This window comes from Leucoraja erinacea, chromosome 11, assembly GCF_028641065.1.
Source record: "Leucoraja erinacea ecotype New England chromosome 11, Leri_hhj_1, whole genome shotgun sequence".
NCBI lineage: Eukaryota > Metazoa > Chordata > Chondrichthyes > Rajiformes > Rajidae > Leucoraja > Leucoraja erinaceus.
This window is the reverse complement of record NC_073387.1, coordinates 23714122-23773213: the sequence shown is the minus strand read 5'-3', so window position 1 is coordinate 23773213 and position 59092 is coordinate 23714122. Positions and strand designations below refer to the sequence as shown.

General features: G+C 49.1%; 3 protein-coding genes across 5 annotated transcripts; all 3 read left to right on the top strand.

Annotated features, from left to right (window-relative positions):
• Window positions 1–9052: 9052 nt before the first annotated feature.
• ltc4s (leukotriene C4 synthase) lies at window positions 9053–22754 on the top strand. The gene is made up of 5 exons (XM_055642842.1): window positions 9053–9257; window positions 17168–17267; window positions 18381–18451; window positions 20190–20271; window positions 20825–22754. Exons 1-5 carry the CDS (start codon window positions 9200–9202, stop codon window positions 20961–20963), a joined length of 450 nt encoding a protein of 149 aa, XP_055498817.1. The 5' UTR covers window positions 9053–9199; the 3' UTR covers window positions 20964–22754.
• Window positions 22755–27340: 4586 nt separating this feature from the next.
• cby1 (chibby homolog 1 (Drosophila)) lies at window positions 27341–29854 on the top strand. The gene is made up of 2 exons (XM_055642488.1): window positions 27341–27474; window positions 28039–29854. The coding sequence occupies exon 2, from the start codon at window positions 28048–28050 to the stop codon at window positions 28984–28986; it is 939 nt and encodes a 312-aa protein (XP_055498463.1). The 5' UTR covers window positions 27341–27474; window positions 28039–28047; the 3' UTR covers window positions 28987–29854.
• Window positions 29855–49272: 19418 nt separating this feature from the next.
• Window positions 49273–53639, top strand: LOC129701575 (protocadherin-18-like). Of its 3 annotated transcripts, XR_008724215.1 has the most exons (5): window positions 49273–49982; window positions 51505–51593; window positions 52203–52369; window positions 52871–53341; window positions 53504–53639. XR_008724215.1 is itself a non-coding variant. In XM_055642841.1 (4 exons), the coding sequence occupies exons 1-4, from the start codon at window positions 49410–49412 to the stop codon at window positions 53245–53247; spliced, it is 1203 nt and encodes a 400-aa protein (XP_055498816.1). In that variant the 5' UTR covers window positions 49273–49409; the 3' UTR covers window positions 53248–53559. The 3 variants fall into 3 exon arrangements, 2 of the variants coding, with proteins under 2 accessions (XP_055498816.1, XP_055498815.1); XM_055642841.1 differs by having other exon boundaries at window positions 51508–51593; window positions 52871–53559; XM_055642840.1 differs by having other exon boundaries at window positions 52871–53559.
• Window positions 53640–59092: the final 5453 nt, after the last annotated feature.

Genomic DNA, 59092 nt, shown 5'->3' with positions numbered 1-59092 from the left:
AAAGGACCCGTTAATCCCTACTCTTTGCTTCCTGCCTGCCAACCAGTTCTCTATCCATGTCAATACCCTACCCCCAATATCATGTGCTCTAATTTTGCACACTAATCTCTTGTGTGGGACCTTGTCAAAGGCTTTTTGAAAGTCCAGATACACCACATCCATTGGCTCTCCCTTATGCATTCTACTTGTTACATCCTCAAAACACTCCAAAAGATTAGTGAAGCATGATTTCCCCTTCATAAATCCATGTTAACTTTGACCGATCCCATCACTGCTTTCCAAATGCGCTACTATAACATCTTTAAAAATCGACTCCAGCATCTTCCCCACTACTGATGTAAGGCTAACGTCTAAAATTCCCAATGTTCTCTCCCTCCTTTCTTAAAATATGGCGTTACATTGGCTACCCTCCAGTTCACAGGAACTGATCCAGAGTCGAGAGAACATTGGAAAATGATCACCAATGCATCCACGATTTCTTGAGCCACGTTGAGTACTCTGGGATGCAGGCCATCAGGCCCTGGGGATTTATTTGCCTTCGGTCCCAATAGTTTACCGTACACCAATTTCTGACTAATGTGGATCTACTTCAGTTCCTCACTCGCACTAGATCTTTGGTTCCCTAGTATTTCTGGGAGGTTGGTTGTGTCTTCCTTAGTGATTACAGAACCAAAACACTCGTTGAACTGTTCTGCCATTTCCATGTTTCCCATTATAAATTCACTTGTCTCTGACTGTAAGGGACCTACAAGCGTCTTCACTTATCTTTTCCTTTTTACATACCTAAAGAAATTTTTACAGTCAGTTTTTTATATTTCCCGCAAGCTTTCTTTCATGCTCTTCCCCCCCCCCCCCCCCCCCCACCCCCCCCCCCCCCCCCCCCCCCCCCCCCCCCCCCCCCCCCCCCCCCCTTAATTAACCCCTTTGTCCTCCTGTGAGTTCTAAATTTCTCCCAATCCTCTGGTTTGCTGCTTCTTCTGGCCAATTTATATGCCTCTTCCTTGGATTTAACACTATCCTTGACTTCCCTCATCAGCCTTCCCAGTTTTATTTCTTCGCCAGACAGGGATGAGCAAATTTTGGAGTTCGTCCATGAGGTCTTTAAATCTTTGCCATTGCATCCCCACTGTCGACCCTTTAAGTATAATTTGCCTGTCTATCCGAGCCAATTCCCGTCTCATACCTCAAAGTCTCCTTTATTCAAGTTCAGGACCCTAGTCTGTGAATTTCCAAACTAATGCAGAATTCCACCACATTATGGTCACTGTTGCCCAAGGGGCTTTGCACAACAAGATCACTAACTAATCCTTCCTCATTACACAATACCCGGTCTAGGATGGCCAACCCTCTAGTCGGTTCCTCTACATATTGGTTTAAAAACCCATCCTGTATCCAGTCCAGGAAATCCTCCTAAGCACTGCTACCAATTTGGTTGGCCCAATTTATATGTAGATTAAAGTCACCCATGAAAACTGCTGTATCTTTGCTACACACATCCCTAATTTCCTGCTTGATGCTATCCCCGACCTCTCTACTGCTGTTTGGTGGTCTGTATACAACTCCAACAAGTGTTTTCTGCCCTTGGCTATTTCACAGTTCTACTCGTACAGATTCTATAGCATCCAAGCTAATGTCTCTCCTTGCTATTGCATTCATCTCTTTAAGCAGCAATGCCACCCCACCTCCTCTTCCTTTCTGTCTATCCTTCCTGAATATCGAATACCTCTGCATGTTTAGCTCCCAGCCTTGGTCACCCTGGAGCCATGTCTCTATAATTCCAACTATATCATATCCCTTGACCACTATACTTGTATAAGTAGTAGAAACAAACAACTGCCGTTGCTGGATAATAGACAAAAGAACAGTATGATGGGCGGCACAGTGGCGCAGACAGCGCCAGAGATCCAGGTTCAATCCTGTCTACGGGTGCTGTCTGTACAATGTTTGTATGTTCCCCATGTGGCCACGTGGGTTTTCTCCGGGTGCTCCGGTTTCCTCCCACACTTCGAAGACGTACGGGTTTGTAGGTTAATTGTCTTCAGTAAAATTGTAAATTGGCCCTAGTGTACGGGCGATCACTGGTCAGTGTGTATTCAGTGGGCCAAAGAGCCCGCTTCCATGCTCTAAAGACACAGAGTGCAAGTGTTGCTCAGCAGGTCAGGCAGCACCTCTGAAGAACATGGACGGGTGGCGTCTCAGGTCGAGACCATTCTTCAAACTCGGTGTGGAACTGGGTCTGAAATCCTGGAGGCCGGAGGAGAGGCGAAGAGCGACGGAGTCGATGGTCGCAGCCCACGGGTGGCCAGAGTTGAGGTAAGAATCGGTGGTGGTGACAGCGGCAGGCGCTGACTGGACGTTTGGTGGGTTCGTCCGCTATAACAAAAATCCATTATAAAGTGGTCTGTAAAATCAAGGTTTTATACATACCTGCCTCAAGTACCTCCTCTGGCAGCTCGTTCCATATACCCTCCAACCTCTGTGTGAAACGGTTGCTCCTCTGGTTCCTATTAATTATTTCTCCTCTCACCTTGAACCTTTATCATTTGGTACGATTCCCCTACTCTGTGCATTCACCTTATCTCTTCCCCTCCTGATTTTATACACCTCTATAAGACCAGCCGTCAGCCTCCTGCGGTCTAATTAATAAAACCCTAGCCTGCCCAACTTCTCCCTCTAGCTTATGCCCTCGAGTCCTGACAACATGAATCTTCCCTGCACCCTTTCCAGCTTAAGAACATCAGGATGACCAAAACTAAATACAATGCTCCAAATTAAATTTCAACAACTTCCTGTACGAGCATGGTATCCTGTCTTCTATACTCAATGCTCTGAATGATGAAGGCCAATGTACCAATGCTCTCATATTCTCTTTTTTTTAAACGTTGCCCTCTGAACTACTTGTGTAATTGGTTGGATTTCGTCGTGTGACATCCTCTCTTCACCTTCTCCAAGAAGCTTGTGCTTAATTCCCATACCTCTCTATGCTGAGTTAATTGTGATAGGCACAAGTCGGGTGAGTAACAGGTACTATGAAAATCTTGCTTGCAGCAGCACCACCTCATATTTTGCTCGGGCGGCTTACAACCCAGCAGTATGAACATTGATTTCTCTAATTTCGAGTAACTCCTGCATTCCAACCCCCTCCCCCACCCTAGTCATTCTACCAGTTCCACTGTTTGCAACCTTCTACCGCTGTTGTTAGCACATCACCAGCCAACAATGGGCCATTATGGACATCAGCATTTCTGAGTTTGTCCTTGTTTGGTCAGGACTCTTCTTCAGAATGAAAGAACATAAGCGATCTACCCCAACTACACGAGTCCCATTTGCCCCATATCCATTAAACCTCTCCCATCTATGAACTTGTTCAAATGTCATTTAAAAGCTGTAATTGTACCTGTCTTTACTGCCTATTATCTACATGTTGTCTCCATTCTATTCTGGCTGGAGGTCTGTGACTGGTGGAGTTTAGTTTAGAGATAGAGTGCGGAAATGAGCACTTCAGCCCACCGAGTCCACATCACCCCGTACACTAGCTGTATCCCACACACTAGGAACAATTTACAGAAGCCAATTAGCCTGCAAACCTGCACGTCTTTTGGATGTGGGAGGAAACCGGAGCACCTGCACATGAGGAAACTCATGCGGTCACAGGGAGAATGTGCAAACTCCGACAGACTGCACCCGTAGTCACGATCGAATCCGGGTATCTGGCGCTGTGCCCTTCCACAGGGATCTGTGCTGGAACCTCTGTAGCTTGTGATAGATATACATGGACAAAATTGTGGACAGGTCAGGCAGTAAGTTTGCAGATGACACCAAGATATGGAGAGTTGTAGACGGTGAAGAAGACTGTCAAATTATATCACACGATCTAGATCAAGATATTGGGTTTCAGAGTCGAGTGTTGAATAGTTGACTTCTGCAGCTTTACAGTCACATTAAATGCAAAAACAACATTCTAAGAACGCTAGACCAAAAACCAAAGTACGTGACTAACCATAGTTGACCAAATTATATCATAGTTTGGTGTGAAGCAGGGTTGACGTTAGTGTTGTGCGGTATTCAAGAGCCTGATGGTTGCTGGGAAGAAGCTGATCGTGAAGTCACAGTTTTCAGGCTCCTGTACCTTCTTCCCGATGGTAGCAGCGAGATGAGAGTGTGGCCAGGGTGGTGTGGGTCTCTGATGAAATAAAAATGAATTGCAGATGTTAGTTTATACCAAAGATAGACACAAATTGCTGGAGTAACTCAGAGGGTCAGGCAGCATATCCGGAGATCATGGATAGGTGACATTTTGGGTCGGGACCCTTCTTTAGACTGAAGAAGCGTCACCTGTCCATGTTCTCCAGAGATGCTGCCTGACCCGATGAGTTACTCCAGCACTTTGTGTCTATCTTCATTCCCCTCTCATCCTCACTCCACTCCAGGCAATGTCCTGGAGTCTCCAGTTAACCCCACTCCTCAGCCCTTCCCCCTAGAGTGCCGCATTCACCCTTCCCCCTTCCACCACAAGATTTCTCTAGTTCCCGTTTGAATGTTCCAGTGAATCTGGTTCTAGTGCAGCTGTTTCTCGTCTCATATCACTGAACCTTGCTGTCGTCAAACTATCTCCTCTCTGCATAAAATCACAAGGGAAATAGATAGATCATGTCCATGAGGAGTGGAATTAGTCCATTCGGCCCATCAATTCTACGCCCTTCTAACCCCATTTCCTGCCTTCTCCCCATAACCTATGACACGTGCACTAATCATGAATGTATTTATATCTGCCTTAAAAATATCCACTGACCTGACCTCCTCAGCCTTCTGTGGCAAGAATTCCACAGATTCACCACCCTCTGACTAAAGACATTTCTCCTCATCTCTTTCCTAAAAGAATGTCCTTTAATTCTGAGGCTATGACCTCCAGTCCCAGATTCTCCCCATAGTGGAAACATCCTCTCCACATCCACCCTATCCAAGCCTTTCACTATTCTGTATAGATGTATAATGAGGTGCCCCCTCATTCTTCTAAACTCCAGCGAGTACAGGCCCAGCGCTGCCAAACGCTCATCATAAGTTAACTACTCATTCCTGGGATCATTCTTGTAAACCTCCTCTGGACCCTCTCCGGAGCCAGAACATCCTTCCTCAGATATGGTGCCCAAAATTGCTCATAATATTCCAGTTGCGGCCTTACTGGCGCCTTAGAGAGCCTCAGCATTACATCCCTGTTTTTGTATACAAACCCTCTTGTAATAAATGTTAGCATTGATTTCTTTATTATTAATTCGATGTGCAGATTGATTGTTTGGGGATCCTGCACCAGCACTCCCAAGTCCCTTTGCACCTCTGATTTCTGGATTCTTTCCCCATTTAGAAAATAGTCTACGCCTTTATTCCAACTACCAAAATGCATGACTCCACATTTTGCTACACTATGTTCCACCTGTCACTGCTCTGCCCACCTTCCCAGCCTGTCCAAGAACTTCAAGATGGCCGTGTCGTTGTGTTTGGCTGCCCACCGTCGCCCGTCTGGACGTCCGTATGGCCTGCAGGCAATCTTGGTCTACGATCGCCAAAATCTCCTAGATACCCAAGCCTCTGCCGTCGATGTCTTCATCCGAGGCCCCGGACAAAGCTTCCTCTCCCGTTCGCTCCTCGCACAGCTCCCGGTGGGTGTGCGGGCTCGGCCTTGCGGCCGCCACCACACACACCGGGCCACGAGGCGGAGTAAACGCACGGGCGCCCTGGAAAGGCTGGAGTATCGCATCCGCTCAACATCAGCCTAGTGCTGTGAAGTCGGATCTGGTCGGCCCTACGGCTCCATCTATCAGCGGTCCCTCGAGCTCAGGTATGCCTCTGTCCGGTCGATTATTCCGGTCCCCGGTCTGTCTGCCCATGGGCTCCCAGCCAGGCCACGTGTGAAACGGGGCAGCATGGTCTCCCTGAACCTCCGCCTGCTGGCGTGGGAGCCGTTAACGAACCACAACTCACCTGCTGTCCCTGCTAAAGTGGCCCTGATCAACGCAAGATCCTAACTGAACAAAACCTTCATCCTCAACGACTTCTTCACCGCACGTGGGTTGGACTTTTTACTGGTCTCAGAAACCTGGCTTCATCCTGGTGAGCTTGCTCCACTCGTGGAACTCTGTCCTGCTAACTGTAACTTTTTCAGCTCGCCCAGGCTCTCCGGATGCGGTGGGGGCCGAGCCACTGTGTTTAAGAAACATTCCAGCTGCTGCCTCCTGAACGTTGATCATTTGTCCAGTTTTTGAAGTGTAACTAATTATAGTTGGTCTAGTCTGTCCACTTTTAATTGTTCTTGTGTATCGCCCACCAAAAATGCAAAATGCTGATCTTATCTCTAGCTTGTTGCCCAAATTTGACCGAGTCCTGATTCTTGGTGATTTTAACATTCATGTCTGCTGTCCTACTCTGGTGAGTGAATTTATGCACCTAGTTGAGTCCTTCAATCTGACTACTTACCACTGGACCCACGCACAAGCTTGGCCATCACTGGACCTGGTGCTATCGTCCGGTCTCCCAATTTGTAACATAGAAATTATTAACGCTTGTCTGTCAGATCATAGTATAATTATATTCAATGCATCTCTGCCTTTCCCTCAAAATCTCATCTCCCTACATAAACTCATTGATTGCCAGTAAGTTCTCTGAGGCTCTCATAGCTGCTCCCGACATCTGCACCATCGAGGCTTCTCCCCCCCATCTCAGCCCTGACAACCACATTTTTTTATTCAATACCACTTGCTCTTCCATCCTGGATTCTGTTGCTCCTCTTAAAATGAAAAAGCCTAAGCCTAGAGGCTGGCCTTGGCTCAATGACACCACCAGAGCCCTAAGAAGAGAGTGCAGAAAATCAGAACGGAAGTATAAACTGATAAGCTTCAAATTTACTTCGAATTTCTGAGAAACAATCTTCTCAAATACCAGGAAGCAGAAAGTCAGCGAGAACACAATACTTTTCCGACCTTATTTCCAAAAACGCCCATAATTCCAAGGTCCTATTTAGTACCATTTCCTCCACCATATGTCCCGCCCCCAGTACCAGCTTAGCTGCGTCTCCTGCCAAGTGCGAAGAATTTACTACATTTTTAAACAGCAAAGTTGAGAACATTAGAACAAATATTTCCCCCCCCATCAGTGACTTAGCTGTCTCATTGGTCTGTTCTTCTAAATTAGACTGTTTCCAACTTGTTACTCTATCCTCCCTTGTAAAGCTTGCCTCCACTATGAAACCTGCAACCTGCCCCCTCAACGTTGTCCCCACTGCCCTTCTGAAGGATGTCATTGCAATATCCGGTCCCTGCATCCTCTCTATCATCAACAGTTCTCTGGCCACTGGCGCTGTTCCAACCTGTTTCAAGCACGCGGTGGTCCAGCCCCTCCTGAAAAAACCTAACCTAGACCCCACCTTGTCTAGTAACTACAGACCTATTTCCAAACTGCCTTTCCTCTCAAAGGTCCTCCAAAAGTTAACTAAATCAACTAATGTCTTACCTACAACAAAATACCATCCTGGAAAGTTTCCAATCAGGTTTCAGGGCCCACCACAGTACAGAGTCTGCCTTGTTGAAGGTACACAACGACCTCCTTCTTGTCATCGACTCCGGCGACTGTACAATCCTGCTCCTTCTCGACCTCAGCGCAGCGTTTGATACAGTGGACCACACCATCCTAATTGACTGTCTCCGGTACGGGGTTGTACCGTCCAACCATTTTCCCCAGAGGGACAGCACGGTGGTGAAGGGTAGAGTCACTGCCTCACCATAGACGCGCTGGTTCAATCCTGACTACAGGTGCTGTCTGTATGGAGGTTATGCGTTCTCTCTGCGTTCTTTCTCCCACATTTCAAAGACGTGCAGGTTTGAAGGTTAATTGGCTTTGGTGAAAATCTGTAAATTGTCCCTCGTGTGTAGGATAGTGCTAGTGTACGGGTATCACTGGTTGGCACGGACACGGTGGGCCGAGGGACCAGTTTCCTGTTTCCTGTTTCTCGGCTGTATCTCTAAAGTCACTTCCAAAGTCAGCTCTGTAACAAAGGACCCTCTGGTTTACGGGCTGTTCCCAGAGGCACATTCAGAGCCGGACATCAAGTGACATCAGCTTGGTTAAAGGCACTCTTTGGTCTGCCTGAAATTTATTGGCCTCCCAGCCCTGAGTTACAGAGAGAGGTTGGGCAGGCCAGTTTATTTATTCCTTGGAGCGCAGGAGCATAAGGGGTGATCTTATAGAGGTGTACAATATCATGGTTGGTCACGGTAGCACAGCGGTAGAGTTGCTGCCTTACAGCAGAATGCAGTGCCTGAGACCCGGGTTCGATCCCGATGACGGGCGCTGTCTGTATGGAGTTTGCACGTTCTCCCCGTGATCTGCGTGGGTTTTATCCGAGATCTTCGGTTTCCTCCCACACTCCAAAGACGTCCAGGTTAATTGGCTTGATAAAAATGTAAAATTGTCCAAGTTGGCGATATGCAGAGTACTGTCCTGCCGACTACAACATTCAGAAGGTTCATGAGGGTGATAGCCTCTTACCCAGTGTAGGGGAATCAAGAACCAGAGGACGCAGCTTTAAGGTGAGAGGGGAAAGATTTAATAGGAACAGCTTTTTCCACACAGGGTGGTGGGTATATGGAAGGAGCTGCCAGAGGAGATAGTAGAGGCAGGTACAATAACATTTAAAAGACATTTGAGGCAGGTACATGGATGGGAAACGTTCAGAGAGATATGAGCCAAACACTGGCATGTGGGGCTAATGTAGATGGGGCATCTTGGTCAGCATGGGCAAGTTGGGTTGAAGAGCCTGTCTCCCTACTGTAGGGCTGTGTAATTCTCGGACTCTGGGTTCCTAAGGAGTGTATCAGAATACAGGGGGTTCCGGGGAGTGTGTGTGTTTACAGGGGGTCCCAGGGTGTGTGTCGGTATTTATAAGGGCGGGGGTCCCAAATTTGGATCTATCTCCCGCTGGGTCTATTAAGTCCCTTCAGAAGTTTCAGTTTTGTGTCCAAAGATCCTATAGCAAGCGGTTGTGTCTGTGTGGGAGGATCTATCCATATTTGTAGGTCTCTCTCTCTCTCTCTCTCTCTCGCCACCGTGCTCAGCGTGTGGGCAAATACTGTGGTCTCTCACTCTCCAGCTAACTACAGAAGCGTCTGGAACCCTGAGCTCCGCCGCTCCCCTTGAATCGCCGATCACAATGTTAGACCATTGCTGCTTCCTGGCGCTGGTAACGGTTCTGGGAGTTTTGGAACAAGGTAAGATTTCCCGGGACGAGGCTGGCTCAATGCGATCTCCCTCTGTTGCAGGCAGGGCAGCGCTTTCAGTCACCATGTAGGGATTGCAACTGTGCAGCCCAACTCCCGAGCTAACTCCACAAACCCCGTGGCTAGGTTAGTAACACCATTCCTTCTGGGTTATTTACAATTCGGTAAATGATATATAATCCCTCACCGCCCTCTGTAAAGTTAGAACTGCGAGCCTTAATTTCCCAAGTGTATTCTTTATCAAAAATTCCTTTCCTTCTAAAGCCAAGTTTTCTGGTCTCTCGCCCTATTGAGGGCGGGGGAGTGTTCACTGAGCGAGAGAGGGGTCACTGAGGGAGAGAGGGGCCAGTCTAGCTGGAGAGTGCGTGCGAGTGATACACGTTTGGTGAAGCGTGGCAAGCGTTCAGCATTGCTTAGAGCACAAAGTGCTGGAGTAACTCAGCGGGTCGGGCAGCATCTACATGGATAGGCGTCTTTTCGCCCTTCACGTTCTCCAGAGATGCTGCCTGACATGCTGAGTTACGCCAGCACTTTCTTTTGTAAACCGGCACCTTAAAAAAAAAAGATCGGAGAATACGATGCATGAATACAAATGTCAAACTCAAGTGCACTAGGATGAACAAAAGGGGAAGATGCAGAGTGCAGGATATAGTTCTCAACGTTGTAGGCGCATCAGCTCCAGAGATAAAGTCCAATGTCCGCAATGGGGTAGAGGTGAATCGGACAGTACCCTAGCTTGTGGAAGGACCAGTCAGAAGCCTGATAACAGAGGGGGAATAAGCTGTTTCTGAGTGGTGGTGCGAGCTTTCAAGCTTCTGTACCCTCTGCTGGACGGGAGCGGGGAGAAGGAGGAATAGAAACATAGAAAATAGGTGCAGGAGGAGGCCATTCGGCCCTTCTAGCCAGCACCGCCATTCATTGTGATCGTCCCCTATCAATAACCCGTGCCTGCCTTCTCCCCATATCCATTGACTCCACTAGCCCCTAGAGCTCTATCTAACTCTCTCTTAAATCCATCCTGTGATTTGGCCTCCACTGCCCTCTGTGGCAGGGAATTCCACAAATTCACAACTCTCTAGGTGAAATAGTTTTTCCTCACCTCAGTCATAAATTACCTCCCCTTTATTCTATGACTGTGGTCCCTGGTTCTGTACTCGCCCAACATTGGAAACATTTTTCCTGCAAGACAGGGGTGGGACAGGGACAAGTCTGTGATTATGTTGGCTGCTTTCCCAAGACAGCATGAAGTGTAGATGAAGTCGATGGTGGGGAGTATGGTCTGTGTTATGGACTGTCCCGACATCCCATCTACCTCATTGGAGACCCTCAGACTATCTTTGATCTGTCTTTACTGGACTTTATCTGGCACTAAACCTTATTCCCACTATCTTGCATCTGTACATTGTAGACGGCTTGATTGTAATCACGTTATGCCTTACCGCTGGTACACAAAATTGCTGGAGAAACTCAGCGGGTGCAGCAGCATCTATGGAGCGAAGGAAATAGGCGACGTTTCGGGCCGAAACCCTTCTTCAGACTGATGGGGGGTGGGGGGGAGAAGGAAGGAAAAGGGAGGAGGAGGAGGAGGAGCCCGAGGGTTAACGAAGGGGGGGAGACAGCAAGGGCTAGCAAAATTGGGAGAATTCAACGTTCATGCCATCAGGAAGCAAGCTGCCCAGGCGGAATACGAGGTGCTGTTCCTCCAATTTCCGGTGTTGCTCACTCTGGCAATGGAGGAGACCCAGGACAGAGAGGTCGGAATGAGAATGGGAGGGGGAGTTGAAGTGCTGAGCCACCGGGAGTTCAGGTAGGTTATTGCGGACTGAGCGGAGGTCTCCCCGATGTAAATCAGCTGACATCTAGAGCAGCGGATGCAGTAGATGAGGTTGGAGGAGATACAGGTGAACCTTTGTCACACCTGGAACGATTGCTTGGGTCCTTGAACGGAGTCGAGGGGGGAGGTAAAGGGACAAGTGTTGCATCTCTTGCGGTTGCAACAGAAAGTGCCCGGGGAGGTGGTGGTACGGGAGGGAAGGGAAGAATTGACAAGGGAGTTGCGGAGGGAGCGGTCTTTGCGGAAGGCAGACATAGGGGGAGATGGGAAGATGTGGCGAGTGGTGGGGTCACGTTGGAGTTGGCGGAAATGGCGGAGGATTATGTGTTGCATTTGCCGGCTGGTGGGGTGAAAGGTGAGGACTAGGGGGACTCTGCCCTTGTTGCGAGTGCGGGGATGGGGAGAGAGAGCCGTGTTGCGGGGTATGGATGAGACCCTGGTCAAGGTATGCCTTACTCAAGGTATGCCTTACCGCTGACTGGTTAGCACACAACAAAAAAGCTTTGCGCTGTACCTCGGTACATGTGACAATAAACTAAATTGAACTAATCTGAACGTTATTCCCTTTATCCTATTCCTGTACACCGTGGACGGCTCAGTAGTAATAATGTATTGTCTTTCTGCTGACTGGATAGCACTGGATAAAACAAAAATGCTTTTCACTGTACCTCAGTACACGTCACACTAAACTAAACCGGCTGAAGATGGGTCTCAACCTGAAATGTTTCATATTCCTTTTCTCCAGAGATGCTACCTGACCCGCTGAATTACTCCAGCACAAATTTGGTGTCGAAATGAAACTAAATCTGGTCCTGCTGCTGTCCTGTTTTATGATACGAGTTAACATACTCTGCGTTTGTTTTTCCAAGCATCTGGCCAGAAAGAGAATAACCATTGCCCAACCTTGTACTGCTGGGCTTCCTTGTTCATCTGAATGTTTTGCAATGCAAAACTAGAAGCTTGCAGCAGATTTCACTTCCACTCTCCCTTCTGCCAAAGCACAGTTCCTGTACTGCAATGTTTATTTTAGAGATACATTCATTGGGCCCCCGCATATTAACACTATCGCACGCACACACACAAGGAACAATTTTTACATTTACCAAGCCAATTAACCTACAAACCTGTACATCTTTGGAGTGTGGGAGGAAACCGAAGATCTTGGAGAAAACCCAAGCAGGTCACGGACAACACCCGTAGTCGGGATCAAACCCGGGTCTCCGGTGCTACATTCGCTGTAATGCCCCTGTCCCACTTAGGAAACCTGAACGGAAATCTCTGGAGACTTTGCTCCCCACCCAAGGTTTCCGTGCGGTTCCCGGATGTTTTTGTCAGTCTCCCTACCTGCTTCCACTACCTGCAACCACCTGCAACTTCCGGGCCGCACGGAAACCTTGGGTGGGGCGCAAAGTCTCCAGAGGTTTCCGTTCAGGTTTCCTAAGTGGGACAGGGGCATTAGGCAGCAACTCCACTGCTGCACCACCGTGCCGCTCTATAAGTGCAGAACGTTCCTTTGCACTCCTGATCTGTGCTGTGTGAACACCATACAGGGCCTGTCCCACGGGCATGCGACTGCATGCAGCAAGCACGACCTAACGTGGTCGCTTGAGCCGTACGGCCTCGCGGGGCCGGTCCCACTTCGATCGCCAGAGCCGTATGGAGTGCGGAGCTGGTCCCGACATCGCGCGGGGCTCCGAAAAACTGATCGTGTTCAAAAATTCTGCACGGCAACGGCCCGCCGGCCCGCAGCCGCCTCGACACCGTACGTCATGCGAACTTCCCGCGGACTTCGCTCGCACTTCATGTCACTCACTCGACCTCCGCGTGGCTCCCGCTTCTGGTTTGGTCGGGCTTGCTGCATGCAGGCGCATGCTGGTGGGACCGGCCCTTTAGGTCGCGCTTGAATAGAATAGAATAGTTTCTTTATTGTCATTGTAACATGGGCCATGTACAACGAAATTTAAAATGTCAGCCAGTCAGTGCAGCATTCAAACATTTCTAAAGCTAACGAAACATCCACGGTAAAATAATAAAGATAAGCAAATAAATAAAAATCACAGACAAAGCACGCATACACACCCAACCCTCCATCCTTCTGTCGATTTCACCGTTACCACAGTCCCTTAGTCTGTATCGCCCCTGCGTTCCTTGGCGGCCACATTTAGTGCTTTTATAGCAGTGGGGTAAAAACTGTTTTGTAGTCTATTTGTCCGCATAGAGTCGCATGCTCGTGGGACAGACCCTTAAGTATGGCATTAATTAACTGATTTGCAAATAAAATAGTATCACTGTGTATCTGTGCATGTGATAATAGAGAGCCATTGAACCATTGACCATAGAATACAATGCAATGGTACACAAAAATGCTGAAGAAGGGATTCGGCCCGAAACGTCACCTATTTCCTTCGCTCCATAGATGCTGCTGCACCCGCTGAGTTTCTCCAGCATTTTTGTGTACCTTCCATTTTCCAGCATCTGCAGTTCCTTCTTGAATACAATGCAATGATGCTTTATTGTCACATGTACCTTGGTAAAGTAAAATCCTTTGTTTTGTATATTACAGATCAGCACAATTATTGACAAGTATAAAAGTGCAATAAATGTAGTGTAGTATAGGTCCACCACCGATTTCCCACCACCCTTGGTTCCAAAGCCTTTCTGGATTATCCATTTCACAGACCAACAGCGGTCAGGGCCTCCGAGAGGAGCCCAACGGAACCGGCATGGTCCGCCCAGTACGCTGGGTGGGTGGGTTCATGATACCGGCCGGGCCGGAGTTCCAGAGCCCCGGCTGCTGGAGGCAAATTCGACCCGGCGATCAGTTGCGGAAATCCCAATGAGGTCGAGGTCGAGGTCGGCCGCCTGCCTCACCCGGACAACTCATCGGGTATTTTTTAAGTGGAATTTGACAGATTCTTGATTAGTAAGGGTGTCAATGTATACGGGGAGAAGACAGGAGAATGGGGTTGAGAGGGAAAGATAGATCAGCCATGATTGAATGGCGGAGCAGACTCAATGGGCCGAATGGCCTAATTCTGCTCCTATGACTCATGAACATGATATTGGTGACCACTTGAAGTCATACAGCACGGAAATAGCCCAACTCGTCCATGCCGACCAAGATGCCCCATCTACACTAGTCCCACCCTCCCACATTTGGTCCATACCCCTCCAAACCTTTTCTTTCAATGGGTTCGATCCTGACTACGGATGCTGTCTGTACAGAGTTTGCGCATTCTCCCTGTGACCGCATGGGTTTCTTTGGCTTCCTCCCACACGCCAAAGATGCAGATTTATAGCTTAATTGGCTCCTATACATTGTAAATTGTCCTTAGTGAGTAGGATAGTGCTAGTGTACGGGTGATCAGTGGTCGGCATGGGCTAGATGGGCCGAAGGGCCTGTTTACACACTTTATCTCTAAAATTTAAACTAAAGTCACCATGTGTCCCCGGGTTCCTATTAAATCTTTCCCCTCTCACCTTAAACCAATGTCCCCTGGTTCTTGATTTCCCTGCCCTGGGTAAAGTCAGCACATTTACCCTATCTATTTCCCTCATGATCTTACACATCTCTATAAGATCACCCCTCAGCCTCCTGCACTCCAAGAAAGAAAGTCCTACCCTGCCTCTCCCTGTAGATCAGGCCCTCGACTTCTGGCAACAGCTTCATAAATCTATTCTGCACTCTTTCCAGTTTATCAACATGCTTGCTGTAGAACAAAAGAATGAAAGATATGCAAAAAAGTGATGATGATCAGGGAAAGGTGGAGTCTTTGTTGGCTGAGGGGAAGGTGATAACGAGTTGTGCAAACAGTGGTACACAATAATAATAATAATAATAATAATAATATATTTTATTGTCATTGCACATAAGTGCAGCGAGATTTGGTCTGCAGCTTCCTTCCATCCAATGTCATAACTTAAATTTAACTAATAAAATTTAGATTTAGATACCCCGAGAACATGGTTTGTAAAAGAACAGTAAAATAGTGAAAACAGTTCAAACAGACTAAAGTGCAAATGTGTCTGTGCGACGTGACCATCCGAGGGAGACAGTCCAGGGGGGGGGGGGGGGGGGGGGGGGGATGGGGGGCACTCAGCAGGGCCGGTTCAGAGCCACTATAGCTCTGGGAATGTGTTTCTGAGTCTGGAGGTTCGGGCGTAGAAGGTCTTGTAACGTTTGCCGGAGGGAAGTAGTTCGAACAGTCCATTGCAAGGATGTGAGGAGTCTTTATGAATGCTGACGGCCTTCCTGAGGCACCGTGTGTGGTAGATGCCCTCCAAGGCTGGTAGCTGTGTCCCAATGATCCTCTGCGCCAGGAGGACAATGAAACTAGTACAACGACCAGGGTGGGGTAAGGATGGGGACAGAGAGGGGGTGCAAGGATTTGAAGTTAAATGCAATGAACATGTTGCAAGAGAAGTCAATATTCATATTGCGGGGGGGGGGGGGGGGGGGGAAGTTTTGAGCTACAAGTAGCCTGCAGCAGCTGGACGGACCGGCGGTGGAAGGAAATCGCGCTGGGCCGGGCCGACTTCATCCATCCAGTGCCGCCAGGACACTGGGCTTTAACATGAGGCAATAAGAAACGGCAGATTTCCCTGGGCCAAGATCAGACTTTTCAGAGACTTGGAAGTTGCAAGATGGAGTCGGAAGGTGGCAACTGTGTAGAAACAAGGAACTGCAGATGCTGGTTTACCAAAGAAAGACTCTCTGCGTGCTGTACCTAAAGACGATCTATTGACTGGATAGTGTGCAAGACAAGCCTTTCACTATATCTCTGTACACGTGACAGTAAAGAGAGTGAACCAAGCCAGATGTTGCCATGTCAGCTGTTCTCAAGGCCGCAATGTTATCAGAGACACCACCTGCAGTCCACGGTGAATCCATTGCTTATTTGGTATCAGTGAGGTGGCACTGTGCCGCAACAGTGGAGTTGCTACCTCTCAGCATCAGAGACCCGAGTTCAATCCTGTCCTCGGGTGCTGTCTGTGTATGTGTGGAGTTTGGACCTTCTCCCTGTGACCTCGTGGAGTTTCTTCAGGAGCTCCGGTTTCCTCCCACATCCCACAGTTGTGTGAATCTGTAGGCCCTCTGTAAATTGTCCCTAGTGTGTAGGGAGTGGATGAGAAAGTGGAATAGCAGAACTAGTGTGTGGGGTGATTGATGGTCGGTGTGGACTCGGTGGGCTGGAGAGCCTGTTTCCACGCTGTGTCTCTAAACTAAACTAAACTAAGAATTGCTGCTTCTGTCTCTTATCATATCACTGCCTCTGTGCCAATACTGGCTCCATGTTGGAATGTAACTAATCAGACGAAGAAACTCGATACACTCCCTGAGGACTGTGATCTGGCACTGTTTCTGTGCAAGTTTCCTTTCACAAGCAAGCTGATATTAATTACACTGCCCATTGTGGACAGTTTTGCCTTTTCTTACAAAAGCAAGTATCACCAGTGTGAGAGCGCGGAGCCAACATTTACCAGAGGGACAAAGAACTGCAGCTGCTGGTTTACCAAAACGAAAGGCACAAAGTGCTGGAGTAACTCAGTGGATGGGGCAGCATCTCTGGAGAACACGGATAGAAAATGTTTCAGATCGAGACCTGGCTTCAGCAGTCTAGTCACAGGCAGGACTGATGTACCAGGAAAAATAAATTGGAGATCAAATTAAAAAATGTTGTGTTTGGCTCAACGTTTAGTTTAGAGATACAGCACGTAAACAGGCCCTTCAGACCACCGAGTCTGCGCCGACCAGCGATCACCCTGTACACTAGCACTATCCCACAGGCTAGGGATAATTTACAAAAGCTAATTAACCTACTAACCTGTACGTCTTTGGAGTGCGGGAGGAAACCGGAGCACCCGGAGAAAACCCACGGGGTCCAAAGGAGAACGTGCAAACTCCACACAGAGAGCACCCAAGGTCAGGATCAAACCCGGGTCTCAGGCGCTGTAAGGCAGCAACTCCGCCGCTGCGCCACCGTGCCACTAAATGTTGTATGTCCCATGTTGTATGTACTGTTCTACATTCCGTGTTGTAATTACCGCCTCTTGCTCTGTGTTGCAGCTTATTTCTCACTCCAGGTCATCTACGCGAGGAGGAAGTTCCACATCTCTCCACCCCGAACCAGTGGCAACGAGGACTTCGAGAGGGTTTACCGAGCACAGTAAGTGTACCCAGTGGCCAAGAACCTTTGAAGCGGGAAGCACGGTGGCGCAGCGGCACAGCTGCTGCCTCGCAGTGACAGACACCCGTGTTCAATCCTAACTACGGGTGCGGTCTGTACGGAGTTTGCACGTTCTCCCAGTGACAGAGTGGGTTTTCTCCGGGTGCTCCGGTTTCCTTTAACACTCCAAAGACGTGCAGGTTTGTAAGATAATTGGCTTTGGTGAAATTTGTACATTGTCCCTACTGTATAGGATAGTGCTAGTGAATGAGGATCGCTGGTTGGTGCTTACTCAGTGGGCCGAAGGGCCTGCTTGCGCACTATATCTCCAAACTAATCTAAAAGGACAGATTCTTAAGATAGACACAAAATGCCAACATAACTCAGCAGGTCAGGCAATATCTCTGGAGAAAAAGGCTAGATGTTGTTTTTGGACAGGTTATAGATTAGCAAGGGCCTCGGGGGTTATGGGGAGAAGGCAGGAGAATGGGGTTGAGAGGGAAAGATATATCAGCCATGATTGAATTGCAGAGTAGACGTGATGGGCTGAATGGCCTTATGAACCTGATACTGCCCCGGGTATTTAGTTCAGTTTAGAGACACAGCACACAGAGGGTGGTAGGTATATTGAACGAGTTGCCACAGGAGGTAGTTGAGGCAGGTACGATAATGGCATTTAAAATACATTTTGGACAAACATGGACAGGAAAGGTTTAGAGGGATATGTGCCAAACATGGGCAGGTAGGATTAGCTTTGATAAGGAAGTTTGGTCGGCATGGACAAGTTGGGCCAAATGGCCTGTTTGCATGCTGTTTGACATTATGACCACGTTTATGCAGTTTGCAGGGCCTGTTTCTGTGCTGTGTGATTCTATGACTGTCCAATGTCTAGAGTCAAGAGAGTTAAATTGTTGTATGTATCGACAGTGTAACAATAAAATTCTAACTTGCTGCAGTTTCAACAGCCTCTAAACACAATAACACACAGTGTGGATGGGGCTTCTTGGCCAGCATGGGCGAGTTGGGCCGAAGGGCCTGTTTCTGTGCTGTGTGATTCTATTTGAACATTGGGGGATGTGTTTCACTGATGTGTTGTTTCATTTTCTGCTCCAGAACCAATTGCACTGAGTATTTCCCAATGTTCCTGAGCATTCTGTGGATTGCTGGACTCTTCTGCAGCCAGGGTAAGGAATTAGAAACATAGAAACATAGAAAATAGGTGCAGGAGTAGGCCATTCGGCCCTTCGAGCCTGCACCGCCATTCGATATGATCATGGCTGATCATCCAACTCAGTATCCCGTACCTGCCTTCTCTCCATACCCCCTGATCCCTTTAGCCACAAGGGCCGCATCTAACTCCCTCTTAAATATAGCCAATGAACTGGCCTCAACCTCCTTCTGTGGCAGAGAATTCCAGAGATTCACCACTCTCTGTGTGAAAAATGTTTTTCTCATCTCGGTCCTAAAAGATTTCCCCCTTATCCTTAAACTGTGACCCCTTGTTCTGGACTTCCCCAACATCGGGAACAATCTTCCTGCATCTAGCCTGTCCAACCCCTTAAGAATTTTGTAAGTTTCTATAAGATCCCCCCTCAATCTTCTAAATTCTAACGAGTACAAGCCGAGTCTATCCAGTCTTTCTTCATATGAAAGTCCTGACATCCCAGGAATCAGTCTGGTGAACCTTCTTTGCACTCCCTCTATGGCAAGAATGTCCTTCCTCAGATTAGGAGACCAAAACTGTACGCAATACTCCAGGTGTGGTCTCACCAAGACCCTGTACAACTGCAGTAGAACCTCCCTGCTCCTATACTCAAATTATTTTCCTATGAATGCTAACATATCATTCGCTTTCTTCACTGCCTGCTGCACCTGCATGCCTACTTTCAATGACTGGTGTACCATGACACCCAGGTCTCGTTGCATCTCCCCTTTTCCTAATCGGCCACCGTGTGTGCTTTAAGTTTGTATACTAATCTATTATTTGGGACCTTGTCGAAAGCCTTCTGAAAGTCCAGATATAACACATCCACGTTCTCCCTTATCCACTCTACTAGTTACATCCTTGAAAAATTCTAAAAGATTTGTCAGACATGATTTACATTTCATAAATCCATGCTGACTTTGTCCAATGATTTCACCACTTTCCAAATGTGCTGCTATCCCCTTTAATAACTGACTCTAGCAGTTTCCCCACTACCGATGTTAGACTAACTGGTCTGTAATTCCCCGTTTTCTCTCTCCCTCCCTTTTTAAAAATTGGGGTTACATTAGCCACCCTCCAATCCTCAGGAACTACTCCAGAATCTAGAGTTTTGAAAAATTATCACTAATGCACTAATACATTGGTGGCGTTTCATTATTTGTTGCACGCATGCACTCTCACTCACTCACTCACTCACTCACTCACTCACTCACACTCACACACTCACTCACTCACTCACTCACTCACTCACTCACTCACTCACTCACACACTCACTCACTCACACACTCACTCACTCACACACTCACTCACACACTCTCAATCAGACACGCTTTCACACACACACACTTTCACACACACACACACATATACACACACACACACAAACACACACACACACACACACACACACACACACACACACACGCCCACACACACACACACACACGCTCACACACACACTCACACACACACACACACACACACACACACACACACACACACACACACACACACACACACACACACACACACACACACACACACACACACACACACACACTCACTCGTATGATTATGATACTGTGCCTAAGCCTATGTAGTTTGAAGCTTATTTGGAGGTTGTAGTATGATGGTTGCGGGGAAGAGGCTGGGCAGATATTATTGTGTCACTCGGTGTGTATGTGGACACTAACCCTCTGGTTTCCTTTCTCCACAGCGATGGCGGTATGTGTTGGAATCCTGTACCTGTACAGCAGGTACAAATATTTCAAAGGCTATGCTGAATCAGCCCAGAACAGGTAAATAAAAACAGAGCGACTCCCTCGATACAACACTGTCTTGTCAATGGCCAACGTTGCATGGATTCCAGTCGAATCTAACATGGAGTCATACAGCGTGGAAACAGGCCGTTCGGCCCAACTAACCCGCGCTGACCAACATGTCCCATTTACGCTAGTCTCACCTGCCCGCATTTGGCCCATATCCCTCTAAACCTATCCTAGCCATGCACCTGTCCAAATGTCTTTTAAATGTTGTCGTTGAGTACCTGCCTCAACTACCTCCTCTGACAGCTCGTTTCATACACCCACCACCCTCTGTGTGAAAACGTTACCCCTCAAGTGCCTGTTAAATCTTTCGCTGCTCGCCATAAACCTATGTCCACTGTTCTCTATGTAAACCTATGTCCTCTCGATTCCCCTATGCTGGATAAAAGACTGCATTTACCCAATCTATTCCAGATCTGGTGTTTTGCTCAGGATTCCAGCATCTTCAGTCTCCCGTTTGCAGTGTTAGTTTGCGGGTCGGTCGTGCCCCGGTTTTGACGGCATATTCCTCTTCTCGTCGCCCCAGGTTGCCCCCGATGTACTTCAGCGCAAAGATGCTCTGGATTCTGGTGGCCATGGCTTCAGCTGGTGTCCTGAACCAGCTGTCTTCCCAATACTTGGGCTACAATCCTGGAGCAAAGGCAAAGTCTCTCCTGGGTTTCTGAGTAGCATCCGGGCCATCTCTTTGTCAGCTGCTGGTGATCACTTCACGCACCCAGCAATATGGCGATTCCTCTGGAGATTCGTGCTTCTGATTCAGGCTGAAGATGATGAGGCGGCCTCTCCAAATGTTAACGGGACTGACTGATCCAACCTTGGACTTGTGTTGACTCCTCTTTGACCAAGAAACTGTCCAGGCATACAGTGCCCTCCATAATGTTTGGGACAAAGACCCATCATTTATTTATATGCCTCTGTACTCCACACTTTGAGATTTGTAATAGAAAAAAAAATCACATGTGGTTAAAGTGCACATTGTCAGATTTTATTAAAGGCCATTTTTATACATTTTGGTTTCACCGTGTAGAAATTACAGCTGTGTTTATACACAGTCCCTCCATTTCAGGACACCATAATGTTTGGGATACATGGCTTCATAGATGTTTGTAATTGCTCAGGTATGTTTAAATGCCTCATTAATGCAGGTATAAGAGAGCTCTCAGCCCCTAGTCATTTCCTCCAGTCTTTCCATCACCTTTGGAAACTTTTATGGCTGTTTATCAACATGAGGACTAAAGTTGTGCCAATGAAAGTCAAAGAAGCCATTATGAGACTTAGAAACAAGAATAAAACTGTTGGAGACATCAGCCAATCCTTAGGCTTACCAAAATCAACTGTTTGGAACATCATTAAGAAGAAAGAGAGCACTGGTGAGCTTACTAATCGCAAAGGGACTGGCAGGCCAAGTAAGACCTCCACAGCTGATGACAGAAGAATTCTCTCTAACATAAAGAAAAATGCCCCAAACACCCGTCCGACAGATCAGAAACACTCTTCAGGTGTGGATTGGTCAATGATCATTGTCCACAGAAGACTTAATGAACAGAAATACAGAGACTACATTGCAAGATGCAAACCACTGGATGGCGCAAAAATAGGATGTCCGGGTTTTAGTTTGCCAAGAAGTGATTAAAAGAGCAACCACAGTTCTAGTAAAAGGTCTTGTGGACAGATGAGACAAAAATTAACTTATATCAGAGTGATGGCAAGAGCAAGGTATGGAAGAGAGAAGGAACCTCCCAAGATCCAAAGCATACCACCTCATCTGTGAAACATGGTGGTGGGGGTGGTATGGCCTGGGCATGTATGGCTGCTGAAGGTACTGGCTCACTTATCTTCATTGATGATACAACTGCTGATGGTAGTAGCATAATTAATTCTGAAGTGTATAGACATATCCTATCTGCTCAAGTTCAAACAAATGCCTCAAAACACATTGGCCGGCAGTTCATTCTACAGCAAGACAATGATCCCAAACATACTGCTGAAGCTACTAGGGAGTTTTTCAAAGCTAAAAAATTGTAAATTCCTGAGTGGCCAAGGCAATCACCCGGTCTGTACCCAATAGAGCATGCCTTTTATACGATGAAGAGAAAACTGAAGGGGACTAGCCCCAAAACAAGCATAAGCTAAAGATGACTGCAATACAGGCCTGGCAGAACATCACCAGAGAAGACACCCAGCAACTGGTGATGTCCATGAATCGCAGACTTCAAGCAGTCATTGCATGCAAAGGATATGCAACAAAATACTAAACAAGAGTGAGTTAGATGTGGCCCTTGTGGCTAAGGGGATCAGGGGGTATGGAGAGAAGGCAGGTACGGGATACTGAGTTGGATGATCAGCCATGATCATATTGAATGGCGGTGCAGGCTCGAAGGGCTGAATGGCCTACTCCTGCACCTAATTTCTATGTTTCTATGTTTCTATGCAACAAAATACTAAACATGATTATTTTTATTTACTTTACAATGCTGTGTCCAAACATTATGGTGCCCTGAAATGGGGGGGGACTATGTATAAACACTGCTGTCATTTCTACATGGTGAAACCAAAATGTATAAACATTTGTTAAAATCTGACAATGTGCACTTTAACCACATGTGATTTTTTTTCTATTACAAATCTCAAATTGTGTAGTACAGAGGCAAATAAATAAATGATGTGTCTTTGTCCCAAACATTATGGAGGGCACTGTAGATACAAAGTGCAGTAATGACTCCGTGAGCCAGGCAGCATCTCTGGATGTTTCGGGTCGGGACCCTTCTTCAGGCCTATCCATTTTCTCCAGACATGCTGCCTAACCCGTTGTGTTACTCCAGCACTTTGTGTCTTTCTTTGGTGGAAACCAGCATCTGCAGTTCATTTTTTATTACAAACTGCCCTGGTTTGACCAGGCAAACGTGTAGAACGTAGAACAGTACAGCACAGGAACATGTCGCTCAGTCTGTGCCAAACATGATGCCATGACCAACTATTATTTACCTGTGTGTGATTCATGTCATTCCATACTCTGCATATCTATTTATTAAATTTTTAAAAATTATTATATTTTATGCTTATCCAAACTGTTTAACACCACATACATATCTGCCTCCACCACCACCACCCCTCGCAACATGTTCCAAGCACTCACCATTCTCTGTATGAATAAAAACTGCCCTGCACAACTTTAAACTTTGCCCCTCTCACCTTAAAGCTAAGCCCTCTAGTCTTTGATATTTCCGTCCTAAGGAATAAGTTTCTAACTGTCTACCCTATCTTTGCCTCTATATATATAGTTTTATATACCTCTATCGGGTCTCTTCTCAACCTCCGACATTCCAGGGAAACAAACCAAGTCTGTCCAACCTCTCCCTGCTCTGGGGAGTTTGGCTGGCAACTCTGGAGCAGCTTGAAGATGCTGTCCCACTGCGGCAACCTAATCCACGAGTGCTGGCGAGTTTGCCCTTGACTCGTACTCGCAGCATGGTCGACACGAGGTCCTAGGAGGTCTCTGTAACTCTCCTGCATGCTCGAGGATAGTCCCCGAGTACTCGAGACCTCAGTTAGGTTGCGGCGTATTTCTCAACATGTTGAAAAGTGCCCGTGAGTAAAAACATATCGCCATGGAAAAAGTCGATGCTTTTTTTACTCGTAGGTTTAGTCGAAGTAGGTCATAGTAGGTCGGCATGTTAGTCGTATGTAATCGAGGGTAGTCGAAGGTAGCCGTAGATAGTCTTCAACATAGTCGAAGGAGGTCGAAGGATTTCTTCTACATGACACTTTTTCAAACTCTCCTAAACTCTTCTAAACTCGCAGTGGGACAGCCCCTTTCCCCTTGGAACCCCCAACTCTGCATCGCAGATCTCCCCCTGAAGCAAAACACCTCTGTGACCTGCGGGCGAACACTTAAAAAATAACAGATTCATTTTGAAACACTTACCAGATTTTAATTACTTTTTAATTAAAAATGGGGTGGGTGGGAGGGGGACATTTTGTTTCACCTTCAAATTAACGTTGATTTACATTTTAGACTTTAGAGACACAGTACGGAAACAAGCCCTTAGGACCACCAAGTCCGCACCGCCCAGCGATCACCCTGTACACGAGCACTATCCTACACATTAGAGATAATTTACAATTTTACCAAAGCCAATTAACCTACAGATCTGCACGTCTTTGGGATGTAACCGGAACACCAGGACAAAACCCACACGGTCACAGGGAGAACATACAAACTCCATACAGACAGCATCGGTAGTCAGGGCCCGTTCCGCCCAGTAATTTTGTTCAGGAATAAGAGAAGGAAAGAGAGGTGAGATAGGGAAAGTGGAGGAGAGAGAGAGTGAGGGGTTGAGGGAGAGCTGGGAGGGAGAGAAAACGTGATAGAAGGGGACAGAGGTAGGGAGGAGGGGAAGAGAGAGAGAGAGACGAGGGAGGGGGAGAAAATGGGAAAGTAAGAAAACGAGAGAGGGAAGGAGAGAGAATAGGAGGGGGGAACGGGAAGGAGGGGGTGAGAAAGGAGAGGTATAAAGAGAAAAAGAGAAGGGGACAGAGGTAGGGAGAGAAAGGAAGGAGAGAAAAAGGTATCGAGAGAGTACAGAGTAAATGAGTGAGAAGGGACAGAGAACTGGAAGGGAGGGGGAAAGTGAGAGGGAGATGGGAGAGAGAAAGAGGGAGAGGGCCAGAAGCAGTCAGATGGAGAGAGAGAGAGGAGCATTTTGTCAAATTACGTTGCTGCTTCTGATGTAACCCTCAGCTCAGTTTATCTGTGCCCGCATCATGGCAGGATGGAACAGTCCGGAAGACCTTGCTCCAGATGGCCCCACTTCACTGCAGGTTCACAGACTCTCGGAGCCTCCCTGGATTGATCTGATGCCCAGTTTCCATTTTCAAAAAGGACACAAGGAGCTGGAGTAACTGAGCGGGTCAGGCAGAATCTCTGGAGAACGTAGATAGGTGACGTTTCGGGTCGGGATTCTTCTTCAGACTGATTGTGGGGTGGGACAAAACCTGGTGAGTGATAGGTGGATACAGGTGAGGGGGGTTCGATAGAAAATGTTCAGTGTCAACATTAAATTCTCCAATTTTACAAAAAAAACGTGTTTTATTTATTTCCTTCCCCCCTCTCCTCGATCCCACCTGTCCTCCTCCCACCAATCCTCTTCCACCTGAATTCCTTCCTCTGGCTTCACATTTCATCTCTTCTATCCTTCTCTCACACTTTCTGGCTTTTGCCATGGACTCTCCAAGTTACACACTATCCTAATCTGAAATATATAACCAATCCCTCACTCACCCTCTCTTAAAAGCCACTTGGACAGGTACAGGGATAGGAAAGGTTTAGAGGGTCATGGGCCAAACCGTGGGACTAGTGCAGATGGAGCATGTTGGTTGGCGAGGGGAAGTTGGGTTGATGGGCCTGTTTCCATGCTTCATGACTCTATGGTCTAACTCCCCTCCACTCGCTCCTCATTGACCGACTCCAAGGCCGAGTTCATCATTGGTTGCCCTGTCATGTCTTAAGCTCATAATTGAATACGAGCAGAATTAGGCCATTTGGCCCAGCGAGTCTACTCCACCATTCAATCATGGCTGATCTGAATAAACGGGTCCTTTTCACAATGGCAGGCAGTGACTAGTGGGGTACCGCAAGGCTCAGTACTGGGACCCCAGCTATTTACAATATATATTAATGATCTGGGTGAGGGAATTGAAGGCAATATCTCCAAGTTTGCAGGTGACACTAAGCTGGGGGGCAGTGTTAGCTGTGAGGAGGATGCTAGGAGAGACTGCAGGGTGACTTGGATAGGCTGGGTGAGTGGGCAAATGTTTGGCAGATGCAGTATAATGTGGATAAATGTGAGGTTATCCATTTTGGTGGCAAAAATAGGAAAGCAGACTATTATCTAAATGGTGGCCGATTGGGAAAGGGGGAGATGCAGCGAGACCTGGGTGTCATGGTACACCAGTCATTGAAGGTAGGCATGCAGGTGCAGCAGGCAGTAAAGAAAGCGAATGGTATGTTAGCTTTCATTGCAAAAGGATTTGAGTATAGGAGCAGAGAGGTTCTACTGCAGTAGAACAGGGTCTTGGTGAGACCACACCTGGAGTATTGCGTACAGTTTTGGTCTCCAAATCTGAGGAAGGACATTATTGCCATAGAGGGAGTGCAGAGACAGTTCACCAGACTGATTCCTGGGATGTCAGGACTGTCTTATGAAGAAAGACTGGATAGACTTGGTTTATACTCTCTAGAATTTAGAAGATTGAGAGGGGATCTTATAGAAACTTACAAAATTCTTAAGGGGTTGGACAGGCTAGATGAAGGAAGATTGTTCCCGATGTTAGGGAAGTCCAGGACAAGGGGTCACAGCTTAAGGATAAAGGGGAAATCCTTTAAAACCGAGATGAGAAGAACATTTTTTCACGCAGAGAGTGGTGAATCTCTGGAACTCTCTGCCACAGAGGGTAGTTGAGGCCAGTTCATTGGCTATATTTAAGAGGGAGTTAGATGTGGCCCTTGTGGCTAAGGGGATCAGGGGGTATGGAGAGAAGGCAGGTACGGGATACTGAGTTGGATGATCAGCCATGATAATTTGAATGGCGGTGCAGGCTCGAAGGGCCGAATGGCCTACTCCTGCACCTAATTTCTATGTTTCTATGTTTCTATCTATCTTTCCCTCTCAACCCCAGTCTCCTGCCTTCTCCCCACAACCCCCGACACCCGTACTAATCAAGAATCTGTCAATCTCCTCCTTAAAAGTATCCATTGACTTGGCCTCCACCGTCGTCTGTGGCAAAGAATTCCACAGATTCACCGACCTCCAGCTGAAGAAATTCCTCCTCATCTCATTTCTAAACGTGCGTCCTTTTATTCTGAGGGTGTGCCCTCTGTTCCTGGATTCTCCCACTGGTGGAAACATCCTCTCCACATCCACTCTACCCAGGCCTGTGATGTCATAGGATGGGTTGATGTTGTCATGAGGCAGCTGTGATGTCATTGGTGATGTTGCCTGAGCAGTGACTTATTCCCCTGTGGGATATTCTTCCCTCCCTCCCCACCCACACCCCCCTGGGTCACTGCTCAGACCGAGACCACACCACCAGCCATGTCTCCCTACAACTGACATCTCCCACCTGTGGTCCACGCCCCCTCACTCACCCCCAGGACGTTCCAACAGAGAAGGCAAGGTAGAGACTATGTAGCCATGTTTTCCACGTGTTTGTGTGTGTGTGTGTGAGAGACTCCAGCCAAAGTTAGCACAAATATTGCCGGGGTTAGACCCTAGGGTGAAGCTCCCTCGACACCATTCCATCACACACTTTCTTATCTATGTCCTTCCACCCTGTGTAAAATAGTGTAAACCAGCGCCCTCTGGTGTAGGTTTTAATTCGAACAATGTCTTTTAACTGTGCCGCAGCTGGTAGAGCTGTTACCTCCCAGCGCCAGAGACCCGGGTTCAATCCTGACTTTTGGTGCTGTCTGTGTGTGGGGAGTTTGCACGTTCTCCCTGTGACCGCGTGGGTTACTCCGGGTGCTCCGTTTCCCCCCCACACTCGTGCGGGTTTGTAGGTTAATCGGCCCTCTGTAAAATTGCCCCTAGTGCGTAGGGAGTGGATAAGAACGTAGTATAACACAGAACTAGTGTGAACGGGTGATTGCTGGTCGGCGTGGACTCGGTGGGCAGAAGGACCGGTTTCCGTGCAGTAACTCTAAACTCTAAACTAAATGTTTCCTCACCGTTTATCATTTAGTTCTGACGAATGGAACAGATAATTCCTAAAATCAAATATCGCTGGAGAAGATTTAAGATCTTCTGTGAGCAACTCCCGCGGCCCTTCAGGCGTAAATATCACCCCAAGAAGAGCGCACCACGGAACCACGCACCCGTCTCCTCCCTCTACCTCTTGGACTATGATCGTAGGATTGCCGAGCTGGGCCTGGAACACGAGCCGCTCGCCTTCCAGATCTTGGGTCAACAGTTGATCTTCAAGAAGGGGAGATGGGGCCTCGCCTCGTGCCAGGGCAATATCCGGTCCAGCCCGCACGAGCATCTGAGGAACGTCCGTGAGAAGTACAAGGTTCTGCAAGACCAGAACAACATGCTGCAACTCAAATTGGATCTGGCCATGGACATGTTGACCGAGACGACGGCCAACCTCATGATGCTGGATGACACGGAGCTGAATGAGGGGGAGCAGGCGGACGAAGAGAAGAAGGAAGAGGAAGCACCAAAGGTGGAGATAAAGGACGACGAGGAGGAGTTAGTGGAGGTAGAGAAGATCAAGGCAATTTCAAAGAAGATTCCAAAGCAATCATTCCAATATTTGTTAGACTTGGACCGCTATGACCCAGAGGAAGATGAGTTGTTGACTCCCGCCCAACGCAAACTCAAGTATCTGCTGCCGTTGATTTCAGATGATGACAATGATCTTCCCGCAGAGCCCGGCCCAATGGTGGTCAACAGGAAGCGTCCGGACAGCACCAAGCCCAAGGTCTGTCAGATGAGGCGGGCGGGGCAGGCCCGGGCCAGGATGAGGGCGAGTCTCTACAACCTGTCGCCGCCGCCCAAGGCCAAGGCTTCCCCCCAGGTCTGCAAACTCGACATGGAGCCTGTGCCGAGGCCCAGGAAGACCAAGAAACGCCGGAAGAAGCCCAAGCCCAAAATGGTGGATTTGGGTGGGACGTGTAAAATGAAATGATGATCTCAGACCTGAGCCTCCTCCTGGAGAAACCCGACGTTAAGATTTGTCCTTTAACAGTTTGATGACATGCTGGTGAGGCAATAAAAACCTAAAGCCACATCGGGGAGACCAAGCGTAGACCTGTCCAAGCGTAGCGTTCTGCCAAATACTTTAGTGCGGCACAGTGCGTAGGGCCACTGCCTCCCAGCGCCACAGACCCAGGTTCAATTCCGACCTCGGGTGCTATCTGTGTGAGGAGTTTGCACGTTCTCCCTGTAAGCGCATGGGCTTCCTCCGAGTGCTCTGGTTGCCTCCCACATCCCAAAAACATACTGGTGTGTGGGTTAATTGACCCTCTATAAATTGCCCTTAGTGTGTTGAGAGTGGATGAGGAAGTGAGATAACATGGAACTAGTGTGAATGGGCGATCGCTGGTTGGCATGGACTCGGTGGGCCGAAGAACCTGTTTCCATGCTACCTCTAAACTAAAGTAAACTAAACTCAGCCGCCAAGGCTTGCTGGATCTCCCAGTTGCTAACGGTTTGAACTCCCCTCCCATGGTTCCTTCCTGGAGCCTGGGGCTTACCTGGATAGGGAGCCGCTCCAGTAGACTGAGCACGTGGGTGGATCGGACTTTGGAAATGGCACAAAAACATGGCGGCGCCCGCATGTGTAAATATGTGAAAAGAATTTGACTGTGCAGCTGCACATGTGGCAAATAAAACACCTTTGCACCATTGAACCTCTGAACCATTCCCACACTGACCTTTCCTTCCCGAGCCTCCTCCATTGCCAGAGTGAAGCCACATGCAAACTGGAAGAAAGGCACCTCATGTTCTGCTTGAGCAGCTTAAGACCCTGCAGTATAACTGTTGAAGTCTCCAATTTGAAGGAACTACCCTACAAACACCCCCTTTCCCCCTCTCTTCCCATTGCCCTGCCGAATGCACCCCCATTTCTCCCTTTCTCCTTCCGCTGGCTTCAGAATTTGTACCTTTTCTCTCCTTATCTCCCCCTTTTTGTCTTGTACAGGCGATGTTGGAGAACATGGAATGGTAAGCAGCTGGACACCGTGCTAAGGGAGCTGAGCGGGTGGGGTAGCATCTCTGGAGAACATGGATATTTGACGGTCAAGGGTGGGACCCTTCATCCGATTGATCGGAGGGGGTGGAGAAAACTGGAGGAGAGATGGGGCGGGCCAAAGCTGGGCAAGTGATAGGTGGATAGGGGAGGATAATGATAGATGGTTGGGCAAAGGCCGGAGACACTTCTTCAGAAATGGTTCCGACCCAAAATGTGTCTTGAAGTCTGAAGAAGGATCCTATTCCTTTTCTCCAGAGATGCTGCCTGACCCGCTGAGTTACTCAAGCATTTTGTGTCCATCTGCGGGTTCTTCCTACGCAACCAGACATCTCCTCACCTGGTTTCCCCACTTACGCCAATCCTACATTAATCCCATTCTATTCTCGCACTATCCCATCAATGCCAACTCCACCCCTCGCCCTGTCTTCCCTGGACTTACATCTATTCCTTCCCTTCACCTATATACCTTCCTCTGATTTCGGAGCTCTATACTTATCTCATACGTGTTGCACATTCACCTCTGTCCTTCGATCAACCATCAGCTTATCAACCTCCCCCCTCCTCCTCCTCACCTGTATCCACCTATCACTCTCCATGCTTTGTCCTTCCCCTCCTCTCTTCCAGCTTTCTTTCTCGCTGACCCTGCAATCAGTCTGAAGTAGGGTACCGACCAAGAAACATCATCTATCCACGTTCTCCAGAGATAATGCCTGACCCGCTGAGTTACTCCAGCATTTGTCTCTATTTATGTAAACCAGCATCTGCAGTTCCTAGCCCACACAGAGAGTGGTGAATCTCTGGAATTCTCTGCCACAGAAGGTAGTTGAGGCCAGTTCATTGGCTATATTTAAGAGGGAGTTAGATGTGGCCCTTGTGGCTAAAGGGATCAGGGGGTATGGAGAGAAGGTAGGTACGGGATACTGAGTTGGATGATCAGGCCTGATCATATTGAATGGCGGTGCAGGCTCGAAGGGCCGAATGGCCTACTCCTGCACCTATTTTCTATGTTTCTATGTTTCTATACCGACTGGCAAATTAATAGCTGTTGTAAATTACCCTGGATCTGCAACTCGAACGCCTAGGGATGAAGGAGATCACAGAGAGTGGTGGACACTGCCCGGTCCATTGTGGGCACTGACCTCCCCATCATCGAAGGGACCTGCAGGGGGCACTGCCTCAAAAAATCAGACCCACACCACCCTGCTCAATATCTCACTGCCACCATCCGGAAGAAGGTACAGGAGCCTGAAAGCCATCACACCTACAGGATCAAGAGCAGCTTTTCCCCAACAACCATCAAGCTTTTGAACACTGCATAACATTAAGAATATGGACTTTGGTTACACTGACGTTGGTCTTTCTTGCACAGGTATTGGGATTATTTATAGATTTTTGATCATTCTGTTATTTATTGAGTATGGTGTTGAGAGACCAGGTCTGCTGCTGAAAGTAAGAATTTCATTGTTGAGTTTTTGGCACATATGACAATTAAGCACTCTTGACTCACCACCCTGTTCAGAGCATGGTAGTAACGGCGATCCGTAGGGAAAATACAGAGAGAGCCAGAGACACAGGCAACTGCAGGTGCTGGGATCTTGAGCAGAACACTAAGTGCTGGAGGAACTCTGGTCAAGCAGCATCTGTGTAGGGAAATAGACAGGTGACGTTTCAAGTCGGGACCCTTCTTAGGACTTGAAGGGGAGACACTATATTAGCGTGTCTGGGTCACAAAGGGGGAAGTAGTGAGAGAGGGTCTCACAGAACTCCCGTCAGAGAGAGGAGAACTTCTTCACAGTAGGAATTTTTCTTACCTCCAATTCCCTCCCCTTTACTTTTAGTCTGAAAAAAGGTTCCAACTTGAAGCATCACCCACCCTTTTACTCCAGAAATGCTGCCTGACCCGCTGGGTTACTCCAGTATTTTGAGTCTTTCCTCAGCGTAGGCATACTTTGAGGAGATTTCGCAGTGGAGCAGGATAACGGAGACACAAGGAACTGATGCTGGAATCTGGTGCTGGAGGAACTCGACAGGTCAGGCAGCATCTGAAGAGGGAAAGGCCAGGCGATGTTTTGAGCCTTAGTTTAGAAACACAGCGCAGTAACAGGCCCTTCAGCCCACCGCGTCCGCGTCGACCAGCGATCCCCGTAAACTAGTACTATCCTACACATTAGGGACAATGTACAATTTTCACCGAAGCCAATTAACCTACAAATCTGTACGTCTTTCGAGTGTGGGTGGAAACCAGAGCACCTGGAGAAAACCCACGCGGTCACAGGGAGAAATACGAACTTGGTACAGACCGCACCTGAGGTCAGGATTGAACCCGGGCCTCTGGTGCTGTGAGGCAACAGCTCTACCGCTGCACCACCGTGCCATCCGGCAGGGCCCATCTTCAGATGGAGAACACGGTTGGTCATGCGGGGTCAGAGAGCGGGGGTGAGGGAGGCGGGTTGAGGTGGAAGGGGATTGGTGCAGAGACGGGGTGAACCTGTTGAACACAAGCTCCAGTGACAGTGATGCCACACACAGAACCAATCACCAAGATCTCGCCTGTTCAAATCATCATATGTAAACTATGGGAGGAAACCTGGGACTGCAAGGGTTGGCGATGGTTATTTTTGGCCATTTAATAAACAGGATGTCACCCCAATTAGACCCAACTAAAAATATTTCTGTCAGCAATTCACAAATAGTCTGCAAGATTTTGTCCTAACTTTGTGCTGAGAAATCTAAAGATTTAACATCGGTCTGGGCTAAAGATGTTTAGTCTGAAGAAGGGTCTCAACCCGAAACATCGACTATCCATATTTTCCAGAGATGCTGCCTGACCCGCTGAATTCCTTCAGCACTCTGAGTCCTTTTTTTGTAAACCAGCATCTGCAGTTCCTTGTTTCTCCACCTATCACTCACCAGCGTTTGTCCTGCCCCACCTCCCTTCCAGCATTCCCCCCCCCCCCCCCCCCCCCCCCCCCCCCCCATCAATCTGAAAAAGGGTCCTGATCCAAATGTCGCCTATCCATGTTCTCTAGAGATGCTGTTACTCCAACCATTTAAATTTCTCTGGAGAATCGGAGTCTGATGGGAGACCTGATATAAATTTATAAAATTATGAGGCATAGATAGGGTAGACAGTTCGAACCTTTTCCCCAGGGTGGAAATGTCAAATACTAGAGGAGATATCTTCAAGGTGTGAGGGTGAAAGTTTAAAGAGATATGTGGGGAAAGTTATTTATACAGGCGGTTGATTATTGTCACGTGTACTGAGGTACATTGAAAAGCTTTGTTTTGGCACGCTATCCAATCCGATCAGATAATACAATACATAAATACAATTAACCCAAACTCAAGTACAAGGAACTGCAGATGGTGGAAAAATCAAAGGTAGATAAAAATGCTGGAGAAATTCAGCGGGTGAGGCAGCATCTATGGAGCGAAGGAATAGGTGACGTTTCGGGTCGAGACCCAGAAGGGTCTCCTATTCCTTTGCTCCAAAGATGCTGTCTCACCCACTCAGTTTCGCCAGCATTTTTATCTACCTACGGGTACAAGGAGGTCGGTTGGGGGCGCTGCGAGTCGGCTGCCCCGCCAGCAGCGTGTTCGTTATTTCGACTTTTATGTAGTATGTCCAAATGTTTGTTTTAGTGTCTCTCAGTATGTCTTGTGGGGGGTGGTAGATGAGAAAAGGGGGAAACCGTGTCTCAGTCACTTCCTCGACGGAGAGGCGCCTTTTTTCCATGTCGCTTCTCCGCCTCCCCTCTCGCAGCCTAACAGCTTGGATTGGAGCGGCCTCTCCCGGAGTCGGGCCCAGAGCTTCAGCAGCGGGCGCAGCGTGGACTTTTCCATCGCTGGCCTGTTGACTTTGGCATCTTGGGGCTGTGTTCTGCGGAGCTTCTAGCCGCGGGCGTGGCGTGGACTTGCCATCCGGAGCCTGGGATCCCTTGCCGGGGATCGCCGGAGAAGAGCTCTGACCGCCGGCCTGCGGCCTATAACATTCTGAAGCCGCGGACTCCGGTAATAAAGTGGCACTCCAAGCCGCGGAGTGGGTTCGACCGTCCCAAAGTCGGAGTTTTGATCATCCTGACGAGAGGGCCTGTACATCCAGCCGTCTGTAGCGGAGACTGCGGAGGGTTCATGGCCCCGACCACGGATAAACAAAGGAGAAGGACAGACTGAACTTTGTTGCCCTCCACCACAGTGAAGAATGCTATGGTGGATGTTTATGTTAAATTCTATTGTGTATTGTGTGTTCTTTTTTCAATTGTATCACTGCTGGCAAATTCATATCACTGTTGGTGCATGTGACGAATAAATTTGTATTGTATTGTACAACTGGTAGAGCAAAGCGGATGATACAGAGTGCAGAATGGAGTTCTCAGCATTGTAGCGCATCAGTTCCAGAGACAAACTCCAATGTCCACAATGGGGTAGACAAGAATTGTACCCTAGCTTATTAAAGGACCGTTCAGAAGCCTGATAGCCGATGTGATGAGGCTGTTGCTGAGTCTGGTGGTGCGCGCTTTCAAGCTTCTGTACCTTCTGCCAGACGGGAACGGGGAGAAGAGGGAATGACCGGGGTGGGACAGGGACAAGTCTGTGATCGGGTTGACTGCTGTCCCAAGGTGTAGATGGAGATGGCACAGTGTAGCAGGGGGTAGAGCTGCAGCCTCACAGCACCAAAGACTGGGGTTTGATCCTGACCTTGGGTGTTGTCCGTATGGAGTTTGCACATTCTCCATGTGACCACGTGGGTTTTCTCCAGTTTTCTGGTTTTCTCCCACATCCCAAAGACACGCACGTTTGCAGGGCTCTGTAAATTGTCCCTAGTGTGTAGTGGGATGGAATTAATGTTTGGGGCTGGCACCAACTCGGTGGGCCAATGAACCTGTTTCCCTGTATCTCTAAAATCTAAAGAATAAAGTTCTGTCACAAAATTTATGTGGAAAAAAATGTAAATAAGTTGAGGCCGGTACTATAACAGCATTTAAAATATACATGGGCAGGTACATAGATAGGAAAGGATTAGAGGGATATGGGCCAAACGTGGGCAGGTGGTGGGACTAGTGCAGACGGGGCATGTTGGTTGGCATTGGTGAGTTGGGCTGAAGGGCCTGTTTCCGTGCTGTGTGACGCTGTGACTCTGTATCCTGTTGCTGAATCACAACATCCTTATCACAACATGTCCTTCCACCTATTTTTGTCTCAGCTGCAAATTTGAAAACCTTACAAACTGTTCCTTCCTCCACGACAAAGTAAATAGTGAACAATTGAGGCCAAGAACTGGTCCCTGTAATAAACCATTAATTATCTCCTTCCAGTCTGAACAGGAGCCATTAACTCCACCTCTCTCTATGAGACAGACAGATTTCAATCCATTCTAACACACTCCTCTTGTACTAGAGTCTCTCTTTCTCTCTCTCTTTTTTCTTTTCTCTGGCACTTTTTCACATTCTATCTCTCTCACTCACTCTCATTCTCTCTCACTCATTTTTTCTCTGACTCATTTTCTCTCACTCACTCACATAGAAACATAGAAAATAGGTGCATTAGGCCATTCGGCCCTTCGAGCCTGCACCGCCATTCAATATGATCAGGGCTGATCATCCAACTCGGTATCCTGTACCTGCCTTCTCTCCATACCCCCTGATCCCTTTAGCCACAAGGGCCACATCTAACTCCCTCTTAAATATAGCCAATGAACTGGCCTCAACTACCTTCTGTGGCAGAGAGCTCCAGAGATTTACTACTCTCTGTATGAAAAATGTTTTTCTCATCTCGGTCCTAAAGGATTTCCCCCTTATCCTTAAACTGTGACCCCTTGTCCTGGACTTCCCCAACATCGGGAACAATCTTCCTGCATCTAGCCTGTCCAACCCCTTAAGAATTTTGTAAGTTTCTATAAGATCCCCCCTCAATCTTCTAAATTCTAGCGAGTACAAGCCGAATCTATCCAGTCTTTCTTCATATGAAAGTCCTGACATCCCAGGAATCAGTCTGGTGAACCTTCTCTGTACTCCCTCTATGGTAAGAATGCCTTTCACGCCCACTCACTCACTCCCATTTGCTTTGTGTGTCTGTCTGTCTCTCTCGTCAGTTAAGGTTCAACATTTTCTTGGGGCCGTGCTGGTGGGGACCTGCTGGTGGGGACCTGCTGGTGGGGACTGCTGGTGGTGGGGCCGTGCTGCTGGGGTTGTGCTGGTGGTCGTTGAATAATAGCCTGGTCTATAGTTGGTCTTTACTAGGGCGGGAAACTCTCCGATGGTGCTTAATCGGGACAAAAGGAATTGAATGGGTCTTGTTGAATAATAGCTGCTCACAGCTGCAAAGGAAGCAGAACCTTTCAGGAGGCTCAACAATAGTCATTGATTAAAAATTAAACAAATCTTTTTCCTCAGTTTGGAAATGATTTCCTTGCACAACTGTTGGTGATAGATATTGTAAACATATCGTGGTGCTAACTGCACAGTTGGACCCTAGGGTTGGGAGAGAGGAGGAAGGAGGGAGGGTGGAGGAGGAGGATTGTAGTGAATGTTTAATTCAGAGATACAGCACAGAAATAGACCCTTCAGATCCATGTCGACCAGTGATCACCCGTCCACATTAGTTCACAAAGTGCTAACGCACTCTCTCATCCTCTCACTTGCACACCAGCGGACAATTTACAGAGGGCCGATTAACCTAAAAACCCGTGGTATAACTCAAATTTCACTGCACCTTAATTGTTACATTGGACAATAAACTGACCTTGAAACGTTGTCTTTGGGATGTGGGAGGAAACTGGAGTACCCGAAGGAAACCCACAGGGAGAACGTGCAAACTCCACACAGACAGCACCTGAGGTCAGGATTGAACCCAGGCCTCTGGCGCAGTGAGGTAGTGGGTTTTCTCTGGGTGCTCCTGTTTCCTCCCACACTCCAAGGACGTGCGGGTCTGTAGGTTAAGTAGCTCTGTAAATTGTAAATTGTCCCTTCCCATCCCATTTTATCCCTTGTGTAGTACAGGTGTGTAGTACAGGTATAGTGTTAGCGTATGGAGAGATTGCTGGTCGGCGTGGATTCGGTGGGCTGAAGGGCCTGCTTCCACCCTGTATCTCTAAAGACTAAAGTCTAATGTATATCATGAGGTTCATTCGTTATAGGAGCAGAATTAGGCCATTCAACTCATCAAGTCTATTCCGCTATTCAATCATGGCTGATCTATCTGTCCCTCTTAACCCCATTCTCCTGCCTTCTCCCCATAACCCCTGACACCCTTACTAATCAAGAATCTATCAATCTCCGCCTTAGAAATACCCAAATACTTGGCCTTCGCAGCCGTCTGTGGCAATGAATTCCCAGACTCACCACCCTCTAGTTAAAGAAATTCTTTCTCATCTGCTTTCCAAAGGTACGTCCTTTTAGTCTGAGGCTGTGCCCTCTGGTCTTAGACTCTCCCACTAGTGAAAACATCCTCTCCACATACACTCTACTCAGGCCTTTCACTGTTCGGTAAGTTTCAATGAGATCCCCACAGACTTGTGTGGTTTAGTTTAAACCTTTCTGCGGAAATGAATTCCACAGATTCACCACCCTCTGACTAAATATCTTTGTTACCATTATCTTGGAGCCAGGTGCCCCTGGACTTTGTGTTTGAGTCTTTGGAGAGAGACTGACATTCGACAGCCTACTGCGCCAGCTCTGAGAAGGCCAGAAGTGGGGCCTCTAGTGATGGTGGTTGACACTCCCCCCAACTGCACATCTGTCCCTCCAGCTGTGCGATTGTTTGGCAGCTTACAATGGCTCCGAAACTCGAACAGAGGCTGAAGTTCCTGCAACAGCAAAACAAAGCCAGGATGTTGGTTCAATTTTCACCAACGCCATCTGGAACATTTAGTTTAGTTTAGTTTAGTTTAGAGAAACAGTGTGGAAATAGGCCCTTCAGCCCACAACCAGCAATCACACCGTACACTAGTACTATCCTACACACTAGGGACAATTTTACAATTTTACAAAAGCCAATTTACAACAGCTACAGTACAATAAACTGCAGTAAACTAAACATTGGCAGCACGGTGATGCAATGGTAGAGTTGCTGCCTTATTGCCCCCGAGACCCTGGTTCAATCCCGACTACAGATGCTGTCTGTAGGGAGTTTATATGTTCTCCCTGTGACCATGTGGGTTTTCTCCAGGTGCTCGGTTTCTTCACACACTCCAAAGACGTGCGGGTATGTAGGTTAATTGGCTTCTGTAAATTGCCCCAAGTGTGTAGGATAGAACTAGTGTAAATAGATGATCGCTGATCGGTGTGGACTCAATGGGCTGAAGATGCTGTTTCCACACTGTATCTCTCAACTAAATTAAACCAAACTAATTTGGTTTATTATTGTCACGTGTACTGAAGTACAGCTTTTTGTTGCGTGCTATCCAGTCAGCGGAAAGACTATACATGATTACAATCACAGTCCACAGTGTACAGATACATGATAAAGGCAATAACATTTAGTGCAAGATAAAGTCTGACTAAAGATAGTCCGTGTGTCTCCAATGAGGTAGATTGGGGGCTGAGGATCACTCTCTCATTGGTGATAGGATGATAACAGCTGTAAAGAAACTGTTCCAGAATCTGGAAGTGTGCGTTTTCACGCTTCTGTACCTCTTGCCTGATGGGAGGGGGCAGAAGAGGGAATGACCGTGGTGAGACTGGTCCTTGATTCTGCTGGTGGCCTTGCCAGGGCAGCGTGGTGTAGGTGGAATTAATGGAAGGGAGGACCACTTTGGTGATCCCCTCAGCCTGCTGGAGCCACAGAATCACACAGCCATCCAAGATGCACCATCTATGCTATTCCCATTTGCCCAAAGAAGTGTGAAGAAGTAACCCAGCCACAAACGTCACCTATCCATGTTCTCCAGAGATGCCGCCTGACCTGTTGAGTTACTCCAGCAATCCATGAAACATCACCTATCCATGTTCTCCAGAGATGCTGCCTGGCCCGCTGAGTTACTCCAGCACTTTGTGTCTCTTGGTGCTGGCGGTTTGCCAGGGCTGAGGACCCAGACTTGTGGCTGTTGTGTCTGTGACTTTAATTCATCGACATTCTAATGACTTTGGAGGAAATGCAACAATCCATGTATTGTGTTTCTCTTAAATGCTCCTAACTTTACAAATAAACCATTTGTAAGTCAGTGCTAAATCTGATTCCACAATTAGAGGTGTTTTTGTTATTTTACGTTGTCACCAAGATGGGAGTTACCAACACAATAGATTCCAACTCCAAACACATTTTTTGTTCAAACTAGAAAATGTGTCTTTTGTGTTTTACATTTAGAGTGTGTGTATATCTACATATATAAATAGATATAGATGTATATATATATATATATAAAATTATATATAAATAAATTATATATATATATATATATATATATGTGTGTGTGTGTGTGTGTATATATGTATATGTATATATATATATGTGTGTGTGTGTGTGTGTATATATATATGTGTGTGTGTATATATATATATATATACATATATATATATATATATATATATATATGTAGATATATAGATATGTAGATACCTGTATATATATATATATATACATATATATATATGGGTGTGTGTGTATGGATATATAGATAGATATATATGGGTGTGTGTATGTATATATTGTATATATTGTGTATATATATATGTGTGTGTATATATATGTATATATATATATATAAAATATATATATTGATTACAGATATATATTTATATATATCTGTAATCAATATAACAAATGAAAAGACACCCATGCGCACAATCGTGCACACACACACACACACAAACACACGTATGTGTATATGCATGTTTGTGTGTGTATGTCATTGTTTATTATATTGTTTACAGAGTACTATGTTTAGATATTCTGTTGTGTTAGTGCAAGTAAGAATGTTGGCTGTTCTGTTAGGACATGAAAATAAACACTCTTGACTCTTAGTTTGGAAAAACAGGCCCTTCGGCCCACCGAGTCCATGCCGATAACAATCACCCGTTCACAGTACTTCTACGTTTCACATCACTACATTCCCAACACACCAGGAGAAATTTACAGTCTGAAGGATTCCAACTCGAAACATCACCTACAGTATACATGTTCTCCAGGATTGCTGCCTGACCCGCTGAGTTACAAATGCATTTTGTGTATTATTTTTTTTATAAACAGCATCTGCAGTTCCTTGTTTTGACAACTTACAGGGGGCCAATTAACCTACAAACCCGCACGTCTTTGGAATGTGGGAGGAAACCGGTGCACCCAGAGGAAACCCACGCAGTCACAGGGAGAACGTGCAAACTCCACACACAGACAGCACCCAAACTCAGGGTGGAAACTGGGCCTCTACCCGCTGCACCACTGTGCTGCTTTGCGCAAGTCCTTTATTCTTCGGAGCAGGAAAAAGCCATCAGTTTTTGCAAGATGCTTTGCCATTCAACAATGTTATATACCTGATACTTTAACTCAAAACCTCATTCCCTCTCTCCCCAAACTGAACACAGCACAGAACAGAACAGAACAGGAACAGGCCCTTCGGTCCACCGAATCCGCACTGACCAGCAATCACTCCGTACACTAGTACTATCCTCCACACTACTGACCCTGAGTTACTCCAGCACTTACTGTATTTTTTTGTAAACCAACATCTGCAGTTCCATACTTGTCCTACTAGGAGGTTGCCAAACTCTCCTTCCCATTCCCATACTGAAGACCAGAAACGTCGCCTATTTCCTTCGCTCCATAGATGCTGCATCTGCTGAATTTCTCCAGAATTTTTGTCTACCTTTGATTTTCCAGCATCTGCCGTTCCTTCTTAAAAACCTTCTGTCTTAAAAACAGCACCTCATATTTCGATTGGGAAGCTGATGACCCAGCGGTTTAAACATTGATTTCTCTAATATCAAGTAACCCTTGCATCACTCCCCCACCCCAGACGTCCTTCTAGATCCACTGTTCCCCTAGCCAACAATGGACCCTTATGGGCTCCACCCTTTCTTGGTCATCTGTTGCCGGCCCTGATTTGTTCAGGACCTCATTCCTATCTCCAGTTTGTTCTGGATCTCATTCCCATCTCCAGTTTCCTTCCCTCTACTTTCCATCTGAAGGGTCCCGACCCGAAACGTCACCCATCCTTTTTCTCCGGAGATGCTATGCTGTCTGAATTACTCCGGCACTTTGTGTCTTTTTTTTTGTAAACCAACATCTGCAGTTCCTTGTATCCTCTCGAGGGGAGAATTCATTGGTGGATTGCGGCCCCGCCCACTGTGGGAGGCCACGCCCCCATCTAAAGCTCTCTCTGATTGGATGGAAGTTCCCCTGCGCTCTGTGAAGCTGTGAAGTCTGGTGGACGGAGGATGTTGGGCGGAGACGACGTGTCCGGATCCTCCTCCCTCCCCCCCCCCCCCTTCCCCTCCAACCTCCCCCCTCCTCCCCTTCCTCCCCCCCTCCCCTCCTCCCCTCCTCTCCTCCCCTCCCTCCCCGGGATGTCCTGCGCCGGCCGGGAACGTGTCCCAGTGTGGGTGAGACCCCGGAGCCGATGCTACCATGGGATGTGATCTCCTGTTCTTTGCCTCTCTCCTGACCGCCGCCTGCCTTCAGGACGTCCCGAACCAGGGATCCGGACATCTCCCGGTGGACGTCTCCATGCTGTCCGGAGACCATGCACCCGAAACCGGGACGGAGGAGGTGGAGGTTGCCGCCCGCTGCCGGCTTCAGCCCTTGGGTAGGTGGCCTGTGAACCAGAGGGAGGGTGGGAGGGTGAGGGGTGCTTGGGACCAGGGTGTGTGGGGTGGGGTGGGTTGGCGGGAGGGCCAGAGGTAGGGAGGTGAAGATCCTCGGAACCAAGGTGTGAAGGAGTGGGATGGGTGTCAGGACCTCCTGAGGGACAAAAGAGGGCGTAGGGGAGGGTTCCCGAGGTTCAGAGTCCAGTGAAGGAGGTCCAGAGGGGATGAGGATGAGGAGGAGAGTGTTCCTATGGAGATCATCGGTGAGTGGGAGAAAGTTCCTGAGATCCAGATTAATGTGGGCGAGGCTAGAGAGGTGGGAGTGAATAAGGGAGCGGTCTTGAGCTTCGAATGGGGTGCACTTGAGGAGAGATGGGGTTCCTGAGATCCAGAGAGGGTTGTGGTTCGGGTAGGAAAGACATCTGAGGGGTTGGGTCAGTAGAGAAGGAGGTTCCTCATATCCAGTGTGGGTGCAGGTGAGTAGGAGATAGTTTTGAGGTCTGGAGTTGGAGGGGGTGAGTTCGGGAGGGTCAAAGTCCAGATGGGGGAGGGGTCGAGTAGGGGACTTGTCTTGAGGTCTAACAGGCATGTGGGAGAATAGAGGAAGGTCCCTTGGCCCTGATGGGAATGTGGGTGTCCAGGAATGAGGTCCTGAGGTGTAGAGGTGGTGGGATGAGTAGGGGAGGGTCTGGAGGTGCAGAGAGGTTGGGGTTGACTAGGGGAGTGGTCCTGAGGTCCCGAGGAGGTAAGGTGAGTTGGGAAAGGTCTTGAGGTCCAGAGGTGGGTTGTGGGTGAGTAGGGGAAGGGTCTGGAGGTGCAGAGATGGTGAGGAACCACCCAGCCAAGACCCTATGCTTCAATATTTTGGCAGGTACTAATTGGGTTGGGGGCCACCATGATTAATAACTAGTTTTCAGAACCAGATGGGCAAGCAATCATAGAGTCATACAGCTTGGAAATAGGCCCTTCAGCCCAACTCGTCCAACATGCCCCATCTACACGTCCCACTTGCCTACATTTGCCCCATAACCCTCTAAACCATTCCCATCCATGTACCTGTCCAAATGTTACTTAAACTAGTACCTGCGTCAACTACTTCCTCTGGCAGCTTGTTCCCACCACTCTGTGTGGAGTTTGTATGTTCTCCCTGTGACTGCGTGGGTTTTCTCCAGGTGCTCTGGTTTCCTCCCACACTCCAAAGACATACAGATTTGGGGGTTAATTGGTTTCTGTAATCTGTGTGTAGGATAGTGCTAGTGTACAGGATGATCGTCGGCCAGTGTGGACTCGGTCGGTCTCTCTACATCCTCAATATGTATCTAACTCATGACATTTATATCTGTCACATGATTCATATCAAGTTTAGGTGAAATATTGAAACTGAATTGAAGTTTGGTTGGTCCAGAACTAATTGGACAGTTATTTTCAAGGTTAATTTACATAGAAACATAGAAATTAGGAGCAGGAATAGGTCATTCTGCCCTTTGAGCCAGCACTGCTGTTCAGTATGATTATAGCTGATTATCTAAAATTTAAAACAAGTACCCCGTTCCTGCTTTCTCCCCACATCCCTTGATTCCGTTAGCCCTCGGTGCTTTTTCTAACTCTCTCTTGAAAATATCCAGTGAATTGGCGTCCATTTAATTTTAAGAGGGCTGGATCTCTGGAGAGATCTTTTTTATGAGATCGGAAGTGGGAAGGAACTCGGCGTTGACTTACTTCCCATCATTTCCTCACATCACAGGAAGAGGCCATTCACCCCAGTGAGGGGGGTGCCAGCCACCAGTCCCAATCCCCCCCCCCCTCCAACTTACTTCCCAGTAACCTATCCTATCGTCAATAATCTGAAGGTGTAAGAAAGAATTGCAGATGCAGGTTTAAATCGAAGGTAGACGCAAATTGCTGGAGTAACTCAGTGGGTCAGGCAGCATCTCTGTAAAGAAAGAATGGGCGACGTTTCGGGTCGAGACCCTTCTTCAGACTGATGTCAGGGGAGGGGGCGGGACAAAGATACAATGTAGTCGGAGACAGTAAGACGAGTGGGAGAACTGGGAAGGGGGAGCGGATGGAGAGAGAAAGCAAGGGCGATCTGAAATTAGAGAAGTCAATGTTCATGCCGCTGGGGTGTAAACTACCCAAGCGAAATATGAGTTGCTGTTCCTCCAATTTGCGCTGCGCCTCACTCTGACAATGGAGGTCAGAAAGGACAGAAGGTCAGATTGGGAATGGGAGGGAAAGTTGAAGTGCTGAGCCACCGGGAGATCAGGTAGGTTAAGGCGGACTGAGCAGAGCCCGAAACAATCTTGGTCTCGCCAATGTAGAGAAGTTGACACTTGGAACAGTGGATATAGTTGATGAGGTTGGAGGAGGTGCGAGTGAACATCTGCCTCACCTGGAAAGACTATTAGGGTCCTGGATCTAATCGAGGGGGGAGGTAAAGGGACAGGTGTTGCATCTCCTGTGGTTGCAGGGTAAAGTACCTCGGGAGGGGGTGGTTTGGGTGGGAAGGGACGAGTTGACCAGGGAGTTTCGGAGGAAATGGTCTGCGGAAAGCAGAAAGGAATGGAGATGGGAAGATGTGGCCAGTAGTGGGATCCCGTTGGAGGTGGATGTTAGAGGATTATATGCTGTATGCGACGGCTGATGGGGTGGAAGGTGAGGACAAGGGGGACCCTGTCTTTGTTACGAATGGGGGGAGGGGGAGTAAGATCGGAGTTATGCAATATCGAGGAGACCCTAGTGAGAGCCTCATCTATAATGGAAGAGGGGAACCCCATTTTCTAAAGAATGACGACATCTCCAATGCCCTGGTATGGAACACCTCACCCTGGGCGCAGATGCGGTATAGACGGAGGAATTGGGATTAGGGGATAGAGTATTTATAGAAAGCAGGGTGGGAAGAAGTCTAGTCAAGATAGCTCTAGGAGTCAGCAGGTTTGTAGTAGATGTTGGTCAATAGTCTGTTTCCTGTGATGGAGACGGTGAGATCTAGAAATGGACGGGAGATGTCGAAGATGGTCCAAGTGGATTTGAGTGCAGGATGGAAATTAGTGGTGATGTTGATGAAGCCAGTGAGTTCTGCATGGGTGCAGGAAGTAACACCAATGCAGTCGTCAATTTAGCAGAAGTAGAGTTTGGGAATAGGGCCAGTGTACGCCTGGAACAGGGATTTTTGACCTACCCTACAAAGAGGCAGGCATAGCTAGGGCTCATGCGAGTGCCCATAGCTGTGCCTTGGAGAAAGTGGGATGAATCAAATGAGATGTCGTTGAGGGTAAGGACCAGTTGTTGAGGGTAAGGACCAGCGGCAAAGGATATTGGCTGGTTCTGTGGTCGAAGAAGAAACAGAGGGCTTTAAGACCCTCCTGGTGGAGGATGGAGGTGTAGAGTGACTGGACATCCATAGTAAAGATGAGGGAGTGGGGGACTGGAAAACAGAAGTCATTGAGGAGACGAAGAGGGTGTGAGGAGTCTTGGACATAGGTAGGGAGGGAGTGATTGGACCAGGAGGGATAGGATGGAGTCAATAATATGAAGGCAGAATTGAGGGGGAAATCAACACTCAGAGTGCATTGGTTTGGGTAACAAGAAGGAGATTTAAAGAGTCAAGAGTTTAGTTGAGTTTATTGTCATGTGTACTGATGTACAGTGAAAAGTTTTTTAGTAACGTGCTATCCAGTCAACGCAAAGACTCTACCATCGTCCACAGTGTGCAGTTGCAGGATAAAGAGAATAACAAAGGTATTGGAACAAGAATGTTTAATTGTCATATGTATTGACCTGGGAACAATGAAATTCATACCTGCAGCAGCATAACAGGTATGCACACACAGTACACAGAGATAATATATAATAAATAACTCCAAAATTAATAACCACAATACAAGTGCAAAATACCCAAAGTCTTGAGTGCAACCGAATACAGTCCTTAGAAGCTCTGAGTTCTAATCATCCACCTGTCAAAATCCCTAAGATAGACATAAAGTGCTGGGGTAATTCAGTGGGTCAGTCAGCATCTTTGGAGAAAAAGGGTAGGTGACATTTTGAGTTGTGATCATTCTTCACTCTGTCAAAACCCCCCTCACCTATGTTGTTCTATCACCTGTTAAGTTCTGTCCTGCCTCTCCCCCTTTCCTACTTTCTGTCCACCCCCCACACTATCAGTGCGAAGGGACCTGACCCGAAACTTCACCTATCCATGTTTTCCAGAGATTCTGCCTGACCCGCTGAGTTACTGCAGCATTTCAAAGTTCATAGTTGAGGTTAGTGTTGTGCAGTGTTCAAGAGCCTGATGGTTGTTGGGAAGAAGCTGTCCTTGAAACACATGGTCAAGGTTTTACACAGAAGGTTTGGCATCTGAGCTATAAAGGCAGAGTGGGGAAAGTTTAAGCGAGATGTGTGGGGCAGGTTTTTTACACAGAGGGTGCTACACTAACTGATGAAGGCCGATGTGCTGAAAATGACGGCTATTGGGATTGGCTTTGACAGGAACTGTTTGGAGGGGAAATGGAGAAACCCTTGCCAGAACTTGGAGAGAAGCAGGGATTGGAGTATTCGGGGCTTCCTGTTGTGTTTGATTCCCGATCTACCTGACTGACAATTGCCCTTTTCCAGAGGAGATATGAGTAAGATCTGGGAGAGAGAGGCACTCAAATCCGCTGCCTCTATATTTAGCGGTGTAACCCGGAGATTGGTGACGTCTCTAATGTGACCTTCTCCGATGCTTCCTGCCTTTTACTGCAGGCTGTGGCTGCCAAAGGAAAAGTCTTTACTCCCACTTCTGGCCTCTCGTACATCTCATGAATCAATTCGTTCCACCTCTGGTCAATCCTTCCTTTATTGTCACGTGTACCAGGAACAGTGAAATACATGTTTTGCATACAGCTCAACAAGTCTATCCCTGTACATAAGGTTAGTACAGTATGCACAGACCAGCTTACCGAGTCCATATGCAAGAGGCACGATTTTAGCATCATTTTACAGCCTACATTTTGGTTGTCCCGCGATCTGATGTTCTTCACCAAGCCTGACCTAACCTTCAGCCCTCGTCCTCTGGGGGGCACCTCGAGGGTCAAGCATGGAGAAGGACATCGGATCAGTAATTAATCAATAATGCCTGATTAAAGATAATCTGAGGGTCTCCAATGAATTAGATAGTAGTTAAGGACTTCTTAACTACACCCCAGTGGTGTGAACATTGACTTCTCTAACTTCAGATAGCCCTTGCTTTCTCTCTCCATCCCCTCCCCTCCCCAGTTCTCCCACCAGTCTTACTGTCTCTGCCTGAATTCTATCTTTATCCCGCCCCCTCCCCTGACATCAGTCTGAAGAAGGGTCTCCACCCGAAACGTCGCCCATTCCTTCTCTCTAGAGATGCTGCCTGTCCCGCTGTTACTCCAACATTTTGCGTCTACCTTTGATTTTAACCAGCATCTGCAGTTCTTTCTTACACGAGTTAAGGACCACTCTCTAGTTGGTGATTCAGTTGCCTGATAACAGCTGGGAAGCAACTGTCCCTGAATCTGGAGGTGTACGTTTTCTCACTTCGGTACCTCTTGCCTGATGGGACAGGGGAGAAGAGGGAGTGACAGGGGTGAGACTGGTCCTTCATTATGCTGGTGGCCTTATCGAGGCAGCGTGAAGTGTAGATGGAGCCAATGGAAGGGAGGTTGGTTTGTGTGATGGTCTGGGTAACGTCCACAGCTCTCTGCAATTGGCCCATTCTATGGAAAGTGAACCAAAATGTCGCACACGTGACCAGTCATATTTGACTTCTTACCCTAAACAAACATTGTCAGCGTAAAACACTTGATAAACCGAAAAAAATATGAACCATATATGCAGTACAAAACAATATACCTGTAATGCTTTCAGAATTAGAATAGATGTATTCCACAATTTGTCTTCAGTTTGGTCACACACGTGACTAAGACTGGACAAATTTACCCTTGGACGGAGCTGTGATGCATCCCAATACAACGTTTTATCTGGTGCATCTGTAGAAGTTGGTGAGAGTTGTTGGGGATATGCCAAACTTCCAAAGCTTTCTAAGGAAGTAGAGCGTTGGTGTGCTTTCTTGGCCACTGCTTTAATATGGATGGCACAGGAGACGTTATTGGTGATATTTACTCGTGGAGTCATATAGCGAAGAAATTGGCCCTTCAGTAAAACTTGCCCACCTTTACCAAAATGCCCGATCTACACTAGTCCCACGTACCTGCGTTTGGCTCTTAACCTGTCTAAATGTTTCATAAACTTTGTGATAGTACCTGCCTTAACTCCCTCTTGTTCCCTACCGGACTGATTCCGGGGATGTCAGGACTTTCATATGAAGAAAGACTGGATAGACTTGGTTTGTACTCGCTTGAATTTAGAAGATTGAAGGGGGATCTTATAGAAACTTACAAAATTCTTAAGGGGTTGGACTGGCTAGATGCAGGAAGATTGTTCCCAATGTTGGGGAAGTCCAGAACAAGGGGTCACAGTTTAAGGATAAGGGGGAAATCTTTCAGGACCGAGATGAGAAAATCATTTTTCACAGAGATAGTGGTGAATCTCTGGATTTCTCTGCCACAGAAGGTAGTTGAGGCCAGTTCATTGGCTATATTTAAGAGTGAGTTAGATGTAGCCCTTGTGGCTAAAGGTGTCAGGGGGTATGGAGAGAAGGCAGGTACAGGATACCGAGTTGGATGATCAGCCATGATCATATTGAATGGCGGTGCAGGCTCGAAGGGCCGAATGGCCTACTCCTGCACCTATTTTCTATGTTTCTACAACCCTTTGTGTGAAAAGGTTGCCCCTCAGGTTCCTATTAAATCGTTCACCTTAAACCAATCTTCGCTGGTTCTCGATTCCTCGACTCTGGGCAGGAGACTCTGTGCATCTACCCAATCTATTCCCCTTCATCTACCAGCGCTCCAAGGAATAGCGTCCTAGTGCCCAGCCTCTGCCTGTATCTCATGGCCTCGAGTCCTGATGTATTCCCAGCAACTCTACCTTGCTTCAGGGAGATGGGTGGACGAATGAATGGATGTTACCGCGTTGTAGGCGCCAGACAAATGAAGACAGCAAGACCAACTTGTATGCTTTCTCTTACAGATCAGGAGATGGCGGTGGATGCGGGGAGCTCGGCGCCGCCGGTGGCCGGTCCGGGGCTACTCTTGGTACCGGAGGGGGTGGCGGTAGGGGCGGTGGTCGCCCTGGTCGAGGCCCCGGCGCCGGGGGTGGAGTGCCGGCTAGTGGGCGGCGGCTTTCGCTTGAGGCGGACGGCGGGGAGGATGTTCACGGTGGTGACCACGGCGGCGCTGGACCGGGAGCGGCGGGACGAGTACCGGCTACGGCTGGTGACCGGCAGCGGCAGCGGCGGCGGCGAGAGCCCTTTCACCGTCCGGGTGACGGATGTGAACGACAACAGCCCGGTGTTCACGGCGCCGCGGCCACCGTGGGTGTCGGTGCCGATGTCCCCGGCTACAGAGAGCGGCTGCCCAGCCGCCCGCACCCACCTGCTGCCGGTAACGGCGGTGAAGGCGGCGGACCCTGACTCCGGGGCAAACGGGGAGCTGGTGTACGAGTTGGCGGCGGCCGAGGGCGAAGTGGGCGGCGTGCGGCGGCGTGTTCGGGATGGGAATCGGCGGCGAGCTCCGGGCCAACGTGTGCCGCCTGTCGGGGCTGCCCGGCCGGGAGTGGCGGCTCCGGGTGCGGGTCTGGGACGGCGGCAGCCCCCGGCGCTCGGCCAGCACCGTCCTCACCGTCTCCTTCGTCCCCGCCGCCACCGGGAGCCTGGCACCGGCCGCCGTCACCGGACTCGCCCTCGCAGCCGTCTGCGCGGCCCTTCTGCCCGTTGCGTTGCTGCTACGCTCCGTTTGCGGTGACCGGTGGCGGCGGCGGCGGCGAGACGGCGGCGCCTACAACTGCCGGCGGGCGGAGACCGACTACCGGCCGCAGCCCCGCCGCCCCGAGCGGCTCATCCACAAAACCGACATCGCCCTGTTGCCGACGTCCCGCCGAGCCGAGCCGCCCTCCGACCCGCTCCCGCTGCCCGCAGCCGGGCTGTCCGGAACCGAACCCCTGACACCCAGCCCGGGCCGCCAGCGGCACCGGCACCGGCAGCTCCTGCGGGAACTCGTCCGCCTGTCCCGGGCTGGTTGTCCCGACGGATCCCTCGATCTGGCCGCCGGCTCGCCGCATGTCCAGGTGAGCGGACAACACAGAGATAGAAACCGATGGGCCGTTGTGGCCTTGTACAGTGTGAAACCCGGCCCTTCGGCCCACACCGGCCAACATGTCCCATCTACACTAGTCCCACATGCCCGAGTTTGGTCCATATCCCTCTAAACCTGTCCTATCCATGTACCTGTCTAACTGTTTCCTAAATGTTGGGATAGTCCCAGCCTCAACTACCACCTCTGGCACCTTGTTCCATACACCCACCACCCTTTGTGTGATCTCGGGGGGTAGTGGAGTGATCAGGGGGAGTGAGTGAGTATTCCTTGTCTCTCGCTGCCTCTTTGGCGACACAGGAACGATAATAAGCGCTGCCAGTGAGCGCTGCGACGGCATGAAGCTCCACATGAAGTGATTAGACTTCCCTGCCCTTGTAACACAGCCACACAGCTGGCAAAACAGGACAATGGGTGTGTGTGTGTCTCTCTCTCTCTCTGCTTTATCAGCCCTTACTCACTCTTCCTGAACCTCTGCTGCTTTTTCTGTGAGGTTGTTTGGAATTTTAGTTTAGTTTAGGTTCACAGCGAGGAAACCCGCCCTTTGGCCCAACGTGTCCGCGCCGACCAGCGACCACCCCTTCACACTAGTTTTATGTCATGCCACTTCCTCATCTACTCTCTATGTACTAGGGGGAATTTACTGAAGGCCAATTAACCTACAAACCTACACGTTCCAAAGATGTACAGGTTTGTAGGTCATTGGCTTTAATAAAATTGTAAATTGTTAGTTAGTGTGCAGGATATTGTTAGTGTACGGGGATTGCTGGTTGGTTTGGACCTGGTGGGATGAAGGGCCTGTTTCCACGCTTCATCTCTTTAAAGTCGAAAGTCTTTGGGATGTGAGAGGAAACCGGAGCACCCGGAGGAAACCCACACAGGTCTCAGGGAGAACGTGCAAAACTCCGCACACACACACAGCACCTGCGGACAGCATCGAACCTGGATCTGGGTCAGTTCTGGGTGACCAGAACTAACCAAACTCCTAGAAAGCTGCATCATGAGTTCCTAACTCTTGAATTCAATGCTCTGACCAATGCCTCCTTTACAGAGGCAGGTGGAACCGGTGGTGGGGGGGGGGGGGGGGGGGGGGGGGGGCAGGATGGGGGGGGGGGGGGGGGGGGGGGGAGGGAGAAAATTGTAGGTGCGGGGGGGTAGAAATGGCGGAAGGGGTGTTAGAGAGGGGAAAGGGGGAGAGCGGGGGTGGGAAATGGCAGATGTGGGGGGGGAGAAGGCAGGGGGGGCAGAGGGGGGGAGAGAGGGCAGGGAGGAGGGAGGTGGGGGGGGCAGGAGAGGGGCAGGAAGGCAGGGGGGGGGAGAGAGGGGAGGTGAGGGCAGGGCAGGAGAGAGGGCAGGTGAGGGGGGATGGAGAGGGCAGGTGAGTGGGGGGGAGAGAGGGCAGGTGAGGTGGGGATAGAGAGGGCAGGTGAGGTGGGGAGAGAGAGAGGACATTGCAGGTGGTCATGGTGCTCACTGTAGGTCTTTCTCTCCCACAGCAGATCTCGCAGCTTCTCTCTCTACTCCACCAGGGCCAGTTCCAGGCCAGGCCAAACTTTCGGGGAAATAAATATTTAAAGACGTGCAGGTACGTTCTCCTATGGGGAGGGGTGGGGGAGGTGATGTGGCGTAATTGAGTCAAGGATTAACTAGTGTAAAGATAAATTAGAATACAGAAAAGTACAGCATAGGAACAGGCCCACAGTGTCCGCGCCCTGCGTGCATGGTGCCAAGTTAAACTGTGTCGGAAGGAACTGTAGATGCTGGTTTATACCGAAGGTAGACAATGTGTTGGAGTAGCTCAACGGGTCAGGCAGCATCTCTGGAGGACATTGATAGGTGACATTTTGGGTCGGGGTCCTTCTTCGGAGTAGGTTTCAACCCGTAACGTCACCCATCCCTTTTGTAAAATACGTTTGGACAGGTACATGGATATGGAAGGTTTGGTGGGATATGGGCCAAACGTGGGCAGGTGGGACTAGTGTCGATGCAGCATCATGGTCGGCGTGGACCCCTTCCCTCACCCCAACCCCCCCCCCCCCCCCCCCCAATAATACCTCTCTCTCTCCCCCCTCACTCTTTCTCTTCCCCCTCATCACTTACTTTCTCCCCCCCTCACTATCTACCCCCATCATTCTTGCCCCTTACCCCCCCCCCCCATGCCGATGCCGACTCTGACCCTGTGTCCGCCCGGCAGGGGGACGGGGGCCGAGGCTGACCAGCCGACTCGGAAGGACAGTGGTCAGGGAGAGAGCGAGGGGGGAGACAGCGACAGCGATGTTGGATCGACCCCTCCCCTCCACGAGCTGCTGAACGAAGGGCTGAATGGCCTGCTGGCCCGAGGAAGCTGGGCAACATCTCCAGGTGAGAGATCTACCTCCCCCCCCCCTCCATCCCCCCTCCACCCTCATCCCCCCCCCTCCTCCCTCCCCCCATCGTCCACGCCCCCCCCCCACCACACACATCCCACCCCCTTCCTCCCCCCCCCCCCCCATTCTCCACCCCCGACCCTGTGTGTATACCCGATTTATTCCCCTCATGGCGTTATCTCTTTATAAGATCACCCCTCATTCACCTGCGCTCCAAGGAATGGAACCTCAGCCTGTGCCCACCCTCTCCCGGTAGCTCAGCCCCGCCCCCACATCCTCTTGAATCTCCCCTGCACCTTAACCAGCTTGACAACATCCTTCCTACAACAAGGTGCCCAATGAACACAATGCTCTAGATGTGGCCTCTCCAACGTCATGCACAATTGCAACATGACCTCGCAGCTTCTGTCCCCGATACTGTGGCCGATGGCGGCCTGGTTACTGACGGTGTGGGTAGGAGGGTTTCTGACGGTGTTGGTCTGTGTTGCTGTTTCAGGGCAGGGTGGCGGGGCAGGTCGAGGGGAGCGCCTGAGCCTGGAGGACTTGTTCTGGGCTCTGCCCTCGACTCTCCCCTCTGACTACAAGGAGAACGTCTATAGCCTGGAGTCCGAGACGGTGCCGGAGACGGTGGACGGGGAGAGGACAACGTTCTCGACGTTCGGCAAGGGCGTGCCGGAGCATGGGGCGGCCTTCCTCACCGAGATGGCCGTGCTCTTCCATCAGCTCTTGGGGCAGAGCCCCCAGCCCGGCTCCCACCTGGAGCCCCATCTCCCGGACCACGGCCAGGTGTCAGAGCGGTCTAGCGACGGCCGCCTGCCCAGCCTTCATGAGTCGCCGGAACAGAGAGCGGGATCGGAGCCACCGGCTCAGTAATGGTGAGAGATCGTCAGAGACCCCGGTTCAATGCTGACCTTGGACACTGTCTGCCTGTGTGGAAAGGAACTGCAGATGCTGGTTAATACACAAAGTGCTGGAGTAACTCAGCGGGTCAGGCAGCATCTCTGGAGGACCTGGAGAGGTGACTTTTCCCTTCTGCGTAAACCAGCGTCTGCAGTTCCTTACTTCTAAGACGACTGCAATCTGAAGAATGGTCTCGACCCGATACATCGCCTATCCATGTTGTCCTGAGATGCTGCATGACTCGCTGTGTTACTCAAGCACTTTGCGTCACTTTGACTTTGCCCTGCATGTACCCCAGTTAAAAACAAAATATTTTTATATTCTATTTAATGATTTGTTTCTGATCAAAATAATGACAATAATTTTTATATTTCCTTTCCCAACATTGTTCGTTATTCAAGCCGACTGCTGTATATTTTACACTTAGCAATAAATATATTGTGATATCTTTGTGTCATTAAATTCTACGAAGAAGAACTCACAACACAACGTTTTTGCAGATACAGCACAAGGAACAGCAGACGCTGGAAACTTGAGCAAAAAATGCACTTCTCTTTAGAATAGTGTTTTAGTTGTCATTTTGTCACATGCCCGTCCCACCTGCCCGCGTTTGGCCCATATTCCTCTAAACCTGTCCAATCCATGTACCTGTCCAAATGTCTTCTCAACTACCTCCTCCGACAGCTCGTTCCACATAACTGTGTGAAAATGTTGCCCGTCAGGTTCCTATTAAATCTTAGGTACACAAAAATGCTGGAGAAACTCAGCCGGGTGCAGCAGCATCTATGGAGGGAAGGAAATAGGCAACGTTTCGGGCCGAAACCCTTCTTCAGACCCGCTGAGTTTCTCCAGTATTTTTGTGTACCTTCGATTTTCCAGCATCTGCAGTTCCTTCTTAAACTCCTATTAAATCTTTCTCCTCTAACCTTAAACCTACGTCCCCTGGTTCTTGATTCCCCTACTCTGGGCTAATTTACCCGATCTAATCCTCTCACATTCCTATACATTTCTATAAGGTCTTCCTGCGCTCCAAGCAATAAAGTCCTAGCCTGCCCAACCTCTCCCTATATATTTCCAACAGTAGACCTGACGGAAGTATATAGAATAATGAGAGGCTTGGTTAGTGTAGACAGTCAGAACCCTTGGTGGAAATATCAGAGGGCGTTTCTGTAGGTTCTGTAGCGTTTCTAAGTTCAAAGGAGCTCAATCAATTTCCCACCCGGAACATCACATTTTTTTTCTCCAGAGATGCTGCCTGACCCGCTGAGTTACTCCAGCTTTTTGTGTCCATCTTCGGTATAAACAAACCAGCATCTGCAGTTCCTCCCTGCATGGACTTTATTGTCACGTTTTTTTTAACATAAAGGGTGGTGGAACCAGCTGCCAACGCAGGCAGATGGGACTAGTGTAGATGGGACATGTTGGTCGGCATAGGCAAGTTGGGCCGAAGGGCCTGTTTCCGCGCTGTATGAATCTAAACACTCAAACTCACCTCAAACTTATCCAACATCTCAAAAGATAGACACGAAACACTGGAGTAACTCAGCGGGTCAGGCAGTATCTCTGGAGAACAAGGAATAGGTGACCCCTCTTCAGACATGTTGTCGACCCGAAACGTCACCCTTTTCCATTCTCTCCAGAACATCACCTGTTCATGTTCTCCAGAGATGCTGCCTGACCCGCTGAGGCACTTCAGCATTTTGTGCCTATCATTGGTGTAAACCAGCATCCACAGTTCATTTCTCAACATCTCAAACGTAAGCAGTTGTTAAGGAAAGCAAGGAGATGTTGGGCCCGACACCGGTGATCACAGGAGCTCCTGGGCTGGACAATTCACCGTTAATTCCACCATCCTGTCCGTGGCGATTCCGTCCAGGCGGCGCTGGGAGGAGACGGTGTAGAGGGGTCCGGGGCGGATGGAGGCGAGGAAGCGGGAGGCTCCGGAGCTGGTGAGGCAGTCGGCGAGGACGAGGGAGCCGGCAGCCAGCAGTGAGGCCTGCTCGAGGGACCGTAGATCCCGGACACAGTCACAGCCTCGCCCCTGGGTCAGTACCGCCAGCTGGACGCTGCTCACTTCCAGCGCCGACCGGCAATGGGCGATGGCCTCAGCCGGAGAACCGCTCAACACACGGAACTGTGAGGGAGAGAGACACAGGGGCGGTAGTGAGAGTGTGTGTGTGTGTGTGTGTGTGTGTGTCTGTGCGTGTGCGTGTGTGTGTGCGTGGGGGTGTGTGGTGTGTGCGTGGGTGTGTGTGGGGTAGTGAGGGAGCGCCGAGGTGTGTGTGTGTGTGTGTGCCGGTGTGTGTGTGTGTGGGTATCATGTGTGTGTGTGGGTCGGCCGTATGTGTGTGTGACGGGGGGTGCCCCGGGGGTGTGCCGGTGGGGTGTGTGAATAGTGTGTGTGGGGGGGGGGCGTGGGGTGGGGGGGGGTGCAGGTGGGTAGGAACCGGGTGGTGGGGGGTAGTGAGGGGAGCGCCGCACTGTGTGTGTGTGTGTGGGTAATCGCGGGTGTGTGGGGGGGGTGGGTGGCGGGTGTGAGGGAGGGGGGTGTGTGGGTGGTGAGGGGGGTGCAGGGGTGTGGGTGTGTGTGGGGGTGTGGGGTGTGTGTGTGTGTGTGTGTGTGTGTGTGTGTGTGTGTGGTGTGTGTGGGGGGGGGGGGGGGGGGGTGTGGGGTGTGGGTGTGTGTGTGGGGGGGTGTGTATGGTGTGTGTGTGTGTGTGGGGGGGGCGGTAGTGAGGAAGCGCCGCGGGCTGGGGGAGGGAGAGTGGGAGGGAGGAGAGAGTGGTGAGGGCTGGAGCGCAGGAGTACCTGGGAGTGATTGATCCCGCCCATTCAGTATCATCTCCTCGACTATCTCGGCCGCACGGGGGTCGGGCTCGACGGCGACCAGGGTGGCCCCGGGGGCTAGCAGCCGCGCCAGGCGGAGGGCCGAATAGCCGCAATGGGCGCAGAGACCAACAGGGCGTGGAGGGGGGCAGTCCGCAGCACCACCCCGTCCAGGAACTGGGCTGGTGTGGGGGAGAGAAGGGAGAGAAAGTCACAGACACACGGGGAGGGTCAGACACATGGAGATAATCGCGGGTGGGGTGGCGGGGTTGGGAGGGTGGAGGGTGAGAGGGAGGCAGGGGGAGAACGTCACACAGACTGACACGGGGTGGGGGGGGGGGGGGGGTGAGGGACTCGTAGGGGGAGACTCCGGGGAGAGAGGGAGGAGCAGGACACACAGAGGGGAAGAAACACACGAGGAAGGGGGAGAGGGAGGGGGAGGGGGGGAGAGAAGAGGGAGGGGGGGAGAGAAGACTCAGGGGGGACAAAGAGAGGAGGGAGGGGGGAGAGAGAAGAGGGAGGGGGGAGGGAGGAGAAGACTTGGAGGGGGAGAGAGAAGAGAGAAACATAGAAAATAGGTGCAGTAGTAGGCCATTCGGCCCTTCGAGCCTGCACCGCCATTCAATATGATCATGGCTGATCATCCAACTCAGTATCCTGTACCTGCCTTCTCTCCATATCCCCTGATCCCTTTAGCCACAAGGGCCACGTCTAACTCCCACTTAAATATAGCCAATGAACTGGCCTCAACTACCTTCTGTGGCAGAGAATTCCAGAGATTCACCACTCTCTGTGTGAAAAATGTTTTTCTCATCTAGGTCATAAAGGATTTCCCCCTTATCCTTAAACTGTGACCCCCTGTTCTGGACTTCCACAGATTCACCACTCTCTGTGACATCCTGGTGTCCGTGACATCCTGGATCCTGACACCAGGAAGGCAGCACATCATCCTCGTATCCCATCTGTTGCTGCAGAAATCCCTGTCCGTACCTCTCACAATGGAGTCTCCCACTACAATGGCATTGCCTGACTTTGGCCTTTTTGGTTTTGGCTCAACAGCCCTTTTTGCTTCGCAAGCCAGTCCGCCGCTCAGTGTAAAAACGTTTTCTGTCCCGACAGCTTCTAAGTGGGTGAACCTGTACACAAGAATAACAACACCCGGGGACGTTTGCATTCCATGCTTCCCTCCCTTTCTCTCTGTCTCCCACCTTCTCTCTTCCAGTACCTTAGGTGTAACAATCTTACTGTAGGACTTGTCGAGGAATGACTCCGTTTTTCGGACAAACCCGAGGTCATCCACTTGCTTCTCCAGTTCCCCAACACGGGCCTTCAGGAGCTGTACCTGGATGCACTTCTCACATATGTAGCAGCCAGAGGCACCAGCGGTGTCCTTGACCTCCCACATACTGCAAGCATCACACGGAATCAGCTTGCCTGACATCTCCTTCTTTCGTCTCTCCCTCTGCAGTGTTTTGTGTAGCCTCAACCTCCTAGCCAAAGACTCACACTTTTCTCACAGGGCACTTCCCTCTTCTTCTTCTTCTTTGGAGTTTTACAGCAGCCGGCATCCACAATGTTGCATTGCTGCCACCTTCTGGCTTCACTCCACAGTCCTCATGTCTTTATATCCTTTTTATAAGGCCAGAGGCCCTCAAGAAATTAAACAACAAATTTACTCCTTTTCCTTCCCCTCCATACTTTAGAATGTTCTTTTCTGATATATCTGTCATTCCAATTTTCTTCATTTCATTGATCAAAACTCTTCTTTCTGTTGCATATCTTCTACATGCAACTAGAGCATGCTGAAATGTTTCCGGCTGATGGCGTTCCTCACACATCCCAGTAGGGTGTTTTCCCAACATTTTTAATGTGCTGTTCAGGTGGGTGTGTCCTATCGTCAATCTTGCTAATACTACCTGTTCCCTCCTGTTCCCCCCTCTTCTTGCTGTAATGCCCACTCTGTTTTGTAGCGAATAGAGGTGTCTCCCCTTTGTCTCCTGTTCCCAGTATTGTTGCCATTCCTGATTTATTTTCTTCCACACAATGTGTCTTCCTTCAGATTTGGATAATTGTAGGTTTACCTCTATGTTCTCTTTTTTAACGGCCTCTTTTGCTAATTTATCCACTTTTTCATTTCCTAGAGGCACTTCCCTCAAAGGTCGCTCTTGCTTATATTGACTGATAAATTGCCTAAGTTACCAATTTACGAAACAAATTCCTCAGTTTTCAACTGTTTTTCCCCCCTCTGACACTTCTCTCCTCCCACTTGGGCTAGAGCCAATCAGCGTTTTCTCTTGCTAATCTTCTGCTGTTCCTTCCAAATCTACAGCAGCTCTGAGTAAAGTCTGCCTGTGCTTTGCCTCTCCTTTTCAACTGTTTTTCCCCCTCTGACTCACTTCTCTCCCCCCACTTGGGCTAGAGCCAATCAGTGTTTTCTCCTGCTTATCTTCTCCTGCTGTTGCTTCCAAATCTACAGCAGCTCTGAGATGTAGATTGGGAAGGAACAGCAGGAGAAGATAAAGGGGGGAGAGAAGAGGGAAAGAGGAGAGAGAAGAGAGAAAGCGGGAAGAGAAGATAATATAGAAAGAGGGGGAGAGAGAGAGGAGGGGAGGGGAATAGCGAAGAAAGTCAAAGAGCCATATTGCACAGAAACAGGCCTTTCGGGCCAACAAGCCCACACCGACCAAGATGTCCCATATTCCCACCTGCCCGCGTTTGACCCATATCCCTCCAAACCTGTCCTATCCACGTGCCTGTCCAAATGTATTGTAAATGTTGTTATACTCAACTGCCTCCTCTGGCAGCTCATTCCATATACCCACCACCCTGTGTGCAGTTATACTCCCATTATATTTCGTCGAGCCCTGCCTACCTTTCCCATGGTCAGTGTCGGTCACAGGGTCGACTCGGCGGCACCATTCCTCGATGGCGCTCAGCACCCTATCTGGTGTGCCGTGCCGAGCCTCGGTCCGGACATGCCGGAGGACGCGTT

What these genes read in the sequence shown, in the direction of transcription:
- ltc4s (XM_055642842.1), top strand. Translation starts at nt 9,200, where the DNA reads ATGTTAGACCATTGCTGCTTCCTGGCGCTGGTAACGGTTCTGGGAGTT. An exon ending in TCTGGGAGTTTTGGAACAAG is followed by an intron (nt 9,258 to 17,167) that starts GTAAGATTTCCC and finishes TCTGTGTTGCAG; the next exon opens with CTTATTTCTCACTCCAGGTC. An exon ending in TGGACTCTTCTGCAGCCAGG is followed by an intron (nt 18,452 to 20,189) that starts GTAAGGAATTAG and finishes CTTTCTCCACAG; the next exon opens with CGATGGCGGTATGTGTTGGA.
- cby1 (XM_055642488.1), top strand. Translation starts at nt 28,048, where the DNA reads ATGGAACAGATAATTCCTAAAATCAAATATCGCTGGAGAAGATTTAAG.
- LOC129701575 (XM_055642840.1), top strand. Translation starts at nt 49,410, where the DNA reads ATGGGAATCGGCGGCGAGCTCCGGGCCAACGTGTGCCGCCTGTCGGGG. An exon ending in CCGGCTCGCCGCATGTCCAG is followed by an intron (nt 49,983 to 51,504) that starts GTGAGCGGACAA and finishes TCTCTCCCACAG; the next exon opens with CAGATCTCGCAGCTTCTCTC. An exon ending in AAATATTTAAAGACGTGCAG is followed by an intron (nt 51,594 to 52,202) that starts GTACGTTCTCCT and finishes TCCGCCCGGCAG; the next exon opens with GGGGACGGGGGCCGAGGCTG.